We start from the raw sequence: 72,089 nt of genomic DNA, 5'->3' as shown, positions 1-72,089 counted from the left end.
TACGAATGTTCTAAGGACCCCAATACATGAGACAAGGCTTGATGTTTATATTTATGGTACTTGGGTACGGAAAGGAGGTTGTTTGAGCACACATCTAGTTGAGCGTAGAAGAACTTTAGTTGTATGGGTTATATAACTACCTCTAGCACATTATTATAACCTTGTGGGGTAGATAACAATAGGAAAAGGTTTATCCTAATTCCACTATTGGTCATGATTCATGAAGACTGACGCCATGGTGTTAAGAGAACCGATGAAGGAAGAAGCCGTATGCTAGGGGAGGTCATGGAGGGAATCGAAAACCATAAGCAGATGAATCTCATAGTAAATATTTAATGGCACCATCAGGAGAACAAACCATGACCAGCCAACCAACATTTTTGCCAATAATAATGGTGTTTATATGACCAGCACCATCCCTCTAGGCATGCATGCTTGTAACTCAACTGGTGGTGATGCCACTTTGCCACATTAACAGAATGGCAAATGCAAAATCAATAATTTATATGTACTCAGAGACCCCAACAAAAGGAGCAGTTTTTTCTGCAGTTTGTCCGTGTGAATAAGGCTAGCATCACTACAATCTTTTGTTCTGACAAGTGCCCAAAAAAATTCATAAAAATTTATTATTTGATTAACAAGTACTTGTATGTGTTCAAATACTCATGCAAACAATATTTTTTCTATTTAATGTCTGAAACTTGTCATATTCTTTCTTTTTCCCAATTCCTTCGAGGTTTAAGGGACTTAGAAGGTTGCTTCCTAGTTGCATGACCTTAAATTTCCCAGTCAGTCACTAATGTGCTCATAATGCCCTTTTGCATGGATTCAACAACAATACTAGTAGAGTTGATGTTAGGTCGAAAGCTGGTTGTGCATATGCAGCATATCTCTTTAATCCTTCCATGGAGTCTCCATAGATCTTGAAACTAGTTAAAGTGTAGAAAATCTTTTTAATCTACAATATACACACACAAACAAATTCTTTTGGATCAGATTTTTCTTGTATGGGTAGCAGAAGGTTGGATCTAATACAGCAGTCATCCATCAATAGAACAGAAAGCTTCATCATTCAAGAGCATGTATTGGCCACCCTTGCAGCCACATATAATGATGATATGGTGGATCATATCCTATGCAAGGAATCCACTGAGACATGTAAAGGGCCACTTAAAACTTGTGCACCATTAATCACAGCAGACTACACAACCATCATGACACTAAGAAGATATTTTCTCATCCCTCAAACTATTTGAGTTCAATTAAAGAAGTAACTAGAATATTGGTAACTTAGATACTTAAGGTATCCTACATTATGGTGAAGGAGTTAATTTTTGGCTGTCTACAGAGGCAATGTGCATGTGGAATGGAATCTGGTACAAGTGTTAGGATGTGGATGTTAGGTGCTGGAGAATTTTAAACCCTAGAAAATTCTTGTTCTTGTCCTGTTCCCAAGTGTAATAACCTTATCCAAGATGTATTATATTAACACAAGTACTCTCGGGTTATTCAACATAATATCAATGATTAGTTGCTGCAATGCTACATGTCTTCATCTTGGTTTAACTGATATTGTATAAAACACAGTTTCTAGTTAGCACCAAATGAAACATGCAAAGCAAAAATTACACTTTTCAACACATATAACAGATGTAGTTGCTTTTGACAAATTTAAGACTTTCATAGTGTGCATATACAAGCTCAATGTAGGCCATTCCCACATTGTCTCTTTTTCTTGGTAGAGTTCTGACAATTGCCGTGTACCCTCCATTTCTATCACCATATCTGTCTTGAACCTCCAATAACAAGGCATGGACTATTTGCTCCCACATAAAACGCCCAGCACCTGTTCCCTCCTATGGAGGGAACCAACCTTTGGCAGTGTTATCATCTTATCCGCAAATTTCTTCATTGCACTTGAGCTTGCTCCAGCGGTTTATTCTACCATGCTCAAACAACTGTGTTGTAAGACCACCCGTAGTGCTTTCCACTGATCTGAAGGCCTGTTGCACTTTGGGACATGCTTTCCATGTTGCATACTTGGATTACTATAATTTGCTCCCATTGTTCATGCAGCTGAATCCCTGCTCAAAACTTTTACTCTTCTGCAGAATTTAAAGAAAAATAAGCATTTACTCTAGATATATTGAACAGGTAATCCAAAATGATCTGCATACCTATCAATGCTGTCCAATACCATGGAAAATGGATGAGTACTTTTTCTAAATTGAGTTTGGTTGATTGAAAAGCAAATCTTATCTGTACTTGTCAACAATCAAGAAAAGAGCAGAAGTTCCGGTTCACCATTAAATAAAGCAAATAAATACCAAGCAAAATTCATTTTCTTTTATTGCATTTTTCTTGAGCATATTTTACAAATCATTCTTCTACAAGTAATGTAGAATATAATAGGTTTTGTCCTTTCTTGACTTGATAGACTCCGAAAAAAGGCCTTAAAGATTATCCTAACCTAGGTCAACCATTCTAGAGCCAATACTTGCTGATGGGGCAAGTGGCCTTCTATTCTTGTCAACATCATCCAGAAGTTGTCAAATTCTGTTAGATAGGCAGAATATTCTGTGTCCTCCACAAAATTCCAACATGATTTCCAATCCCCCCGCGCCACCCCCCACCCCCCCCACAAAAAAAAAAAAAAAAGAAAAAAAAAAAAAGAAAAGAAGAAGAAGAAGAGCCTAACTACCCCTCAGAATGCCCTCATTAATCTTTTCCTGCCAAAACAATGCTTTGATCCATAAGACACATTGCTTTCTGCTCCATTTTACATGAGAATATTTTGCTAAATAATGCCACAGTAAATAAAGTGGATGTTTATTACTTTCCCTTAAGATCCAACAAACAGTTATTTAATCAGCATGAGTAATGGATAAACTTTTCTCTAATATATTCATGGTCTAAACAAAAAGTTAAAAGCAAGCACCTGGAGAAACATAGACTTCCATCTCACGTCACCAAAGAGCAATATATACATCATACATGTATTAAAAGAGATCTCCTTGTTAGCTTTCATATATCCTAAGCATGTGAGACTTCTATGAAATATCAGCCAGTCTTGCAACTTGAATCATGACAGAGACCAAAAATCTCAACACCAAACTTGGCACTAGAATGTTGCTCACTTAAATCATTTTTTAAAAAAAAAAATAATTGTTTTGTCAAATTTTTTTATTTTAATTCATAATTCAATAACGATTATTTGGCTCAGAAATTATCGACTACAATGCAAAACATAAAAAAAGCATCGGCAATTTAAAATATTATCCAACATGTGGGTCCACATCAGGTAAAAGAGGTGCGATGAGGTGAATGGCATGACCACATGTGCTATATTTGCCATCTAAACTGATTCTAACATATACGGATGTAACATCGGAGAGAATAATTGCTCTCCACAACACAAACTTAATGGAGACCAACACCACAACGCAACCATGCAAAATTAGCACCATCAAAATATTTAACTGTAGCAACTGAGGTAAATTGCGGCACCAAATGAGCATAAAAGGAAAGAAATTAGACAAATAAAAAGTAGGTTTATCTCTTATCTTATTTTGGAATTTCATATTTCCAAGAAATATAGATTCCCAAGTAGGAGTGCAATCGAGCTGAGCCGAATGAGTAGCTGAAAGCTCAAATTTGACTCAACTCAAAATACTCAGACTCGAAATTCCGCTCGAGATCAACCAAATTTTAATATCCCAAGCTTAAGCTCGACTTAATGAAAAATAGACAAAACTCGAGATCAACTCGACTCAACTCGAATATCAACCGAGCCATACTTGAGCTCGAGTTCAAACTCGAAATCAAGCTTTAGCCTGCTAATAATATATATATTATAAATAAAAATAATTATATATATATATATATATATATATATATATATATATATATATATATATATATATATATATTTGAATAGGTTCGCGAGTATTCGAGCTGAGTATCTTGCTACTTGAGCTTGACTCGAAAAGCTACTCGAGCTCGACTTGAATTCGATAATAATCAAGTCAAATTAAGCTCAGACTTGAGTCGAGCTTGAGTAGCTTACGAGCAGCTCAACTCATTTGCACCCCTACTCCTAAGTGAATGTAGCATAAATTGCATCACCAATGATTTGGAAAATAAATGATTTATCAAACATTTCAACAACAATAAAAACACCACCACAATCAATATAATTTCATTCCGCTTACATTAAATTTGCACCAGTAGTAGCTCAAAGAGCACAAAAAATCATGATAGAAAAAGAAGAACAAACGCTATAGTATTATTTAACATTTACCGGCACCGATAGGGAGACGAGAAGTCATAGGAGCAAGCCCGAAGAAAGACCGCAGACACTTGGCTTCTCAGAGGCTGGATCACATCCGTGATGATGAAGCAACAGACGCGAGGCAAGGGGACTGAAGGGAAGGCCAAGCGAAGCGACGCCATGCTCTGCGACGATGCAGACACCTCCAGCGAGGAGATTAAGCCACCGCTATGAAAGAGTTTGAGAGAGAGCTTAGTAGAAGAAAAGGAAGAAGAAGAAGCAGCCACAGTAGAAACTGAAAGCCCTTCTTCGACGAGCCCTTCTTGGTCGCTAGAAATGCTCTCCCTTTTCCTATTTTACCCTTGACTCAAGACCGCATTTTCTGGTTGTTTCCTCTGCGTTTCCAAAGTCAAAGGGCATTTTCAGATCCCACTGTATGAAGTATAGGGGTGGCAATGGATCGGATATAGGTCGGATCGATCGATACCTATATCCACCCCACTAGTAAAAAATCTATATCCGTACCCGCTCCGTATCCATTTCGGGTCGGATCGGATCGAGCTTCAAGAACAGATCGGATAGGATCGGATCGGATATACCTGAAATTTCTATATAATTTTTTTTAAAAAATTTATGCAATGGTATGGAGCAGAATCCTGTAAATTAAAATTTTATAACTAAAGAAGAATATTTTTAATCAAAAATCCCCTACCCTACAAAATATCATGCTTCTACCAATATTAAGCTTTCAAAACCTCAAGGAACCAACTCACACCACCACAACTCGGATAGAATCCCATATACTTGAGGAAAAAATCCAATCGGAACCTCAAAAATCCCTCTAATCTCTCTCAAGTGCTCTCCTTTCCCACGTATCTCTGAAAAAGATAATGAAAAAAAAAAGAAGTAAAAAGAAAAAAATAGGCAGTCTATGTAGGAAAAGGACTTACTTCTTAATTTTTTCTACTTTTTTTTTTATTTTCTTTAATTTTTTCTTTATTTTTTCCCAGTTTTTCCTCTGCTTTTTTCATCCTGAAGAGTCCCAATCGAGTGGAAGGCTTGGAGTGGTCGAATATGGAAGCTTAGGGGAGGCATAGTAGCCGAATATGGAAAGCTTAGACGGCTAGGGTTGTGTTGGGTATTTGGGGGTGTGTGTGTGTATTGGGTCGGATTCAAGGTGGGGCATACTCTTACCCATATTCGATCCATACCCACTTCGGATATTTTTTTCTAAAATCCATATCTGTTTCGAATTTTAATTGGATCGGGTAAAACCCATCCCATTCGAATGGAATTAGATTGGATACCCGATGGGTCAGGCCAAATTAGGTGAAGTACAATCCTGTTACCAATAGTTTCACATCACATGGCACAAGAATGCTGGTCTGGTTTATGAAACATAAAGTGAGGAATCAATCATGATGTGACATGTGGCACGATGAACTCTCGAAGAAGAGAAATTATTCGTTGGGCGTTAGCGAGATGGGTGTCTCGCGGAGTAGCATAATCGAGATCCTCTCTGTCGTCCCTCGCCCATTTTGGATTTTTTTAAATAATATATTTTTAATAAAATATTTTGAAAATACTTTGGTTCACAAACTATTTACGAAACTACCGTGGGGAGGGCATGTTAGATAAATTTATGGGTTCAACCCATGAATTCTGAGCCTATGTGGATAAATTTGTGGGTTGAACCCACGAATTCTCTCAGTCTATGTGGTTTTTATATGAATTTTAATATTTGAATTCGTGGGTTGGTGTCACAAATTAATCTAAATGGATTCATATATTTAACCCACGAATTCAAAAATTTGTGGGTTCAGCCTACAAATCGTCAATGATTTTTTTTTGAAATTTGAATAAAATTTATGGGTTGAACCAATGAATTCTTGTAGTCATGAGTTTAACCCACGATTGATTTTGGTTACCGTTGCATAAATTCATGGGTTCAACCCATGAATTCAAGAAATCGTGGGTCCAACCCATGATTTCATCATTTTTAAATCCTCCCTCAGCTCTTGCTACTCCTCATTGAGATTTTTTCAAAAGTTTTCTTGTATTGGTGCATTTAGTCAACAAATTTTGATCCCCCATCTTAAAACCGATTATGGCTTCAAAAAAAAATAGAGTTTTGTCGAAAGGAAAGAGGGCTCGAATAGAAAAAGAAAAGCAACCATCTCGTAGGGATGAAGAGTCTTTTTTTCTAAATAGTGAGTGTAGTGAAAAATTTCAATCAAATTTTTTTGAAAGAAAAGTTGTAAGAGGTAGAATAGTCGATTTAAATAATTTTAATAATTTTTGTATTAAATTTTTATTTGAAAGGATGGGTTGGCTATCTATGATTGCACTCAACAAGCCAACGTCTCCTACTCTGGTTCACTATTTTTATAGTAATTTTAGTTTTAATAGTAAGTCTTGTTCCATTTCATCTTATGTTAAAGGACAAGTGATTGAATTTGACTGTGAAATTTTAGGTCAAAATTTGGATATTTCATCAGATGGTGATAAATTTTTCAATAGTAGTACTGTTTGAAATCATCCAGTATTAGACTATATTTCTTGTGTTAGAATTATTTTTGAGAACAATATAAGTGCGACCGCTAAACCTGATGCAAATCTATTACCACTTGAAACTGGTTAATTCATCACATTTTTATGTTTAATTTTCTGTCCAGAGGAGGTCATAGAGAATACGTATCATATTTAGATGTTTATCTTCTCAGAATGGTTCTTTTAGGTGATAGGGTTAATTTGCACTATTTAATGATATTTTATATGAATGAATATTGTCAAAGTTCAAAAATCATCTTGCCATATGGAGCTGTTCTGACCGCTATATTTGAGGCATTTGATGTCCACATCACGACTGATGATGAAGTTATCAAGATTAAACATAGTGACATTTACAATCATACATCTCTGAGGTATATGGGGTATACATTTCATGATGGGGTATGGATGCATACGTCTACAGTTGATGAAGAAGAACATGACGGTGAAGGAGGTGGTTAGCCTACTGATAGAGAATAGCCTACACATGCTACATAGTCCGATCCGCAGTCATCCAATCAGCATGCATTATGTGCTCGCATAGATGCATTGGAGATATCTGTTAGCAAGAGATTTGCACATATGGATGCTCGGCTGGATGAGAGATTTGCACAGATGGGTGTCCGATTGGATGAGAAATTTAGACGAGTTGATTAGTTCGTATAGCATTTTTATCATCGATTTTCTCCATGACTACAGGACCCTACTCTGGATGATTAAACTTTAGCGATTGATTGCAGTATGTGAGGCTTCATCCGAAGATCTATCATCTTTTTCATTTATTTTTAGATAAATATACTTCAGTTTGATGTAAGCATATGTAGCTTTCTTTTATTGCTGTCATTTTAGATAAGCAATCTTATAATCTAATCAAAATTATGTAAAATTTAAGATATGATTTTGACAACAAAGTGGTTAATCAATAATTAGTGTCCAAGAACAAGAACATTTTAAACCAAGAATGCATTAGTGTTCAATCAATAATTATAAAAAAATTGAGTAAAAAATTTTATAATTTAAAAAATATATTAAAAATTGGTCAGGACGGTTGACCATATGAGGAAATCAATCGATCGAGGCCCACCGAGTCGATCGATCGAGCTCGAAACCTCAGGCCGGTCGACCACTGTGGCACGCAAGTTGTGCCATTGCGGTTGACTGCCTGAGAATTTTGATCGATCGAGGCCCACCGAGCCGACCAGTCAAGTCCGAAACCTCAGTCCAGTCGACTACTGTGGCACGCAAGCCGTGTCATTGTGATCGATCGTCTGAGAATTTCGATCGACCGTCGCCCATCGAGCCAACCGGTCGAGCCAGGTAGCTCAAGCCGGTCGACCAGTAGCCCAATTTTCTTTGCGTGCTGTCGACCGCTTGATGATTTCAATCGACTGCTCTACACCAAGCTGATCGATCGAGCCAGGTCAGTTTGTCCGGTCGACCACTATGGCACGCAAAGTGTGCCAATACGGTCGATCACAGGATCTAGTCAGTCGATCGCTGAGTCAGTTCAAGTATTTTTTTTAATTTTTTTGTTAAATTATTCGGACCATAATTTTTTTGTTAAATATTTTTTTACTTAGATAAATCCATAAATCTTCTTTGACCTGCCAAAATGTATTAAGTAAAACATGTGTGATACTATAAATCCATAAATCCATACGTCCTACAAGCATAAAAAAATATAAAAATATATATATCATGTGCCACAAGGCGGTCTTCGCTTCTTCTTTGCAGGTTGCACTCAACGACCCATAGACGGAGCCTCACTCGATCCCTCCTTAGTACAATGCTTGCCTGGACCCCAGTCGGACCATTGTGCTCCTCGATGCGATGCTCGTTCGGACCCTCAGTCAGACCCTCGTGCGACTCGGTATGATGCTCCATTGGACTCTCACTCGGTCCCTCATACTCGATCGTTGCATACTCAAAATATTCTGCAGTCTCCTTTATGGACTAAAACTGGGTCATATCGTCATGCATATATACAGGCGAGGGCATATATGAATTGAATGATGGAAGGTCTGGGATCGAAATCAATGATACGCAATATTGTCTGGTACCTTCTTTATGTAATGCAGGTGCTCCTGATGATGAGGGATGCATGAAAGGTGAAGGAGTGGACTCTACAGTGCCACGGCCACGATTGTGGATATCGATGGAGATACGAGCATGCTGTCGACGGTATGGAGGCTCGAAGTACAAATATCCTAGATGAGCTGTCAGATGTGGATAACGATTCTGGATGAGCCAAACGATGAATCCTCGCCAGACTGTCACTCTGACACAAACAAAGGATGAGTAGTAGGCAAGCAAACCTGTGTTAATCATAGAAAATAAAAAGTAAAATATGAAATCTTATCAGATAGTCAATCATCGCTCCACCATGATAAATAAATCGATGCATAATACGATGATACCACTCCATGTAGTCATCATAATAATCCATCATACCATCGATCGCTGGACCGTCTATAATATAATCTTACCGACTCTGCCAAAGTGCAACCCACTACTGATGAATTCTTTCCATGATCAGCTCGCCCCCGAAGGTCGATATGATGAAGTCTGAAATCTATATCACAAACCTCTGCAATAGCCTATCATAATCCGAACTGGTGCATCACTCTATTCGGATAGTGCCACTCGACGATAAAAAAGCATAGAAGTGTCACCCGACACCACCATATATGCTGTCCACTAAAACAATAATCTAGTAGACTTGCTAGGATCAAAGGAGTATATGGATGCCATACAATCTTTTCATCCATAGGGTTAAATATAAATAATATGAACATAGTCGTTCCAAGAGACTATCTAAATAATATAAATCAATTATATTTATACTTGCTCAAATCCAAGATGATCAAGATGATGCCGATAACTTAGTAAAACATGGATGAAAACCTCCATCACCTCAAAAGCATCTCTCCACCTATATAATGAAATTATAATGGTACATATAACTGTACTTCAAATATAAAAATTTGGAGTTTGAACATTATAATGGCACATACAATTACATACCTCATGGCTAGAGGACCAGCTAGTAATGCACCTCCACTTGCCAAATCCATAATAGGATCTATAGGAGGTTAAAGTATGAGGAGCTATAGATGGAAACCTATCCCAGGCCCACACCTGGAGTAAAATCAAAGGTCCCGCAATATCATGTATATCTATCCTACTTGCCCTACAAAGCTCTCTATACAACCATGCTAAGCCCACACTACCCCAGCGGTAATGTCCTGCAGCCTCAAAATCGGCAAGTAGTGGTAAAAATATTATATGCATCATGTTATTTGATTTATCTGTAAATAAATATCCCTCCATCAGCTGTAAAATATATGTCCTAGTATAACACTGTATGGCTATAAGGTCTGTATCTAGTGATAGTTCGAAAGACTACTGTCCTAATCATGCAAGATTCAATTGACAACCCTTGAGTTTATCAATAGGTAGGGCAACACCTAGCAAGTCAAAGCAGACCTGACGCCAGTCCTGACGTGTGCTACCTATCATTGGAAGACCATCAACTGGTAAATCTAATTAAATGTTGATGTCTTCTAGAGTGATAGTGCACTCACCAGGTGGCAAATGAAATGTATGGGTTTCTAGACGCCACCGCTCTATGAATGTGATGATCAAATACCAATCTAGTGAGATGAATCTTACACGGCTAAGCCCGTAAAAATCCGCCTGTTGCAAAAGTGAAACTATCTGTATATCCAGCGGGGTTGAGCGAGTAAAGGCTAGCTCTCATCGTCGACATCGAAGAAAGGAATACTCCTATAAACATGAAAAGAAGTTAACTCAAATCTCTGAGTCTTTGAACACATGTAATATAAATACATACCTGTCCATCCCAAATGGTGGAAGATCGATGAGATGCCTGAGCATATAACACCGTCTGATCTATCAGCTCTAGCTTCATGTGCACAATATTATAGAAGATATTTGTAAAAATAAATTTTTAATATTGAATCAAATAAATATATATTTGATACTCCATCAAAGAAACACATATTTGAAATAAGTCGGAACAAAAGTAGTATCACATTACAACTGATAATAATATAAATTTTTTTTCTGATAATAATACAAGTCGGAATAAAAAAGATTCATTCTTTAATTCTCGGATATGTTCGTCTGCTATGTCCAACTTTGCCACAATTTCAGCACGTAGTTCTGTTCCTGACTTCCGTCCAATTCATTTCATTCCTCAGTCTAAAGGATCGTGGCCTTTTCTTTTGTCGCAATTGTTCTTTTTGTGGTATAATGGTGATGTCACTTGTTTGTTGCATCCAATAATCTGCATGCAGGATGGATTGAAATTGATGGCTATAACTATAATGATACTCCTCTATTGTGTAATACTGATCAACATATCGTCAAAAATCAATTGACACATATGCACGGACAGCCATCACATGAGAACACGGTAAATGATAACACTATCATTTTTGACATGTATATGTACACTCAGATAACCATACTACATGCATGCATATTAGCTTATTAGATCGAAATGCTATTTTTTATTTATAATATGTAATAACTTAAATATATTGATTCTACTAAAATCTACCATCATCTGAGTATTGTTGCCTTTATTATTATACGGCCCACGAAATGCTATTTGGACTTGAAATACTCCACTTGCTCTATCAAACTTTGTGACATTATGAGATGTTGTTTTTGATTGATTGGCAATTACATAAGTTGTAGCAAATGGAACAAATTTTTCACCTCTAGTTAATGCTTCATCTGCTTGGGCACGTCGACCATCAAAATATGATACAAGTCAAAAAAATGTCAGTTGCACCAACGAAGTTACCGACAGAAAGCATATATTTTTCAGTACACCATTAAAATATTCAGATAAATTAGTGATCATCATTCTAAATCTTCGACCACCATCATATGCATGAGACCATTTCTCCATGAAAATTTTATTCAACCATTGAATAGCTTCTAAATTCACCTTTTCAATCTTCGTCATACATTTATTGAACTTCCTAAGTTGTATTTGTATTCCAATTATTTTCACTAAATCTCTGAGTCTGAAGTCCTGGAACCGAGTATTGAAGTTACTCGCTATGTGGCGCAAACAATAAATATGATGTGCATTTGATGGTTGCCAGCCAAGATGTTTGTTCTGCAAAGCCGACAATATACCTGAATATCAATCTGAAATAAGACATATACCACGACGTGATGTAATACAACATCTAAGACAAGTCAAGAACCAGCCTCATGTATTAGTAGACTCCTCGTCTACTATAGCAAAGGCAAGTGAAAATATTTGGTTGTTTCCATCAACAACTGTTGCAATCATCAGTTTCTCCCTATATTTTTCATACATAAATATAGTATCGATACTGATAATCGGTCTATAGTGTTTGAAGCCTTCAATTGATGGTGCAAATATCCAAAAAGCACGATCAAATGCAGCCAATAGAGGATAATCGATGGAAGTGCTGATGAACTTCACCTAAGAAACGAGATTAAATTTCTGTACAGCACGCAACCATTTTGGCAATAAGTCATAAGATTTATCCCAGTCTTCATATGTCAATGCCATTGCTTTTTGCTTTGCCTTCCACAACTTTCTATAACTGGCCATATAGTTGAATCTATTTTTAATAATTATACTGATGTCGGCAATAAAAATTGTAGACATTTCTTTTACAACATCCTGAATTTCATTGGCAATAAAGTTCGAATCAAGATCAGAATGATCTTGAGAAAGTATAGCTAAAACACATGTATATGGACCGATATATTTTGTGATTTCAAAGTAATCATATCGCTTAACGGCTTGGAGCATCCAATTGCATCCTGACTCTCTATTTTTACATTTTATCTCCCAAAGCTTTAGCTCTGACTAGACAACTCTAAATTCATAATGCCTTTTAATATGATACTATTTTACTACAGTTTGTAGTTCTATTTTATCTACAAAATGAAGTCCTTTTGACAACTCGATACCTCTTTTCCAACTGGTACACCATGCTTTTAATCCAGAAGATATTGATACATTAGCTGCCATCCAATCAATTGATTTAAATATTCCAAAAAGAACTTCAAATATCCCTAAATTTGGATGCTCTTCCATGGGTCGGCACTCTATATTAGTAGAAGTACTAGCTTACTGAGGATGGAAGTCCATCTCATCTTCACTTCGTATGTCATCTTTCCCAAATAGCTGATTATCTATGTACATCATATCATCGGTAAGTGTATAAATTGATGATTGTCTGATAGTGACACCTGCCATATCAAGATCCACTATAGGGAACTGGTCCTCTACATGTCTGAAATTTTGAGTCTTTGGTACATGGTCAGTGCCCTGAGTTGTTCTAGATGGATCATCTGTTCAGTGCCCTGAGTTATTCTAGATGGACCGATCTGTTCAATGTCCTGAGTTGTTTTTATATCCCTATTGGCTACTTCATATTTATCCTGTTCAGCTTCAATAGGCTGCACTTCTAGATACAACTCTGCACTCGATAAACATGGGTACATACTAACCGTTGAAAAGATTATTTCAATATCTTCATCTTCATTAATCCAAATTAGTTCATACTTTAATAATATCGACTGCACAACCTGTTGATATTTATATATTATCGTGAGTCTATTCTTGCTTTTGTCTATATGAAAGACTCTGTATAATTTATTCTCCAACTTCTCAAATTTAATTCCAGATTTAATTTTAATTGCTCTTTGAGGATGACTAATGTATTCAATGTCATTTGGATCATAAACTATAGAACCATTTATGTAGCATAAGACCGTGATATTTTCTTCCATCACTACATATATAACAAATACAGCAATTTTAGCATGCTCTATATAAAATCATCAATTAAATATAAAATAAAGTAAATTACATGGCTAAGATTAGCAATTAAAATAAAATCTTCTAATAGCAATTCTCTTGAACAAATTATGTGACTCAACAATTGTTTACAATATTATAAAGTTTTATATACTTTAAAATTTTTTTATAATTATTAATTTTATTTTTTTTACTTATAATAATTCAAAAAAATAGATAATGATATAAAAAAATTTTACTAGAAGAAGGATGATGGGAACACCGATGATCGGACCGATGAAAGGCAATCAGGTCCAGGATCCAACAGAGGGAGCAGCCGAAGATGGAGAGTGGCTTGTTGATCAGAAGATGATCGGAGAGATGGGAAAGCAGGGGTGTGGGGGAGGGGGTGAAGGGGACCCCACGATGGGAGAGAAGGGGAGAAGCGTAGGGACCGATTGGGGTCAGGGGGGAGGCGGTGGTGGTAGGGGCCGGGGACTACGATCCGAGCATCGGAAAGAAAGGGAGGGGGGTGGGTGGGGCCGGGGGGCGCGATCCGACGGTCCGAGAGAATAAGAGCAGAGTGGGGACCGTGGAAGGGGGGTGGGGGGAGAGGGGGTCCAGGTGGTGCGATCCGAGGGTGACAACAGTCGGGGGGACCATGGAAGGGGGCGGGGCACAGGGAGCGCAACCCTTATTGGAGGGCAGGGGAGCAGTGGGGGGTGGGGGGTCCGACGGGTGCGATCCGAGGATGACGACACAAAGGCAAGCAGGGGGTGGGGCCCAAGGGGGACTGGCATGGGGGAGGGGGGACCGGATGGTTGGAAGAGAGGGAATGGTGTGGAGGAGGGGGGACTGGTGGATGAAAGCACTAGAGAGAAGAAACGTGACTTGGGATGACAAATTAAAATAAAAAATAATTTTGTGGGCTCAAGCCACGAATTCGTGAATTCATGGGTTGAAGTCATGAATTAACGTTTAATTCGTGCCTTCAACCCACGAATTCAAATATCAAATTTCATGTCGTTGCTCCATGTGGACTAAAAATTCATGAGTTGAACCCACGAATTTATCCCACATGGAATATAGTTCGTGGGTTGAACTCACGAATTTATTCGACGTGCCCTTCCCATAGTAGTTTCGAAAATGCTTTGTGAATCATGATTTTTTTAGAATATTTTATTAAAAATATATTATTTAAAAAAAATTTCGTCCGTTAGGAGAGTGGGGTTTGGGTAGAACTGTCAAAATGGGCTTAGTCCACAGGGCCAGCCCGGTCCAGCCCTATAAATGGGATGGGCTGGGCTGTCATATGAATAATTCAAATAACAATCGGGCCTGTTTGGCCCGTCCCACATCAGCCCAAGGGCTAATATGGATTGGGCCAGGCTAGCCTGGATGGGCCATGAAAACTTGAAAAAAAAAAAATTTAAAAAAATTCTATTTACTTTTTAATCCCTGACTTCTGAGCCCCGCTGCCCTACATCGTCAGCCGCTGTCGCAAACCAGCAGGATGACCACCTCTGTTGGTTCCTCTCCCTTTCGCCTTCCAGCTCTACAGATCCCCCTCCTCCTCATCGCCGATGCCGTTGCCTCCAGCCTCCAAGTTCGATCACGAATCAAGATACGCCAGCCCCCTCCTCCCTTTTGCTGACGGACGCCCCTCCATCCAACCTCCAATCTCCAGGCAATCCCCCTCCTCCTTCGGGCCCCTCCTCTCTTCCGTCGACGGATGCCCCTCCATCCAACCTTCGGATGAATCCCCTCCTCCTCCTCCTCCTCCTCGTCGGTGCCACCATCTTTGAGTCAAATCCGGTCGCAGCTCCTTGTCCTCCTCGAACTCTTTCGATCTCTCTCCACTCTTTAGGCTTGACCGCTTGAGGCACCCCCACCTCCAAGTCAAATCCGATCGCGGCTCCTCCTCCTCGGGCTCTCTCGATCTCTCTATTCTCCGAGTCAGATCCGCGCCACCTCCGGCCTCTCCTCAGGCTCTCTCGGTCTCTTTCTACTCTCCAGGCTCGATCGCTTGAGGCTCCCCCCTCTCGTGCTCTCTGCTTCTCTTTTTTTTACTCTTCACTCTTGAGTCATTTAAGGTTCAAGGCTTATGGGCTGGCCCGGCCCAATCCACGGTCCTTAAAGGATGAGCTGGGCCAGCTATATTATGTTTCATTTTTTGGCTGGGCCTAATCCGGCTCAGCCCATCAAATTTTAGGCTCTTGTGGGCTGGGCTGGGCCAGCCCATTTTGATAGTACTAAGTTTGGGCCGTGCGGGCTGCTGATGGTTGGAAGTGGGGCCGCATGCGGGCGAATGATAAGTGTGCTTTAGTTTGGAGGTTTTTTTATAGCTCCCAACAAGGAGGGAGCAGGCTTGGCGCTCTCGCACGACTGAGGCCGGTTAGATCCAGCCCATCAAATTTTAGGTTCTTATGGGTCAAGCTGGGCTGGACCGGGCCAGCCCATTTTGACATTTGGGCCGTGCGGGCTGCCGACGGTTGGAAGTGGGGCCGCATGCGGGCGAAGGATAAGCGTGCTTCGGTTTGGAGGTTTTTTTATAGCTCCCAACAAGGGGGGAGCAGGCCTGGCGTTCTCGCGCGACCGAGGCCCGTCCTCTCCGCACTGCCTCCCTCCCGAGCTCGCGTTGACTCTTAACCGCCGTTGATTCGGCGCGAGAGCTGGGATGGAGGCGGAGACGACCACCTATACTTTCGGGCCGCACAAGATCGACCGCAGCCTGGTGTTCTACTCCACACCGCTCTCCTTCGCCATGGTCAACCTCAGGCCTGTTCTCCCGGGTACGGTTCTCTTCTTCCTTTGATCCGGCTAGCTTTATTGGAAGATTTTTGAGTGGAACGGTTGCTTTGCTGGGGTAAAGATTGTACCGCGTTATGTATTGTTTTATATAGGAAGAAGGTTTTGAGAACTATTTCTATGAAAAAATCTCGGTTACTTGGCAACCATGTTGGAACTTTTCTGTTCAGCAGCATGATTGGCATTTTAACAGTATATATTGCAATCGGTAGCTTACTGCACTTGTATTTATATTTTTCTGCCATTTTAGATAGCAAATTAGTTTTAAAATCTTGTAGAGGATGATTTCTAAGCTGAAAAGTAGATTATTTGTCATGGTTCTGATGTCGTCATGGGGATTTTTTTTTTAAATTTTTTTTTTTGTAGATCTTTGTAAAAGTTCTTCTTTTAACATCTAGACATTCTTTTTTTCTCGAATTCTCTGTTGATTTCAACCGTCTTTCTCTCATTAAGACTTACATATCTATTGAGTCATTCCTTTCCCCATTTTACCGTGTCTCTTCTAATTTTTTCTCAAAATTTTTGCAGGTCATATCCTTTTCGTGAAGGAACTAGTCCATTCATCTCTATTAGATGAGTTTGATTGAGGATATACGTGTGCATGATTAGGTGTGGATGTACATGTATATGTGTGGAACTACCTTAGTGTTTCTCTGTTATTACTGGTCATCTATTAATCCTTTAAAGCGATATATGCATAGCCACTTGCATGCATATATGGATCGTCCAACTCTCAAATTTGAAAAGAGCATGTTTAAATTGCCCTACATAACTTAAAGCTGTATCTTTGGACATCCGTGATTGCAAGGAGGGATGCAATTTTTCTGTCTTCATGTGAGATCAACGAGTCTGCAAATGCTTTATGTACAAATACGCACTGATATCATAAAACTTGCATGATTGTGTTCTTACATTTGCATGTCTGTGATGGATGCATATACAACATTTTAATGTGTATATCTATGGTATGCATGTCTGTGATTGGTTTGGTATGATATATATTAGGCTGTTATGTTAACATTCTTGCAAGGCACTTGTGTCAAAGGTTGACCTTAACATTGTCCACATGTGCTTGTGTGCTCGAGGCGCGAAGTGAAGCGTTTTGTTGATCTCAGTGCTGACGAGACTTGTGATTTATGGCTTACTGCAAAAGAAGTTTGTGGCCGACTTGAGCGTTATCATGAGGCATCCTCACTGACATTTACAATTCAAGTAACATAAGTAGACTTTCCTTCAATCATTGTTATGCATTATATAAAAAAGGGCAGCCCGGCATAATCATTGTTATGCATTATGTAAGTTCAATATGTTAGATATATCATGTTCTGTGATTATAATGTGTCTCAAGAAGTTCAAGCATTTCATTGTATATCATGCTTGAGTGGTTGCTTTGCCTCTTGATTAGCATACCTATGATAAATTATCAAAGTCACCATCTTTAGCCCTCTCTTTTCCAGTTATATTCATTACTTTCATGCAAAGCTTTTGTTTTGAGCTACATGGACTATGCACAAGCAAAATTTAGATACTAGATTGTGCTATAATCAGCATAACATTATTTGAGATGTATTGAGCTGCTTCTCTGCTATGCCTAGCTTGCATTCTTATTATGCTCTTCTGTTTCTTTGAAAGTATAATTTATGGGTATACAAATATATGGCATGTTTCCTTTTCAACCTTGAAAAGATCAAGTAATTTGTTGGACGTGTCAATCCAAAGTGGAGGCCCATGATGAGTGGACCCCACTCAAATCCCATTAGTGGGAAGAGAAGGGTAGTTTCAACTGCTTTGAAACTACCTATCAAATTTTAAAATTGGAAATGAGAAGGTTACTCTATTTTTAACCAAAGGGAAAAAGCAATCTCCTCCCTCTCTCTCTCTCTCTCTCTCTCTCTCTCTCACTAAGATCCAATTTTGTTGGCTTTGGACCTATGGAAAATTCTGTTTTCTCCAAAAGTGATTATATAGTGACCTGTAAACATAAGGCACAATCAAATCCTGAAAGGTAAGTACCTCTGTATTGTACTTTGATTTATCTTTCAATATTGGTATCAGATCCATACTGTATAAATGTCTTCGTCTAATGATCGATGTGCTTGTCCATGAATAATTACTTTGGAAGCATGCATATCTAGTTATGAAGGCGATCACCATTTAATTTATCTGCAGGTCGTAGTAGTAAGTATCCATTGTTTATTATATTTCATAGCATATATTACTCTGCATTAATCTATCAAAGTTTTTTTGAAGAATACTGGTGAGTAGTATGTAATTTCTGCACATTGTGTACATACTGTACTTTAGATAATGGGAGGGCAGCAATGCAGAACAATGGCTGCTCTTTAAACTATTAAATAAACATAAGAAACCTGTCCTAAAAGTCAGCCCTTGCAGGCCTCAATAATCGCCACTGAAAGACAGTGGGAGTCCATTCCTGATGGAGTATACTGTTGGTGGTGAGGTGGGCTGAAGAAAGGCCATCTGCCAGCAAGGCCGCTAATATAAGAGAAAATTAGTGATTTTTAAACATCCTCCATTGCTGTCGTACACCACCGAGCCAAATAGCACTGGCTTGTAACCCAAGCAAAGCATGCGGATGGTGGGATGATGGGTTATGTTTGTTGGACCGGGTGTTATTGTGCAAAAATTCTGGCCTACTGTTCCAAGTTAGGCTGTGAGCTATCTGATTCAGATCAAGGCCTGGGTCAAATGGGTGCTAAAGTGGGGGGCCCTGCTGGTGTGTTGGGCTGTTGCTCACATTCTAGGTGATCTCTGCCTCTGAAGTAGAGAGGTACCGCATGAGGCTGGTTTCATGGGGCGCCACACGCATGTGCACCCTGTGTGCGGCACTGCAATGCTCGTGCATGTAGTGCACAGCACGCATGTTGTACCAAGCCCATGCGCTGGTGTGTGCAGTGTGTGGCACTGTAACTTGCTATGCACGGCTCAAGAGCGTCCGTGTACGTTTTGGATGGCACGCATGTCTTTGCAGTATCTATGTGCACTGTACATATTTCACGGTAGTGTGAGTGCAGTACAAGGGGTGCCACGTCATGATGACATGATCAATGATGAAAATTGATTAGAATTTGTTAAAATATTAGATGACACTGAAATAATATATCCATCGCATGAATTGGCACAACACATCTTAGTGACGTGGCATGTTCATTCTAGGACCATGTGGCATACATGATAACATGGATGTCATGTGGATGCCACATGGTTGACACATGGCAGCTTATGTGGCTGTCATGTCATCCAATGTTAAAAAAAAAACTATAAATATAATTATATATATTATTATTGAATGTATATAATTTTTATAAATTATAAAATTAGTTACATTATTGATTGGAATACATATTTCATTGGTTGCATTTTTCTCTATGTTTTGGGATAGATGGTCATGATACATACTGGCCCTAAAGATTTTTCAATTCGCCAGAATGTGGATAAGTTTCATACTTATAAAATGGATCTAAAGCATATTATGTGGATTTGGATAAGATGTATGACCTTCACTGGTGCTACAAGGATCACTTTTGAGATGGAGCTTTATCACAGAAGAAGATGCAATCAAAGCCTTAATCCGGTCTTTACTAGATTCTTTTCAAACTCTTGAAAACAATGTCAAAGCTAGAAGATTGACAACTTTTAGAGATGTTATGCTTGAGATTGAGTTAATGGAGGAGCACGACTGATCAAATAAGAGAAGAGAAAGAAATTATTATTTCTTTCTTTTAGCCTCTCAAAGGGTCTTTATAGGCTACTAGATACAATGCACTTGGATACATACTAAATACAGTGTACTTAGACACATCCTAAATATGATGAGATCTTAATATATGGTTATAACCAAATTGGTTATAATCATACTAAAACTATAATTACATACTATATTTCTTCTTTCACGCTCCCCTTCAAGCTGGAGCATATATATCAAACATTTCCAGCTTGGTACATAAAAAAGAAAAACGAGTAGGCCCAAGAGCCTTGATAAGGATATCAGCCAACTGATCTTCTGATATTATGTGGGGAGTAATAATCTTTCCTGACGGAACAGCATTCCGAACGAAGTGACAATCGACCTTAATATGTTTAGTCTGTTTATGAAAAATAGGATTGTTTGCAATGTATATAGCAGACTAATTGTCACAATGCATCACCATAGGCTCAGAACAAGATACACCAAGTTCTCCTAACAAAGAATTAACCAACATCATCTCACAAGTTGTGTGAGCCATTGCTTTATACTCAGCCTCAGCATTTGAACGGGCCACCACTATATATTTTTTACTTTTTCATGTGACAAGATTTTCTTTAACAAAGATGCAAAAATCTGATGTGGATCTCCTGTCACTCATCGAGCCAGCATAGTCTGCATCAGAATAGGCTTCAATTTATAAATATCCATTTTTTTTATACAAAAGATCTTTTTCTGGGACTCTCTTAATATAATGCAAGACTTTCAACGCAGCATCCCAATGACATATCTTAGGCTTCTGCATACATTGACTAACTACCCCCACAGTGAAAGAAATGTCAGGTCTTATGACTGTCAAATAGATAAGCTTCCCCACTAGTCTACGGTCCTGAGTGACATCCTTAAATTCATCTCCAGAATCATCAATCTCTGATGGTAATTGAGAATCAATAGGAGTAGAACTTGGTTTACAATCAAGTAAGCCTGTCTCCATCAATAAATCAGTGGCATATTTTCTTGGAGAAAGAAACACTCTTTGCGACCCATATGCCACTTCAATTCTTAGAAAATACCGAGGTTGGTCCAAATTTATAGAGACAAAATGATTCTCTAAGTGTTCTTTGATCCGAATAACCTTATCATAATTACTACCTGTCAGAAGAATATCATCCACATATACAGCAAGAACAACCAATCCCAAGGACATTTGCTTCACAAAAATTGAGTGATCAGACTTGAAGTCCAATTTTACCAACTACTTGATAAAATTTGTCAAACCAGGCCCTTGGACTCTGTTTGAGGCCATAGATAGCTTTCCTTAGCTTGCAAACTTTCTCTCCTTGAGCAACATATCCCAGAGGTTGCTCCATATAAACAATCTCAGACAAATCTCCATATAAAAATGCATTACTTACATTCATTTGATATATTTTTCAGTCCTGATTAATTGCAATGGAGAAGAGAATTTAGACTGAGTTGAGACGAGCAATTGGAGAAAAGTCTCAAAATAGTTAACATCATAGATTTGGGTGTATCCTTTAGTGATAAGATGAGCCTTAAAATGCTTTACAGTGCCATCAGATTGGTACTTGACCGTAAAGACCCATCGACATGCAACAGGATGAACATTGGATGGTGGTGATACTAACTCCCAAATGCCACGACTGACTAGAGCAGCCACCTCTTCATCCATGGCCTATCTCTATCTGGGATTAGATTGAGCCTCCTGATAGGTTTTGGGAATAGATATGTAAGACAGAGATCCAACAAAAGATCGAAAAGAAGATAGAAGATAATCAAAAGTCATGGAGGTAGATATTGGATGCAAAGTACAAGATCGTTTATCTTTTCATAACGCAATGGGCAAATCAGAATCTGAGAGATTGTCAGCAGGAATCTTAGATGGAGATGACATAGTCGATGGTGGTAAAGATGGAAGAGCTCTTTTTTTGCGACGACTGTAAACTTGCAAAGGTGGAGAAGTAGAATTACTAGAAGGTGGAGCTATGGAAGTATTAGGAGAAGGAGCAATAGGTAGTAGAGGAACATCAGACGACTCGAAAGAGATGGGAAAGAATGGAGTGGTCTCAAATAATGAGACATCAGCAGAGACAATATCATCTAGAAAGAGGATCATAACATCAGTATCCTTTCTGAGTACGAAAATATCCCAGAAAGATACAACAAACAGATCGAGGAGAGAATTTGTCTTTGCCAGGTCCAAAGAGATGCACGAAACACAGGCATCCAAACACTCGTGGGGTGAGTGAGAAGGGATCCGCAGAGGGATAGAGAATGAAAAATAGAGATTTTCTATCCAATATACTTGATGAAGCCTTATTTATAAGATAACATGATGTAAGAACAGCATCACCCTAGTAAAGTTTAGGTACCTGCATATGAAACATAAGAGTTCGCGCCACATTTAAAAGATGTCTATGTTTTCTTTCAACTACTCCATTCTGTTGAGAGGTGTAAGGACATGAGGTCTGATGTAGTATACCATGAGAAGCACAAAAATCTGAAAAATTGGATTGCATGTATTTAGAGGTATTATCAGTGCGAAGAATTTTAATAGATGTAGAAAACTGAATTTTTATTTCATAATAAAAATTTTGAAATATAGAAAGACTTCAAACTGACATTTGAGGAGATACAACTAGATCATCCTAGTGTGGTCATCGACAAAATCACATAATATCTAAAATCTAATCGGATCAGGACAGAATTTGGACTTCAGATATCCGAATGGATTAGCATAAAGAGAGAAGAACAACGCTTACTAATAGAAGAAGGAAGGACACTCTGTGATGCTTTTCTAACTGGCAAGCTTCACATTCAAGACTATCCGAAGATCTAGGGAGAAGATCAAGATTCTTCAGAACTTCTATAGATGGATGATTAAGACGATAGTGCCACTAATAAGGTGAAATGGAAGATGACAATATCGCACAAGCAGGAGATGAAGTACTAGCAAGGAAGTTAACTCCATCCACCTTAACACTGCCACCAATCATCTTTCTTGTGCTGAGATCCTGAAAGAGACAACGAGAAGGGCAAAACGTAACTGAGTTGTTTAAGAATTTGACAAGACATCTAATAGATAACAAATTCAAATGATATTTAGGAGCATATAGGATATCTATAAGAGTGAGAGTAGGAAAAATCCTCACAGTACCACGTCCAAGAATAGGAATTGAAGTGCCATCCATAATAGTGACGGATAGCACATAAGACAATGGAGTGTATGTAGAAAAAAGATCTCCATTATCTGTGACATGAAAAGAAGCACTTGAATCTAATAATCAAGACATACCAGGAGTGACTGCAGTAGCCATCCCAAGAATAGGAGATGCAACTGGTGGAGCTGAAGATGTGCAGGCACTGATGGACTAGAGAAATCGCTCGTAGTCAGTCCGTGAAATCAGAACTGAGTCATTAGTGGCAAGAGAGGCACCAACGTCAGATGGAACTATAAAGGATGCAGCACTAGCAAGACAAGAGGTAGGAGGCTTCCCAAATTTCTGTCAACAACGCGCAACAGGATGATTTGAGCGCCTGCAATATGGACATGGTAGGAAAGAGTTACGTCCACGTCCACGACCTCCACGACTCCCTTGGCGCTACGAGTACCAACAGCAAGAGCAGTGTTCTCCATAGATGGAGAAGATGTAGGTTGCAACTCAGTAACACATAGATCTCGACTCATAGCGTTGCTCAAGGTGGAAATGCTATCATCGGCCATGAGTTGAGCTCGAACATGAAAGAGAGGGATTAAGCTCGGAAAGAAACTTCGTTACATAGAATTTCTCACACTGCTGTTAAAGAACAGAAACATCAGCAGTGAGGAGATGATACTGGGCAAGCTTTGTCCTCTTTCTCTGAAGAATGCTGTAGTACTCCTGGATTGAGAGATCCCCCTGTTGCAAAGAGAAGATGTCTGTGGCAGATTTAGATGCTATAGGCGGCGACATCTAGGGAGAATGGCAACATCGTCAAGAATGATGTTGAGGGCATGGGTGCGTCAGATGAGGACGACATGGATGAGGGCGAAGACATGGGGCTGATCGATGAGAGGCTAATCGGTGATGAGGCGGTCTCACCCTCTTCCTTGCATGGATGATCGCAGCCTAGTGCTCCTACGGTAATCTTCTCCTTTCTCAATGGCCAAAAAGAACTTGACAGCGTGGGAGAGATGGGAGATGGTGAGATGGAAGGCTGTGGAGGAGGCGGTAGTTTTGATTAGAAATAGGGTTAGGATCTGATACCATGATCAAAAGAGAGAAGAGAAAGGGATTATTATTTCTTACTTTTAGCCTCTCAAAGGACTTTTATAGGCTACCAGATACAATGTACTTAGACACATACTAGATACAATGTACTTGGACCATGTGGCATACATGATGACATGGATGTCATGTGATGCCACATGGCTGACACATGGTAGCTTATGTGGCTGCCGTGTCATCCAATGTTTAAAAAAAAATTATAAATATAATTATATATATTACTATTGAATGTATACAAATTTTATAAATTATAAAATTAGTTACATTATTGATTGGAATGTATATTTCATTGATTGCATTTTACTCTATGTTTTGGGATAGATGGTCATGATACATACTGACTCTAAAGATTTTTCAATTCGTTAGAATATGGATAAGTTTCATACTTATAAAATGAATCTAAAGCATACCATATGGATTTGGATAAGATGTATGACCATCATTGGGTGCTACAAGGAACACCTTTGAGATGGAGCTTTATCACAGAAGAAGCAATCAAAGCCTTAATCCAGTCTTTACTAGATTCTTTTCAAACTCTTGAAAATAATGTCAAAGCTAGAAGATTGAGAACTTTTAGAGATGTTATGCTCGAGATTGATTTAATGGAGGAGCACGACATTATATCTCAACTAAGTAGATCAACTATCTTGTCCCTTAACAATAATATGTCACATGCAAAACACAAAATGCTTAAGAAAAAATGCCAAGGATGTAATGGAATATGAAAGTAGCAACAAGAATTATAAAGCAAAGAAAGGTTTTTTATTTCATGAAGAAATTTAAATATCCAATAGATAGATGTAAATTTTCTTATTAAGATAAAACTTTCCATGCGCTATGTATGTAAATATCTTTTCATATTTTATGTATGTGAATATTTGTATTCATTTCTAATATATGCTTGCTTTCTTGTGCCTTTGTTCTGAGTGGGAGTCTATTTTTTCATATGAATATTTGTTAATCTTGTCAATTTTGTGCAAATTGGACTAAGATATGAGTATTAAAATTTGCTATGTGGATGGTAATTTTGGGCATTGCTCAATTTTCGATTCCATGTCTTATGCTTAATTTTTGTTATCTTATTTTGTTATTTGTAACAAAATTATTATGTTTTAGTATTAATTTTGTGATGTACATTTTATGTAGCTTACTTGAAATAGCATTGAAATAAATTATGGCTGACTTGAAGAAGGGTGAGAAACTTAATGGTGAAAATCTTGATATTTGGCACTGTAAAGTTCAATACATCCTTAAAGAGCAAGAGGCTCTGAAAGCATTGGATAACACTATAGTTGAATTGCCACTGGCAATATGTTCAATATTGTCATGACCGACAAAATTTTGAAGTTTGGAAAAAGAAAAATAGTACTGCTTGCATAATGTTGTTGAGCACTATGGAAAATGACGTGATGTGAGTTTGAACAGTAATCCATGGCTAATGCAATGTGGTTTGCACTTAAGGATAAGTTTGGCGGCACTTCTGTAACCAAACTTTGGAGGCTACTATTAAGTTTGACACTTACAAAAAGCGGCCAAATACGAGTATGAGGCAGCATTTATGTGAGATGTCAAATATGGTTCGGGAGCTTCATAATGTTGGTCATATGTTTTGGTAGATGAGCAACAGGTTCAGGTTGTGATAAGATCTTTACCTAGCTCTTGGGGGCACATAAAGATTAATATGACCCACAATAAAAATATGATAACTTTTGATGATATTGCACGTCACTTAGAGTTAGAAGATGAGTGCCTTGAGGTTGTCAAATCTTCTGATGATGTGTTTGTTGTTGAAACATCCAAAGTAGGAGCTTTGTGCTCTAAGCATAAAAGAGGTTGGAAGATCTTCAAGAAGGGTAAAAAGGTGCAATCATAGGAAAATCAAGTGAATTTCGGCAAGCACAGGAAGGCAAGGCACATAGAAGGATAAAAGCAAGACGATTGTAATTGTTGAAAGCAGGGTCATTTCGCTTGGGAGTGTACTGAGCTGAAAAATGTTTGTCCTGACTGTGCTTCAGATCTTTATATTTCTGGTTGCTTATTTCTGACTGATTCTTATCATGTGTGGATTGTAGACTCAGGAGTGACGGACCACATAACTCGAGATCATGAAGCATATATGGAGTTTCGTTCGGATTCCAGCCGATATGAGATGGATATATGTAGGAAATAATTCAAAAGCTGAAGTTAAAGATGTTAGAACTTGCAAACTATAGCTGCGTGGTAGTCGTACTTTGCTCCTATATAATGTCCTATATGCCCATGACATTCGATGGAATTTAGTTTTAGTAAAAGTCCTCTTAGGCCTTCGTTACTCTTTTAACTTTCATGGTGGTTGTTTTTCTATATACTTTGGCATTGTATATTGTGTGTCTGGATTTATTTCAAATGGTTTTATGGTTTTGGACATAGATTACAATTATATTGATAAAAATAGTTATTTTTCTTTAATTGTATCTAGTAGTTCTTTTCTGTGATGCAAAAGTATGGCATACACGATTAGGACACATTGGGCAAGAAAGATTAACTCGATTAGCAAGAGAGAGCCTTTTTGGCCAACTCAATCATATAAACTTGTCCATATGTGAGCATTGCTTGGTTGGAAAAATTACTAAAAAATCTATTGGGAAAGATACTAGAGCCGAACTTCCATTGCAACTCGTTCATTCTGACATTTGTGGACCAATGAATATGAGGGCGAGGCATGATGCCTCATATTTCATCATGTTTATTGATGATTATTCATGATATGGTGTTGTTTATTTGATTTTTCATTAGTCAGAAGTATTAGATTGTTTCAGATGTTTTCTTATAATGGCAGAAAATCAAGTAAACCTCACTATTAAAGCCTTGAGGACTGATTGAGGTTGTGAATATCTTTTTGATCAATTCAAAGAGTAACGTGATCAGAAGCGTATTTTATGGCAATTAATTATTTCTGGTACTCAACAAAATGATGTTGTGAAAAGGAATAGAATCCTTTTAGAAATGGTTAGGTCAATGATGGTACAAGTGAAGCTTTTCATTTTGTTTTGGAGAGATGCTTTACTTACGGCTGTCTATATACTTCATCAAGTATCCTCCAAATCTGTTACTTTCACACCTTACGAATTATGGTCAGATAGGAAATCTGAACTTAATCATTTAAGATCCTAAGGATCGGCTGCATATGTTCACGACCTTTTTCATAAATATGGGAAATTGGATCCCATGGGAAAAGGTGTATCTTTATCAGAAATTCTGAATACTCCAAAGGACATATGTTCATTGGTGAACAAACAGATACAAGTATTTCAAAAATTGAGTCACAAGATGCGACTTTTGTAGAAGATTTTTTTTAAGCAAGGGTGAGTTACAAAGGACTTTAACCACTTTAAGATGGAAGATCCTGATAAATGAAGTGATCCCTATCAATCAATAGAGAGGGTTAAAATATTATAACTACCTCTTAATTTAAGTGGGAGCAGTTCTGTGAACATACCCCACGGTGGACATTTACGTTGTAGTGAACATAAAGGTGTTCCTCGTCGATGTTTTGATATTGAAGGTGAGGCGTTCATATATAAAGGAGACATTTTCTTGTCTTCCTTTTCCAATGACGTTGAACCCAAAAATGTCCAAGAGGCACTCTCTTGTCCGGCACAAAAAAAATGGAGAAATGCAATAGAAAAAGAAATGGAGTCAATGCGCCTATATTAAGTTTAAAACTTGGTTGATCTCCCCCACGAAGGAAAGCAATTGGAAACAAATGGATTTTTAAAGTTAAGCGTAATGTCGATGGCATAATTAAGAGGTATAAGGCTCCTTTAGTAGCAAAAGGTTATACCCAACGGGAGGATATAGATTATGAGAAAACTCTCTCCAGTGGTGAGATTTACCTCCATTCGCTTGATTTTAGCCATTGTTGCATATTTAGACTTAAAATTGCATCAAATGGATGTTAAGACAGCTTTCTCAATGGAGAACTGAATGAGGAAATCTACATGCAACATCCTCTAGATTTTGTTGCTTCTGGCCAAGAACAAAAAGTTTGCAAACTTCCAAAGTCAATTTATGGCCTTAAATAGTCATTTAGGCAATAGTATTTAAAATTTCATTAAGCAATCATTTCATATGATTTTCAATTGATCAATGAAGACCATTATGTGCATGTCAAACGATCTAAACATTTATTTATAATTCTATCTCTTTATGTGGATGATTTTTTATTGGCTTTAAATAGTAAGGAGTTTGTCTTAACTATTAAAAAATGGTTATCCTCTAATTTTGATATGAAGGATATGAGTGAAGCTGAATATATACTTGGTGTTAAAATTCAACATGATCATTCAAAGAAATTTCTAGTTCTGTTGCAAGAGCCATATATTACAAAAATTCTTGAACGATTCAACATGTATAATTGCAAATCCAATGATACTCCTATTACAAAAGGCAAATCTCTTAGCCTCAAAATGTGCCCAAAAACTCTAGAAGAAAAACAAAATATATCTAGAATTCTATATTCCTGCACCGTTGGGAGTTTAATGTATATCATGATTTGTACAAGGCCTGATATTACTTATGCCATGGGTCTAATAAGCTCATATCAAACAAATTCAGGACTGACATATTAGAGATCTATCAAGAAGATTTTACGATATCTCAAAGGCACTGCACATTATTCCCTTTGTTACCAAGGAGAGGATTTGTACTTGTTGGCTACATAGATGCTGATTGGGCAAGTGACCTAGATGAGCGCAAATCAACATCAGGATTTGTATTCTTGCTAAACAATGGAGCCATTTCATGGGCCAATAAGAAACAGACATGTATTGCATTGTCCACCATGGAGGCGGAATTTGTCGCATCTGCAAATACAGTGCAAGAGAGTGTTTGGCTGAAGAGATTCTTGCACAATTTGGGAGTTGTCACTAATGCTAATGAGTCGGTGAAAATCTATTATGATAATCAAGCTGCCGTAGCTTACCCAAAAGCTTTCAAATACCATTGCAAGACCAAACACATTGATGTCAAATACAACTATGTGAAGACATGGTGTCACAGAATGAAGTCGTCTTACAATATATACTTACACATCGAATGGCTATTGACCCACTCACAAAATCTGTTGCTAGAGATGTGTATCAATCTCATATTAAGTTTTTGGGATTGTGAGCTTTGTAATTTTATTGTTGTAGATTGACATTTATATTATACATTTTTTAATGATATTTTGTCATTAATGATTTTATATTTCTTTTGTGTATAATATTTTTTTTTTTGAGCTATGTAATTTTATTGTTGTAGATTGATATTTATATTATACATTTTTTTAATGATATTTTGTCATTAGTGATTTTGTATTTCTTTTGTGTATAATATCTTAATACTGACGCAATGAGTATGTTGAATGAGTATAATGGCTTACTCATATGAGCATTCATCTTTAGTATTTTAGTAATGTGTAGAGATTAGATATAGTTTCAGTTTGTAATATGGTACTAAAGTATTAGTCGCCTTGATGACATATCAAGATGAAATCATTTATCTTATAATGGTCGATAAGAAGTCACGAATCTTTAAACTTTAAAGCCTATTAAAGCTAGATGTGAGACTTTAGACAAAAGCATGGATGTGCTATTATAGGCTTAGATACAAATGTGTTAATGTCTCAGGCCACTTTGTGATAGAGACTGGACTAAGATCTGTATGGTGGATTTTTATAAAACACATACGGTCTAAATATAGATTATTCACCATAGCTTGTGTTTCATACCATATGTGCTAATGCGACTAGAGTGGATAATGAGAAAATGATCCCTGCTTCCTCATTTTATGAGACCCTCAAAGCTAAGTACTTCATCTTATGCCCTTATTTACTTTCAACTATACGTTGAAACGTCAAGAACAATGTTTGCTACTTTAGCATGTTACCTACAACCATGGTTGATTTGGTAATGAGGGACATGCCTAGGAAAGCAGTTGTTCTTGTCGATGAAATATATGAGTGTGAAAGGAAGACTATATAAACTAATTCCAACGTCGATCCATCATGGTGCCTAGTGAGGGCTTGAGGATAACGTGGATATTAGTTGTAGAGTATAATCTAATAAGGGATGCATTGGACTCTACTATAGTTTGGGGTATAGCGAGTTCACAAGCTACTATATTTAACCTAATCGGTTCATAGTTATTTTGGCTTCATTTTAGGTCTTATAGGTCATTTGCCTGTATGAAATTATGAACAGGAGTCTGGCACATCATATACGAGTGAGAGATGTTGGACGTGTCAATCCAAAGTGGACGTCCATGATGAGTGGGCCCCACTCAAATCCCACTAAGGATAGTTTCAATTGCTTTGAAATTACATATTCAAATTTTAAAATTGAAAATGAGAAGGTTAGTCTCCATTAACTCGATCTCGTGCATAACATCTCTAACTGTTGTTAATTTTTCGGCTTTGATATTATTTTCAAGAGTTTGAAAAGAAGCTGGTAAAGATTGGATTAAGGCTTTGATTTCATCTTCCTCTGTGATAAGGCTCCGTCTTGAAGGTGATCTTTGTAGCACCCAACGATGGTCATACATCTTATCCAAATGCATCCATATAGTATGCTTTAGATCCATTTTATAAGTACGAAACTTATACACATTCCGGGGAATTGAAATATCTTTAGGGCTAGTATGTATCATGACCATCCAGCCACAAATATAGGAAAAAATGCAATCAATGAAATATACATTCCAGTCAATAATGTAACTAATTTTATAATAAGCATGAGATGTAGAATTGAAAATTGAGCGGTGCCCAAACTTACCATCTACATAGCAAATGTTTAATACTCACATCTTAGTCCAATTTGTACAAAAGCGACAAGGTTACCAAATATTTTTATGAAAGAATAGACTCCCACTCAAAAAGAAAAAGATACAAGAAGAAGCAGAGCATATATTAAAAATGAATACAAATATTCATATGCATAAAACATGAAAAAATATGTATATACATAGAGCATGGAAAGTTTCAAATCCCACTTAGGATAGTATTGAAATGTTGGACGTGTTAGTTCAAAGTGGATGCCCATGATGAGTGGGCCCAACTTAAATCCCATTAGTGGGAAGAGAAGGGTAGTTTCAACTACTTTGAAACTACCTATTTAAATTTTAAAATTGAAAATGAGAAGGTTACTTTCTTTTTAAGCAAAGGGAAAAAGCAATCTCCTCCCTCTCTCCCTCTCACTAAGATCTAGTTCTGTTGGCTTTTGACGTATGGGAAATTCTCTATTCTCCAAAGTGATTACACAGTGACCTATAAATGTAAGGCATAATCAGATCCCGAAAGGTAAATACCTCTGTACTATACTTTGATTTATTTTTCAATATTGGTATCAAATCCATAGTCTGTATAAATGTCTTCATCTAATGATCGATGTGTTTGTCCATGAATAATTACTCTGGAAGCATGCACATCCAGTTATGAAGATGATCACCATTTAATTTATTTGTAGGTTGTAGTAATTATCCATTGTTTATTATATTTCATAACATAGATTACCATGCATTAATCTGTCAAAGTCTTTTTTTAAGTATACCAGTGAGTAATATTTAAGTGTACATACTATACTTTAGACAGTGGGAGGGCGGCAATGTAGAACAGTGGTCGTTCTTCAAATTATTAAATAAACATAAAAAATCTATCCTAAAAATCAGCCCTCGTAGGCCTCAATAATCGCCACTGAAAGATTGTGGGAGGCCGTTGACGATGGCCACTGTTGATGGCGAGGTGGGCTGAAGAAAGGCCATCTGCTGGTAAGGCCGCTGATATAAGAGAAAATGGGCAATTTTTAAACATCCTCAATTGCTGTCCCACACCACCGAGCCAAATAGCACTGGCTTGTATGCCAAGCAAGGCAGGTGGATTGTGGGATGATGGGTTTTGTTTGTTGGACTAGGTGTTGTTGTGCAAAAATTCTGGTCTGTAGTTCCAAGTTAGGCTGTGAGCCATCTGATTTAGATGAAGGCCTGGGTCAAATGGGTGCTAAAGTGGGGGTCCCACTGGTGTGTTGGGCTACTGCTCACATTCTAGGTGACACACCAAGCACATGTGCACAGTGCATGCGGCGCTACAGCGCTCGTGCATGCTGTGCATAGTGCGCATGTTGCATGCATGTAGCACCAGGCCCATGTGCTGGTGTGTTCAGTGTGCGGCACTGCAGTATGCTGTGCGTGGCTCAAGTGCGTTCGTGTGTGTTTTGGATGGCACACATGGCTCAGTATCTATGTGCACTATACATATTTCACGGCAAGGCGCAGTGCACTACAAGGGGGGCCATGGCATGATGACATGACTAATGATGAAAAAATTTATTGAAGCATTTGGTGACACTGAAATGATGTGTCCACCACATGAATTGACACATAGATCATCTTGGTAATGTGGCATGTTCATTCTAGGACCATGTGGCATACATGATGACATGGATGTCATGTGGATGCCATATGGCAGCTTATGCGGCTGACATGTCATCCAATGTTCAAAAAATAAAAAAAAGTCCTAACTTGATTAGTGTTGCTGAGCATTATGGAAAATGACATGATGTGTGAGTTTGAACATTATTCCACGGCTGATGCAATGTGCCTTGCACATGAGGACAAGTCTGGCGGCACTTCTGCAGCTAATCTTCGGAGGCTAACTATTAAGTTGGATGTGTCAATCAAAAGTGGGTGCCTATGATGAGTAGGCCCCACTCAAATCCCATTAGTGGGAAGAGAAGGATAGTTTCAAGTGCTTTGAAACTATCTATTCAAATTTTAAAATTGAAAATGAGAAGGTTATTTACTCTCTTTTTAATCACAGTGAAAAAGCAATCTCCTCTCTCTTTCTCACACACACTAAGGTCTAGCTCTGTTGGCTTTTGACCTGTGGAAAATTCTGTATTCTCTAAAGTGATTACACAGTAACTTGTAAATGTAAGGCATAATCAGACCCTGAAAGGTAAGTACCTCTATATAATTCAAGCATACGGTTATGGCCCATGGGTGTCTGTAAATGTTCATCCTTGATTTGCTTGGATGGAACATAAAAAAATTTAACTTAGATACATTCACTGGTGAAGCCTTAAACAAAAATTGAAGCCAATCCTAATATACTGATTCATATGTGGATAGCTAGTTTTGAGGTATTAATTTTTGCCTTCACACCCCCCACCCTCAAACCATAATCTCTGATTTGTCATCCTGTTGTAAATCATGTCTTCAAATTCTGCTATTATTCGGTATCTGGGCTACGGTTCTGAATGTTATACAAGGATGAAGACTTGGTCAGGTTTTGATATAATTGAAAGACTTTGGGGTCTATGTAGATGGTAATAGTAGATTTTGAATGTCATATATTATTGGCTTCCTTTTAAACTGAGTTAGTCCATAAATGAGTTTTTGGAGATGTTGTTGGGTACAACCTTGTTGAAGATAAGACTGTTGAATCATCAGCAGTCAGTTTCTGCTGCCTTTGGTTTAATATGGACATTTGTTGGGATTTCATCCTGCCCATATATTTGGCCTAATTCATCTATAAAATGATGTAGAAGCATTACTGTACTTGGGGACCATGTGGTCATTTTACTGCCCCTCCATGGTCACCCAGTCATTCTCTGGAAACAGGCAATGGCATGCACCATAGACCATGTCCCTTGTCTCCTTTCCTTGACTCCTTTCTTTGTCTCTAGCTTTCTTCCCTCTTCTTCTACTTCTTCCTTCTTCCTCCTTTTTCTTTTCCTTTCCATCCTGTAAGCTCAATGCTTGCATATGCCTCAAAAATATTTCTTCTTAGAGTGTTAATAAGAAGTGAATGACTCATCTGTTAGCTTCTATAACATATCCAATCTCAAGTAACGGTGTAGCGCTCTTGAGTGCCAAAGTGGTATTTAAGCATTCTTGAGGATAGATGTTCATTATTGGTCTACATATATTGCCTAGGCATATTTCACTTTCCGTTTTCTTAGCTAATTCTCCACTTCCTTTCCTCTTATCTTTTTTTCCCCCTTCCAGTTTCCCTCTTAACAATCGGTTATTATCACTGCATCAAGAAGTCTGAAAGCTGATTACAGTATAATAGCTTGGCAACCAGTCTGACCTTTTGCATCTATGATACCTCTAGGCATATTTGCACAATCGCAAGGTGTGTCCATGTTATTCATTCTCTCATAGAAAATAAATTGTCTTTTGCTATTTTCTTTAAGTATCGAGCATTTTTATTATAGCATAAATTCCATTTGTCCTTCATGTTTGATGTTACTTGTCAGATCAGCATTTGCAGAGCCATAAAATAAAAAATGTTGCCAATATGGCAAGGTGATGGGGTCCATAATTGCTTCTTGGTGAATAATTAATTTCTCAAGTTGTTAAGCAATCTTACATCATGGTTGGGGCAGGTGTTGTTTAGTGAGCAGGCTGCATACAGACATCTAGGATTTGTACTTAAACATGCATATGACAGTATCAAAGTTGGTCTTGGCATGTGCACATTTTATCCAAGGGACAAGATCACTTAAACTTGTAAACAAATACACATATTTTCGGAATCTGAAGGAAATAGAAGATATCATGCTTATTAACCGTTTCATGTGCGAGTGCCAGAAAATTTCTGGTTCTACATATTGAATTGCATTTGAATAATTGTTTGCATGCTCGCCACACCATCCTCTGACTTTTTGCTCTTTGTCAAAATCATGTTTGAGTGGCTGGTTGTGCTGTTATTGCTTGAATCACTTGGAAGAATTCATATACAGAAAGAACTTATGTATACATCAGAGAGAATGCACGATATGGGAATAATAATTGCATATTAAGTTGTCTGCTCATCTGCTGTATCTTTGATAATTGGTGGTGCTTGTTTCAATTTTCTTTTCCCTGAACTTTGATATTCTGATTATTGTTAAGGGGTTTTGGCAAATTTTTTCCTGTTAAACTCAAATGCTTCCTTTCCATTGTTGTCTCAGGATGGACCTCAGGCTGGACAGAGAGTTCCACATGTGCATATTCACATTCTCCCTAGGAAAAGTGGAGATTTTGAGAACAATGATGAAATTTATGAGGCAGTAAGCATATTCAGTTTTGTTTTTTGGAGCAATTCTCAACTTATCCAGTCGATCGGAGTTTGAGCCTCATCCGTAATTGATCTTTTAACAGATAAATGAGAAAGAGAAGGAGCTCAAGGAGAAACTTGATCTTGACAAGGAAAGGAAAGACAGAACATCAGAAGAAATGGCTCGGGAGGCTGATGAATATCGTGCTCTTTTCTTATAGGAATCTCGGTTACCAGATTAAACATGGTATAGTTCATTAGACATTCTTCAGATTAATTTTGTGTATATACTTCTTAGTGATGATTTCTGAACGTGTCAATAATGGGTTTCATTTTGGAAATTATTTATTCAGCATTAGTTTTTATACTTCAACCTTGACAATTGATCTGCCATTTGCCAGGTGAGATGTCACTTCGAAACTTCTATATAAGGGAGAATGAGGACAATTATTGGACCATTAAATAATTTCTTTTGGGATCCATGGAACCCTGAGCATTGTTTTGCATTATAAAAATCCACAGCCAAAACTGTAATAATTACTGTCTCTGTTCTGACTAATTATATTCCTTCAGTGGAAAACAATTGGTCTGCATAGTATTTTAATCTGTGTGAATGTCTAAGTGAATTATATTCTTCTGTTCAAGGAATGTAGTTTAACTGTTGGATGCATTATGCATGGTCTTTTATTATCACTTTCTCCATGCAAATAACTTTCAGGCCTCAAGTTCATCGAACAATCTTAATATGACATATGCGCCTTTTGCATGGTCTAGGTTAGATTAACTTCCGCCCACACATACTTTCCATGCTGTCAGCTCTGTCAGTAGAATAAACTTGGACTGAAAGTCTGCAACACATAAAAGTTTAGATGGTGCAACAGTTGATTTCGTCATGACTTGTTTTAGAATCATAACTGGGTAGAAGTCTTACAGAAACAGTTTCATGGAACTCTTCAATTTTTTTCTTTGATATGATGGTGCCATCGTACATAACTGCTGGATGCATTGTACATGCTCTTATAGTATCCACTTCACCATGCAAATTACCTTCTGGCCCATACAATGTTACATGGCAATTCAAGTGGTTTACCTCAATTTCATTCAACAATCTTAATGTGACATGTGTCTTTTTTCATAATCTAGGTTTGATTTCATCATAACATGTTTTAGAATCATGGCTGGATGGAAATCTTACAGCAAAACAAACTCTACATACATTTATTATAGATCAATACTGTGATAATATCATAAGGATCTTTATCATCTAAATAATACAAGACACATCAAGCTGTAATATTTATGCCCTTTAACAAGCAACATTATGTTATCCCTTTCCTTGAGTAAAGCTAATTATGCGGCTTAAAATGATCTATACGGTCAGTTCAGCTTGAAAGTGTGTTAAGTAAAAAAACTTCTACATATTTGTTTGGATTGGGACATGAGATAGGGATCCAATTCTTATTATTATTGCATTGAGTGAAGGTTTTTTAGATCTGGTGAAAGATGTTGGGGTAAAAGGTAACAGGGAAAGATAATTGTTAAATTGGCATCCATGTCATCGTCCGACTTGAAACACAGTTCGGCAATGGAAGAAGTCCTAAAGAAGTTTACAAATCATGGGCCGCCATGTTTAATTAGTGCCAGTCAAGCGAAGCATGCATTTATAAGAACATGGATATGGTACAAAATCATGTCAACTATTAGAGAAACAAACTTTTAGGGAGACATTATAGGAGAGGGTAATGGAACAAAGATTAAGGAAATCGACAAACAATTCAAAAATATTAATATCTTTAATGTGAGAAAGGGAAAATAATTGGGTTTTTCAAATCGATTGATCAATTACTTGAAGAACAAAGAGAAAATTAATGGTGGTCTTGTTAAATTCTTGCAGCTTTTACAGCTCTCTCAGTTCCTGCCACACTAGTCCTCTGGACAAGTTAGAAAGACTTCCCCACAAAAACTAAACTGAAGTTTGACAAGTATTTGTTGTATGAAGCTCACCCCTCCACCCCGGAATCCTTTGGTGATTATCTATAAGGGTTCATATATTTAGGAAAATATGCAAACCTAGTCCGGAACGACGGGTTCCTTTATACGCTAGTTTGCTTTTGGGTTCTGGCTTCTGACTGGAAGTCCGAGTGCTTGACACCAAGCATAAGATCACCTTGGCTTAGGAACAGTAGAATAAGCCTCACAAAATAAATGGCTCCTTGTTGACAAGTGCAGGCTTGTTTTAATGATCTTTACTGACTGATACTAGTAGAGATTATATTGCCTAAGAGAATGTCATGGTTAAAATTTGTGCTGTGATCCCTTCGTGATTCCAACTACAGTCGGTGGCCTCGAACGCTAGTATATGAATCGATTAGAACTGCTACTTCAAAAGAGTGGACGGGAGATATATGAAAGTGACTCCAGTGCTACTGTAATTAGAGGTGGCAAAAGTCAATTCGATCCATCAATCCGATCCGTATTCGATCCGTGTTAAATAGATTTGGGTTTGGATTAAATGGGTTCGGATTGTAAACGGATCGACCTGTTTAACCCATTTAATAATCGGATCGGATTCAGATTTTAGGTTACTGACCCGTTTAATCCGTTTAATAAATGGATTGAATCGGGTCGGGTCGGGTTATAACCAGTTTAACTCGTTATTTATAACCTTAACCGGCTTAAGTGTTATCAGGTTATATTCTTTCCTTTACCATTCGATCGGATGAAACGTCACTTCCCATCCCAGGTTCGTAGCTATTCCCCTTCCCTCCTCTAGGGTTTCCATTCCATTCCCTCTAGGATTTCCATTCCATCTCTCTTCTCGGCCAACGATCCCTCACCATCTTCCCCACTGTCGGCAATAGATGGCCGTCTACTACCAGCTCTTCTCCGTTTAAGGTCATGCTGAAGGAAACTCAGAGGAAGTTTAGGTATTCCTCTCCTCTTCCTCAACCTCCTCCCTTAGATGCTGCTCCTCCCCGGTCTCCCCTCATCATGGGAGCATCGGTCAGGACATGATCTCTATCTTTACTCTTTAGCCGTCGTGACACCTGACATCACGATGACGGCAAACTCGGAGGAATTGCGAGGATTTTTGCTCCGATCTCTGGGGTTGGGGTTCGATCTAGATCCGAAGATTTTTTTCTTGAATTTACATTAGGTTTTTTGGATTTCATAGTGATATGATCTATTATTTTGGAATTTCATAGTCATTTATGTATTATCTCATTTATGCAATCGATTTACTGGTTTTTTCTTGGATATACATTAGGGTTCCTGGGAGGTTTGTGTGATCTGGTCTTTGCTCGGCTGGTTTAAATCAGAGATTTTTGTCTAACTGTTTTTGCTCTGATTTATGGGTTTCTGACTCTCTGATGATCATTGTTTACCTGATTGGATTTTTTTCTTAGATTTACGTTAGGGTTCCTGGGAGGCTTGTGTGATCTGGTCTTTGCTCGGCTGGTTTAAATCAGAGATTTTTGTCTAACTGTTTTTGCTTTGATTTATGGATTCTTGGCTCTTTGATGATCATTGTTTATCTGATTGGATTTTTTTTTTGGATTTACGTTAGGGTTCCTAGGAGGTTTGTGTGATCTGATCTTTGCTCGGCTGGTTTAAATCAAAAATTTTTGTCTAACCATTTTTGCTCTGATTTATGGGTTCTTGGCTCTCTGATGATCATTGTTTACCTGCGATTTATTTAATGAATAGTATCTTGCATGTGTCATTTATGTATTGTCTCATTTATGCAATCGATTTACTGTTTTTTTTTTTGGATTTATGTTAGGATTCCTAGGAGGTTTATTTTAAAGTTTGTGTAGGGAGGTTATGATGATTTTGAAATATCTTTTTGTTGATTCAATTGTTTCTAATAGCAATAATCTTGGACGGCCTTCTTCTATAGGCAATCGATTGTTGTTGTTTTGATTTAGTTGTTGATGAAATATTAAATCTGAGCCTCCTCTTCCTCTTCCTTTCTTTAATGTTCTAACTATTTTTAAATTTTTTTATGATTAATATAAGGTTTCATTATATGATATAGATGGATAAAGAGCCTGTCGTCAATTTAGATCTGGTAAGTGATGATGATGGTGTCAATGAATCGGCACCTATAGCTTCAAATACAGCTACAATTTATGATTCTACTGATAAACGTAAAAGAAAGTTAACTTCAGTTGTTTATTAATTTTTTCATATAAATGAAGCAACAAAAAAATACAAAGGCATCAAGTGTGGTATGAAATATCAATTTGGTGGTAAGGTTGGGACTGAAAATTTGAAAAGACATATAGAGAATTGTAAGAAGAATCGTGATGTGGGGCAAATGATTTTGTCACAATCTCAAGGATCCATATCAATGCAGTCTAGTAAATTTAATCCAGAAAAATTTTATGAATTGTTGACATATGCAATTATCAAGCATGATCTGCCATTTCAATTTGTTGAGTATAAAGGTATTAGATTCTTATTTGCTTATGTTTGTGAGAATGTCAAGTTAGTATCAAGGAATACTATTAAGGCAGAAATATTAAAATTATATATATATAAAAAAAGTTATTATTATCGCTACACTCAATTCCTACTAGGATAAGCTTGACTTCAGATTTGTGGACCTTTATTACCACTGATGGGTATTTATGTTTGACTGCCCATTTTGTTGATGAAGAATGGGTGTTGCAAAAGAAAGTTCTTAACTTTCGTTTCATGCCTCCTCCACACAATGACATATCTTTGTGTGAAATGATCTATGGTTTGTTAATTGATTGGGGGATTGAAAAGCAGTTATTTTGTATGACATTGGATAATGCATCAGTAAATGATGTTTTTGTTGATATGTTAAAGTGCCAACTTAATTTGAAAAATATACTTTACTCAAATGGTGAGTTCTTTCATGTTCGATGTTGTGCTCATATTCTTAATTTAATTGTACAAGAGAGATTAAAAGAGATAGATGAATCTATTTACAAGGTTCGTGAAAGTGTTAAATATGTGAGAGGTTCACAAGTTCGAAAATAAAAATTTTTGGAATGTGTTAGACAGATGTCTTTGAAAAATAGAAAAGGTTTAAAATAAGATATTCCCACAAGATAGAATTCAACTTATTTGATGCTAGATAGTGGTCTTGCTTATCGACGTATTTTTTTTTCATTTGAAATTAAGTGACTCCAATTATAAGCATTGTCCATCTGAAGAAGAGTGGGACAAAATTGTGAAGATTAACAAGTTGTTGGTCGTATTCTATGATGCTACTCTTGTATTTTCTGGAGTTAAGTGTGCTATGGCAAATTTGTACTTTCCTTATGTTTTTTTGATTGAGCTCACTTTAAGACAAGAGATGGAAAGTGTAGATGCTTTCATGCAATGGATGGCAGGATAAATGTATAAAAAATTTAAAAAATATTGATCAAATCATTATTTAATCTTAGCCATGGCAGTTATTTTGGATCTTCGGAATAAATTTCAATTTGTAGAGTATTGTTACAGAAAGTTGTATGGATATGGCTGTACTGAGACCGTCCGCATCCGTGATTACATATTTTCTCTCTTCAATCAGTATATAGCTTCTTCTTCTAAAACTCCAGCTGTTGGTATATCGACTGATGCAGACATTGGTAGTGGTTTTGGTGAGACTTCTGAGTCATGTAGAAAAGCAGATGTTTTTTAGGTAATAAAAATTTTTGTTTATCAAAATAAATTTATTATCTTGTACATAATACTAGTTCTAATAAATAACTTATTTCATTTTTATAATATTATAGGATTTTGATACATTTGAAAGCTTTGAATTTGTGACTGCTGCATAGAAATCTGAACTGGAATTATACTTAGATGAGCCAAGAGTTGATAGGAAGTCTAATTTAGACATCTTTGAATTTTAAAAAGTCAATCATTTTTGATATCCTCATCTTTCTCTCATGGTACGTGATATTTTAATTATTCCAATATCTACAGTTGCCTCTGAATCTATTTTTAGTATTGGTGGGCGGATACTTGATAAATATCGTAGTTCACTTAAACTAGATGTCGCTGAGGCCGTGATTTGCACTCGAGATTGGATATTTGAAAAGAAAGGTATATAATTTAATCATTATATTGCTATTATATTTTTTGAATTAGTTTATTATTAACTATTGTAATCTTTCAATGTAGATGTTTTGGAACCCGAGGTAGAGGAGATTGTAGAGGATATCATGAACTTCAGTTCCATCAATGAAGCCCAATCAACTCAAGGCTCGGCCAATATTGATTCCAACCCATAATGAGATGAATCATGGTTATGCATTATTTTTTGGATTATGTTGTTTATATTTTTCAGACATATTATCTTGTTATCTTGTGTTTTGTTTGGTACTTCTTTTGGATTTTTGTTTGAGTAAGAACAGTGGATGTTATTATGCTATCTTTATTTCAAATTTTAGGTACTTGTTTGGATTTTAAGCAATTTTAAGATTGTTTAAAGTTTGTATGTGGAGGCTATGATGATTTTTGGATATATTATATATATTTGATGACTCAACTAATTCTAGCGGCAACAGTCTTGGATGGCCTTCTTATATAGGTAACCGATTGTAGTTGTTTTGATTTAGCTATGGATTAATTATTAGATCTGAGCCTCTCCGGTTAATTGCTGAAACTCATATAATCTTGTCTTTTAGACCGCTACTATCTATTTAATTTAAACATATTGTTGTTGATGGGATTTGGTTTAGACTTGATGTTGTATCCTATTTGAATCTTCTATATATGTTATTGCTGCAGCATTGCTATCTTCTTTGTCATCACTGGATTGCTATTTGGGAATATATTCTGAAATTTGATATTATTTACAGTAATATGTTAACTTAATATTTTGATATATATATTTTACGTTCTATAATACGATGTTGCAGGTTTCATGTTTGTCTTGTTCATGTTTTTGGACATATATATATATATATATATGTATTGCGGAGGCTATGATGATTTTTGGATATATGTTTGATGACTCAACTATTTCTAGTGGCAACAATCTTGGATCGCCTTCTTCTATAGGCAATCGATTATGGTCATTTTGATTTACCCATGGATTAATTATCACTTTATCAGATCTGAGCCCCGTCTTCTTTTCTAGATATGCATGGATCTTTCTTTTCCATTCTTTTCGATGGCTACAGCGTGGTGCAGGTGATGGAGAAGGTCGATTTTGAAAGTGGGAGGACTTCTTGGATGCTTATCTATGAAATAGTTTAAATGTCTAAACAGGTTAAATGAGTTGGGTCAGATCGGATTTAAAGGTTAAATGGCAATTTAGAGGATCAAGCACGACCGCAGCTGATCAGGTGCTCCTAAAATTTCCTGTTAGTTTATGAACTACTATAAAGAATGAAACATTTGATTTTTGGTTGTTGACATATCGCTGCAAGGCATTCGAATAATTCAAGCAGCGACGGGAGTGGCGAAGACGATGCTCGTCAGTGATACTGGATGAGTTTATGCACTTGGGAAGGATAATTTTGGAGAAGCAGATACTTTAGATAATCTTTTGTTAAAGCCTTAGCTAGTGAAATCTTTGAAAGATATATTTGTTGTTCAAGTAGCAATAGGTCACTTCTTCACACTTATGAAACAGGATTTCTATTCGAGGGGAGTTTTAATAGTCAAATTCTTCCTTCACACTTGTCTTTCTGTTTGGTGTGCTTGTAAAGAGCTGATGTATTTCTCCTATGTCATTATATAAGAACTTTGATGCTGAAATTCTTTAATCAGCATGCATTTGAATGCTTGACATCGATAAATTAATTTTTATTGACAGTAAGTTAATTGCTTATTGTTATCAGTTTTCCCCTCTCAACCTAAGAAAATCATTAGGAAGCATCCAAGATTGTTGCTTGCACTTCACAATCTTTAGGGGTCTTTATTCCCCAAATTTAATGGCCTTTTGTTTATCTATGAAACAATTTAAATGTCTAAACAGGTTAAACGGATTGGGTCGGATCGGTTAAACAGATTAGCTATTTATTAAACAGGTTAAATGATAAACGATTAAATGGATCGGGTCGGATCGGATAAACAGGTTAACTGTTTAATAAACAGATTAAATAGATTGAGTCGGATAACCTGTTTATTAAATAGGTCAGGTTCAGATTTGAAAATATGATCTGTTTAATAAACAGGTCGGATTCAGATTTGATATTTTTTGATCTGATCCATATCTGACCTGACCTATATCCGATCTGACCCGTATCATCCAAATAGATCCTCATGGAAATCTATTAAACCTATCAAGTTACACATTGTATAAAAATCTGTTGCACTTTGCCAGCCGCTACGCCTATATTGATAAGCTCATATTTATACTATATTTTCTTATCTTTATTTACTAAGTTTTGATTTATTTTCTTATAAATTGTACTCTAATATGAGTGTATTTTGCATTCCAAGAAAGAAGTAAAAAGAAGAGAAATCCATGCAAAAATTGAAACCAAAATCAAGCAAAAATCATCCAAAAATCTAAAGAAAATGGCCTTCGGTGCGTGGTGGACTAGCCGCTCGGTTCAGAAGTGGTTCACAGAAACAAGATAGGTCTACGCGTGGTCCATGCGTCATGTAACACTAGGTCTATCAGCGGTGCAGGGAACAGTGGCACGAGTTTTTTATTACGGCGCATGAAGAGGAATTCGGGCGGAAGGTGAGTTTGCACCGATGGACGGCTGAGATTGAATTTCAGGGTCGATCCGATGGTCAGAATCATTATCGATCAGGAGAACTAAAGAAAGGAGGAATTCTGAGTGCTGATCGATAGATTTGATTCAATCCAGTGAGAGATCCGATGGTCCACGTTCTTTCCGACTAAGATAAGGCTTGTTTTGAGCGTGATCTGAGGCCTTCGATTCCAATCTGATGGTCAGAAACAGCTTGGACTGAGACACACACTTGGGACACTATTTTGAGTTGTTTTTGGACTTCTTATGCTACCAGGACTTGGAAACTTTTGCCATCTTTAAAAGAACACGATTTGAGACGGCCCGAGGACAATAACAGCCAACAGAGAGAAGAAAAAGCCATCTTCTCTTCTCTTCTTTTTCACGTTCAATTTTTTTCTACCCATTTTCTTCACACCAAGAGCAAAAATTGAGGTAGATTTAGCAACGTGTAGCATATTCTGAGATGATGTTTTTTATTTTATTTACTATTTTTGTTCTTTTCATAATGAACTAAATTTCTTTTGCTAAGGCTAAAGTGTAGCCACTCTTTTAATACAATATTCAGTATGATTTGATTCTAGATTTTATTTTTGTTTATGAGGAGTATGCAAATCTGTTCTTAATGCTTTTAGATTACTGACCATCTTTTAATTGATTTGATGGGTATAGATGATACGGATCAAGTACTTCTATATCAATGCTTCTTGATTTGTATACCTTATATTTGAATTGGATAAAGGTTCCTATACATCCGACAATCTTAGTATGCTTTGGACACAGCATATTTTAATTAGAGGATTTTATAGAGATTAATGCATCATTGCTTATTTAAATTATGGCTGGACCAAAGGGTAGTTAACAAGTAGTGATAGTTTTGCTGCACCTAAACCAAAGTGCAGTGAATATCTTAGGAGACTCCACCGTCACATAAAACAAAAATTGATTTAGTTTGCATAATTACTTGAATATTGTATTGATTGAGTTGGTGAACCAATTGCTTTAGTATTTATCTGCTCTTGATTTCAACACTAACAATCACATCCTTTTTGTTCTCTTACAATTTCTTAATTATTTATTTATTTTTTATTCTCTTTATTTTCTTATAAATCAATTTTTTAAATAAAATTTAGAGAAGTCCTTTTCAGTACTTATTTTTCAGTCCTCATGGGACGATATTCTACTCATATACTATACTATTTGATTGACTGGTGCACTTGCCATAGCGATAGATTTGCATCCATCAAGTTTTTGACGTCATTATTAGGGATTACGTCTAAAATAATATTGAAATTACGATCCTTACTTTACTTTAGAATTTTATTTTTTTAAGTTTGATTTCTATTTTTATTTTATTTGCAGTTGTGTGTTCAGTGTATGACTCGCGCTGGACATAGTGACTTGGTGCCATTTGATCTAGAAATAGAGAGCACAATTCGAAGGCTAAATTATGCTCAAAGAGGAAACATGATAACTGAAGATCCTAATGATGTCAATATGGTGGCTAAGAAATGGCAAAAGGCTATTCGAGTAGCACATCATTCGTTAATCGATTATATCACACCATCGATAGCCGATGCAGCTTCAAGCATTAGGACACCGCCTGTGCGAGCAAACAACTTCGAGATAAAGTCGGCGATGATTCAGATGATTCAGACGACTATTCAATTTAGTGGACATGTTCAGGATAATCCGAATGCCTATATTTCAAATTTTTTTGAACTCTGTGACACTTTTAAAATTAATGGGGTGTTAGATGATGCTATTAGATTGAGACTATTTCTTTTTTCTTTACACGATAAGATTAAAAGTTGGCTTCATTCTCTTCCTGCAGGTTCTATCACTACATGGGACACTCTAGCTCAAAAATTTTTGGCTAAGTACTTTTCACCTTCCAAGACTGCAAAGATGCATAATGATATCACCTCTTTTATGCAGATGGAGATGGAGTCATTGTATGAGGCTTGGGAGTATTTTAAAGAGCTACTAAGGAGATATCCACATCATCAATTATCCGTTTGGTTTCAGGTATAAATTTTTTATAATAATTTATCTCCTACTAATCATTCTATGATTGATACAGCTGTAGGAGGTACCATTAATTGAAAAATCAAGGAGGAAGCCTTTGATCTGATTGATGAGATGGCATCAAATAGTTATCAGTGGCAAATAGATCGAATGATGTCAAGAAAACCAGCAGCTGTGCATGGAGTAGATAGCATCCCAGTCTTATTATCTGAGATTGCACCTCTTCGAGCTGAATTCAACAACATGAAGGAAGCAGCTATGCATGTACAGAGCATTATTTGTGAGCTATGTGGAGGAGGATATGATACAAGCGACTGCCAGATAGGTAATCCCTTTGCTAAAACCTCAGATACAGCTAACTATCTAGGTACTTTTTTCAGACTGTAGCAGAACAATCCTTACTCCAGCACCTACAATCAAGGGTGGAGGCAGCATCCAAACTTTTCGTAGAGCAATAAAAATGCAGCACAGCAACCATCCCTAAGATTTTAAGTACCTGAGAAGAAGCTTGACATGAAGGAGTTGATGATCAAATTTATGCAAAACCAAGAAACAGTCATATGAAACTTAGAAACCAAGCTCACACAGAACCAAGAAGCTGTCATTCAAAATTTGGAGATCAAGCTTAGGCAAGATCAAGCAGCAGCAATTCAAAACTTAGAGATACAAGTAGGTTAAATGATCAACATGATCTCTGAGAGACCACAAGGATTTTTCTCTAGCACCATCGAGATCAATCCAAGAGAGCAACTTAACGCAATCACGTTAAGAAGTGGTAAAGAGCTAGAAGAGCCACATCAGAAGGAAGAGATCGAAGAAGAAATAATGAACAAGGAGCCGACCAACAGCAAAAATCAGCCAACACAAGTCCGTCGGTCTCCTAAACAACCAATAGATGGGTCGTCCCCAGGCATAAAATTTGTTGATCCAAATGTGAAGTCCTATGAGCCACCACTATTATTCCCTGAGAGACAGATACAACATCCAGATAAGCAGTTCTCTAACTTTTTGAATATTTTAAAGAACTTACACATTAATATTTTTTTTGTGGATGCTATCACTTAAATGTCCAGGTATGCTAAGTTTCTTAAAAAAATTCTAGCCAATAAAAAGAAATTGAAGGAGCAGGAGACAGTGAATTTGAATGAAGAATGCTCAGCAATAGTTTAAAATAAATTACTACAAAAATTAACGATCTAAGGAGTTTTACTATCCCTTGTATTATCGATGATTGTAGTTTTGATAAAGTTTTATGTGATTTAGGAGCAAGTATTAATCTCATACCTTTTTCTATTTTTAGAAAGCTGGGATTAGAAGAACCACAGCCAACCACTATCATTCTTCAGCTAACTGACAGATCTATCAAGTATCCAAGAGGTATAGTGGAGGATGTCCTGATAAAAGTCAACAATTTCATTGTTCTTGATATGGAAGAAGATATTGAGATACCCCTTATATTAGGAAGATCCTTTTAAGCTACTGGAGGAGGTTTAATTGATGTTCAACAAGAAAAATTGATTCTTAGAGTCCAAGAGGAACAAGTTACCTTCAATGTTTTTAAGGTTATTAAACATTCCAATGATAATCAAATTTATTTTCGAATTGATGATATTGATAAATTAGTTCATGAGTATTTTGTAGAAAATAGATTTGAGGATCTTATTGAGGCTTGCATTGTCCAATCAAAAGAGGGTTTAACTGAAGATGAAAGGCAATTGGAGTGCATACGATTGTTGGAGGCCAGATCACACATTCTACGAGCATACAGATCATATTTTGAAGAGTTAGAAAGATCATGTACTCCTCTCTCAAAGCCATCAATTGAAGAGCCACCTACTCTTGAACTTAAACCTTTTCATTCTCATTTAAAATATATTTTCTTAGAAGGTTCTTCACACTTACCAATTATTTTTTCTTCTTTTTTGACAGGTTTGATGGAAGAGAAGCTATTGAGAGTATTGAAGAAACATAAGAGGGCATTTGCATGGACCATCGTAGATATTAAAGGAATTAGTCTCTTAGTTTGTATGCACAAAATTCTCATGGAGGATAATTATGAGCCTACGGTCCAGCCTGAAAGAAGACTCAATCCAAAGATGCAAGAAGTGGTCAAAAAGGAAGAAGACATAGTGCTTGGCCACAAGATCTATCATAGGTGGAAAAGAAGAAGTTTTGAGGGGGAGAAGGTAGCCCTCCGGTTGTAGATCTATCTTAGAACCTTACGAGAGTCAAGCTGATGACTATAAATCAGAACTACTAGATAGGTTGTTTCTTTCCTTTTACTCTTAATTTGATTCTTTTCTTTTTAGTTTTCAGTAGTGTCTTATTGTTCTTTTACTGCTTTGGTGTATTTTCATTTTTACAAAGAAGATAAGCTCATGCCAGTTTGGGGGTATAGGATCACATCACATCAGTTGGATACATATCCACAAACAGAGAAGCTTTCATTTTCTTCTTTGCACTTTATTTATTTATTTTTAACATTGAAGACAATATTACTTTTATTTTGGGGGTGGAGAATTATTCTAATCCTTAATTGGGCATGATTAAAAAAAATTGGCATGATCAAAAACTTAAAATAATATGAAAATTCTAAAGCAAAAGGAGATGAATTGGTGTTTTAAGTTTCAGATTTATATTTTCTTTTCTCAATTTGAACATCACTGATATGTGAATAGAATTGTCATGGATTTTTTATTAAAATAATATTGAAAACTCACACTCAAGAAATTGTATGATTCTTTTGTTAATTCTATCTAGTTCATGAATAATGAGATTCTTTGAGCACATATAACCATGATCTTATGAATTGACTGTTATTTGGTGACTGATTATGTGAACTCTATAATTATGATAGAACACTCTAGAATTTGTTTTATTGCACTTGAGATGAAATCCTAGACAATCTGTTAACTTAGAAATGATTTAGACATTCTTTGATACACTTGAGCTAAAAAGCCTATCTTATTATATTGTCACTAGTTACCTCCTTTGAGCCTTAAATGAAAAGAATGGGCCTGTGCCCAGAGCATAGGAAGACCAACATTTACTTTTATTTCTTTCGCCTCATTAACTTATCCTCTAGCTCGAAAAACTAATAAATTACCTTTCAAGAGAGCTACAATGTATGATTATAAGTTTCTTGAAGAATGGTATATGAATAGAGGTGTGGTTATGATGCATCATTATGGTGGAGTTGATGAAAAAGAAAAGAGAGAAAAAAATAAAGAAAGGTTCAATAGCAATTTGCCACAATCCCAAGTACATAAAAAAGAATTAGTTTGGGGGTTGTGGTAAGCAAAGTGATATGAGGATAACAAGAATGAGGAGCATGGATTCTTGAAAAGAAGAAAAGAGAAAAAAAGAGAGATAGAGAAGAAGAAAAAAAGAAGAAGAATGCTACATATGTTTGATGCTTATAAATTTTGTTAGCTCTTTTGCTTTTGATTTTTTCTTGTTCTTTCTTTGACAGCCAATACCATAGCCCCATTACAACCTAATAAAGACCTTTTGATCTAAGTTAGTAAGATTGTCTACATTAGTGGAGAGCTGTGAGAAGAACAAGCATATGAAGTGTTCATATTCATTATTCATGGGTTTGTATGATTATAACTGAATGCATGAAAGAAACTTGGGATTGGTTACTCACACGCACACCTTAGATTTTTTGATTAGATATTATTAATACTTGAATTATGAAAATTCTTGGTTGAGTTCTATATATTCTCTTGAATCATATTTGTGTACTGTCTTTGAAGCATGGAAGTGAATATCAGATTGAGATTAAGATACATAAATATGAGCTTATCTGTTGATTTATCATTTTTTTTTGCTCGAAAATGATCAAAGCTTAGTCTGGGGATATTTGATAAGCTCATATTTATACTATATTTTTTTTATTCTTATTTACTAAGTTTTGATTCATATTTGATTCATTTGTTATAAATTACACTCTAATATGGGCGTATTTTGCATTCCAGGAAAGAAGTAAAAAGAAGAGGAACCCATGCAAAAATTGAAACTAAAATCAAGCAAAAATTATCCAAAAATCTAAAGAAAAAAGAACCTTCGGTGTACTATGGACTAATTTCTTGGTCCACGAGTGGTTTATAGGAACAGGACAAGTCTACGCACGGTCCATGCACTGCGCAATACCAAGTCCATCAGTGGTGTAGGAAAACAGTGGCATGGGTTTTTTATCGTGGTGCATCGGAAGGAATTCGGGCGGAAGGTGAGTTTGCGCTGGTGGATGGCTGAGATTGAATTTCAGGGTCAATTCGACAATCAGAATCATTGCCGGTTGGGAGAACTAAAGAAAGGAGGAATTTTGAGTGTTGATCGATTGTTCGATTTAATCCAACGAGAGATCCGATGGTCCACATTTTTTTCGACTGAGATAAGGTTTGTTTTGAGCATGATCTCAAGCATTCAATTCCAATCTGACGGTCAGAAATAGCTTGGATTGAGACACATGCTTAGGATACTATTTTGAGTTTTTTTTGGACTCCTTATGCTATCAGGACTTGAAAAATTTTGCCATCTTTAAAAGGACACGATCTGAGACGGTCCGAGGACAATAACAACCAACAGAGAGCAGAAAAAACCATCTTCTCTTCTCTTCTTTTCTACATTCAATTTTCTTCTACCCATTTTCTTCACACCAAAAGTAGGAATTGAGGCAGATTTAGCTGTATGTAGCATATTCTGAGATGATGTTTTTTATTTTGTTTGCTGTTTTTGTTCTTTTCATCATGAACTAAATTTCTTTTACTAAGACTAAGGTGTGACCACTCTTTTAATATAATATTCAGTATGATTGGATTTCAGATTTTATTTTTATTTATAAGGAGTATGCAAATCTGTTCTTAATGTTTTTAGATTAATGGCCATCTTTTAATTGATTTGATGGGTGTTGGATATAAAATACCCACAGCCGAAGTCCTCAGCAAAATCGGCTCCAGGAGGTTCGCCCGGACTCCTACGAGAGCCGAGCTTCCTCGCCAACGTCAAACACCGGCAAACTTCGTCTGGACTCCTACGGGAGTCGAACTCCGCCAACAACTTCGACCGCAAGTAAACTCCGCCCGGTCTCCTACGGGAGCCGGGCTCCGTCCTCAACGTCAACTGCTGGTAAGCCTCGTCCGGACTCCTACGGGAGCCGGACTTCGCCTTTAACTTTAATTGCAGGAAGACTCCGCCCGGACTCCTACGGGAGCCGGGCTTCATCCTCGACTCCAACGGCTGCAGATAGACTTCGTCCGGACTCCTACGGGAGCCGGACTCCACCGACAACTTCGACCTCAAGTAGACTCCGCCCGGACTCCTACGGGAGCCGGACTCCGTCCTCAACGTCAACTGCTGGTAAGCCCCGTCCGGACTCCTACGGGAGCCGGACTTCGCCTTTAACTTTAATTGCAGGAAGACTCCGCCCGGACTCCTACAGGAGCCGGGCTTCGTCCTCGACTCCAACGGCTGTAGACAGACTTCGTCCGGACTCCTACGGGAGCCGGACTCCGCCGACAACTTCGACCTCAAGTAGACTCCGCCCGGACTCCTACGGGAGCCGGGCTCCGTCCTCAACGTCAACTGCTGGTAAGCCCGGTCCGGACTCCTACGGGAGCCGGACTTCGCCTTTAACTTTAATTGCAGGAAGATTCCGCCCGGACTCCTACGGGAGCCGGGCTTTGTCCTCGACTCCAACGACTGCAGACAGACTTCGTCCGGACTCCTACGGGAGCCAGACTCCGCCAACAACTTCGACCTCAAGTAGACTCCGCCCGGACTCCTACGGGAGCCGGGCTCCATCCTCAACGTCAACTGCTGGTAAGCCCCATCCGGACTCCTACGGGAGTCGGACTTCGCCTTTAACTTTAATTGCAGGAAGACTCCGCCCGGACTCCTACGGGAGCCGGGCTTCGTCCCCGACTCCAACGGCTGCAGACAGACTTCATCCGGACTCCTACGGGAGCCGGACTCCGCCGACAACTTCGACCTCAAGTAGACTCCGCCCGGACTCCTACGGGAGTCGGGCTCCATCCTCAATGTCAACTGCTGGTAAGCCCCGTCCGGACTCCTACGGGAGCCGGACTTCGCCTTTAACTTTAATTACAGGAAGACTCCGCCCGGACTCCTACGAGAGCCGGGCTTCGTCCTCGACTCCAACGGCTACGAGCAGACTTCGTCCGGACTCCTACGGGAGCCGGACTCCGCATCTGATTTTGATTGCAGGGGATTCCGCCCGGACTCCTATGGGAGCCGGATTCCGCCCGCAACTTCAGCTCCGAGAGGGCTCCGCCCGGACTCCCACGGAAGTCGGGCTCCATCCACGACCCCAACCGCAAGGAGGACTCCGCCTGGACCCCTACAGAGGTCGGACTCCGACCGCAGCCGAACTTCAGCCGATGGATCTGCGCCCCCTGGCAGGTCACAATAACAACCATGATCCTGCTCCACTTCCTGCGGCGGATTCCGCGCAGCTCCATCACCCCTGACAGGCCGCAGTAACGATCGCAGCCCTGCTCCACTTCCTACAACGGATTTTGCGCAGCTCCACTACTCCATGGCAGGCCGCAATAACGGTCACGATCCTGCTCCACTTCCTGCGACGGATACCGGGCGATTCTCCCATCCGCTGGCAAGTCACGACAACGGACGCTGCTCCACTCCTCGCAACTGATTCCACGTGGCGAGCTACGGCGATAGCCACGATTCCGCTCCACTACCCTTCGCAATAAATTCCTCCTGACTATGGGCGGCCCACTACCAGACGGTTACAAACGTCGCCATCAATCCGTTACCTCCTCCGCCTATAAAAAGGAGGACCCAGATACGTTATTATCTAAGCTCTCATTTTTCATCTCAAAACTCTGCTAAATTCTCCGTTCGAGCACTCCATTCTTGTTGAGGCAGAGAACTGACTTGAGCGTCGGAGGGTCTTGCCGGAGCAACCCCACCTCCGGTTTAGACTTCCTTTGCAGGTCCCGACGGCGACCGCGACTTCCCCGACTCCAGCTTCTCCGGCGCAAGCAGATTTTTGCACCAACAGGATTGGCGCTAGAGGAAGGGCATGTCTTCGCAATACCCTTATTCTTAAAGGAGCGCTCAACGGATCCACTTCCGGCCATCTTTTCCGGCACCCACTCCTCCTTCCCTCATCTGATGCCTTCTCGCGAGGCCTTTGCGCAACTACCTCCGGCTATGGTCGCCGATGAGGAGTGGCCGGATGATCGACCTCTGCCGGATTCCGTCAATGCCATCTCGGGGGAATCCCGGCGGGAGGCAACCAACATACCAGCTGCATCTCCCAAGCGGCAAAAAGTTGAAGAACCCATAACCTTTACCGAAGAAGACACCCAGAGAGTCCAATTCTCTCATAATGACGCGGTCGTAGTTTCCTTGAATATAGCAAATTACGACGTCCGTCGCATTCTCGTCGACAATGAAAGTTCGGCCGACATCTTGTTCTACGACACCTTTTCAAGGATGTCCGCTCTTGACGGTCATCTGAGGCCGATTTGCTCCCCCTTGATAGGGTTTACCGGTGACGCCGTTCCGACGGAGGGAATGATAGCTTTGACTGTGGCCGCGGGTCAGTATCCAAAGCAGTCCAGGGCTCTGGTGAATTTCTTGGTGGTAAAGGCGCCATCCGCCTACAATGCAATCCTTGGCCGACCCGACCTCAATGCTCTCAGAGCTGTCGTTTCAACCTACCATTTGAAATTGAAGTTCCCCACCAACCAGGGGATCGGAGAGGTCCGGGGAGACCAAGCCCTGGCCAGACATTGCTACAACATCGTCTTGCAAAGAAGCGACCGGGCTGACCCCTATCCCGTCGATGGATTGGATGCTCGCGATGACCTCACCGAAAAAAGGGGCGGCCCAATCGAAGATCTGGTACCAGTTCCCCTGAATGATGGAAACACGGAGCATGTGGTGTTAATTGGCTCCAACCTGGGGGAGGAGGTGCGGACGCGTCTTATTGATTTCCTCCGAAGGAATGCGGACGTTTTCGCTTGGGTTCCGACGGATATACCGGAGATTGACACGGAAGTCATGGAGCATCATCTGGCAGTCGATCCGAAGCATCGACCGACAAAAAAAAAATCCGGAGTCATGCCCCGGAGAGGCAGAAGGCGATAGCCGAGGAAGTGGATAAGCTTCTCAAGGTCGGATTCATTAAGGAAGTTAATTATCCTGATTGAATTTTCAATGTTGTTTTGGTCAAGAAAGCAAACGGCAAGTGGAGGATGTGTATAGACTTCAAAAAGCTGAATAAGGCTTGTCCAAAGGACAGCTATCCCCTTCCCAGAATCGACCAACTGGTGGACGCTACCTCAGGCCATGAGCTCCTCACTTTTATGGATGCGTTCTCCGGCTATAATCAAATTAGAATGGCATCGAAAGATGAAGAAAAGACAGCTTTCATCACCAATCGCGGCCTTTACTGCTACAGGGTCATGCCATTCGGCCTCAAGAATGCGGGCGCAACCTACCAACGGCTGGTGAACAAAATCTTCAAAGGGCAGATCGGCCGAAACATGGAAGTTTACGTGGATGATATGCTTGTAAAAAGCAAGTCTTCCAGAAATCATGTCGCCGACCTCGAGGAAATCTTTGACGCTCTTCGAAAGTACAGAATGAAGCTGAACCCAACTAAATGCACTTTTGGGGTAACCTCAGGAAAGTTCTTGGGCTTCATGGTATCAGGGTGCGGGATTGAGGCCAATCCAGAGAAAATTTGCGCTATCCAAGAGATGACCACCCTAAAGTCGATCAAGGAGGTTCAGCGCCTCACAGGGAGGATAGCGGCTCTTAATCGCTTCGTCGCGAGGTCAGCCGAATGATGTTTGCCCTTCTTTCAAACCCTCAAACAGCCGAAGAACTTCTGTTGGACCTCTGAATGCCAACAGGCATTCGAAGAATTAAAAAACTACCTTAGCTCACCCCCGCTGCTGGCAAAGCCTGAACCTGGGGAGGAACTATTTTTATACCTGGCGGTCTCTCCCATGGCCCTTGCGGCCGTCCTTGTCAAAGAAGAAACGAAAGTCCAGCGACCAGTCTACTACATTAGCCGCGCGCTGAGGGACGCCGAGACCAGGTACACCAAATTAGAAAAACTGACCTACGTCTTGTTGGTTGCAGCTCGGAGGCTCCGACCCTACTTTCAAGGGCACACCGTGACGCTACTCACCGATCAGCCGATCAAGGTGGTTTTGCACCGGGCTGACACCTCCGGAAGAATGGCAAAATGGGCGATCGAGCTCACAGAATTCGACATCAACTACAGACCTAGACCAGCAGTAAAGGCCCAAATATTGACAGACTTCATAGTAGAGTGCACCATCCCAGAGGAGGCCGAACCTGAGCAAAGCAAAGGTGACGACCTGAAGTCTCAACCGAACTCCCCCAACGAAGAAGCCAATCCCTCCGATTGCTTTTGGACCCTCTATATGGACGGATCTTCCAACATGGCAGGCGCGGGTGCAGGCCTGATCTTGGTCAGCCCGGAGGGAGTCATCGCGGAATACGCTCTACGTTTCAAGTTTCTCGCAACAAACAATGGAGCGGAATATGAAGCTCTGATCGCAGGATTAAGGATCGTCAAAGAGCTGGGAATAGGTCAACTCCGGGTATACAGCGACTCCCAACTAGTGGTGGGACAAGTCAGCGGGAGTTATGAAGTGCGGGAGGACAGTATGGCCAAATATCTTGAGAAGGTAAAGGAACTTACCCCCGTCTTTAGCAGTTTCGACATTAGGCAGATTCCAAGACTGGAGAATACCAGAGCCGATCTTCTCTCCAAGCTGGCGACATCGGCTCCGACCGAATTGTCCAAAGGCATCCTCTTTGAAGTTCTAAAACATCCGAGTACAGAAGAATCGCGGCCCGTAATGGAGATCGACCACGAGCCCAGCTGGGTCGACCCGCTGATGACCTATCTTGGAGATGGAGTTCTCCCCCAGGACGCGAAGGAGGCTCGGAAGCTCCGAAATCAAGCCTCCCGGTACATCCTTTATGAGGGCAAATTGTACAAAAGATCATACTCCTTGCCCCTCTTAAGATGCCTCCGGTCCTCGGAAGCTGACTACGCCTTATGGGAAGTACACGAGGGAGCTTGCGGAAACCATTTGGGAGCTAGATCTTTATCCCACAAGCTACTCCACCAAGGATATTACTGGCCAACAATGCATCATGATTCGATTGAATATGTCAAAAAGTGTGATCGATGCCAGAGATACGCCAACATCCAGAGACAGCCCGCCACCGAGCTCACACCTTTGAGTGCCCCATGGCCTTTTGCACAATGGGGGATGGACATCCTTGGCCCCTTTCCCATGGCGTCTGGACAAAGAAAGTTTCTCCTTGTAGCGATCGACTACTTCACCAAATGGGTCGAAGCCGAACCACTAGCAAAAATCACAGAAGTGAAAGTACAAGATTTCGTCTGGAAGTCAATTGTGTGCAGGTTCGGTCTGCCTAAAACCCTAATCACTGATAATGGACGGTAATTCGCGGGAGCAAGATTCGCCGAATTCTATGAAGATCTAAACATCTCCGACAACTTCACATCAGTAGCCCATCCTCAGGCGAACGGCGAAGCTGAGGTGACTAACAGAACCCTTTTGCAGGGGATTAAGACAAGGCTTGGAAAAGCAAGAGGAACTTGGGCAGACGAGCTTTATCATGTGCTATGGGCGTATCGAACTACCCAAAGGTTACCTACGGGGGAGACCCCCTTTGCTTTAGCCTTCGGAATGGAAGCCGTCATTCCGATCGAGCTTAAACTCCCGTCGGCACGAGTCGTGGCATTCGACGAGCATCGAAATTCACAAAGTCTTAGAGCCAACCTCGACCTACTGGAAGAAAGACGTGAGATCGCTCAGGTTCGAATGGCAGCCTACAGACAGAAAGTTGCTCGATATTACAATGCCCGGGTCAAGAACAAAGCCTTTAAAGCAGGAGATCTAGTGCTTCGACGAGCTGCTGTCTCGCAACCTCAGGACCGGGGGAAACTCGCCCCAAACTGGGAGGGACCTTATGAGGTCAAAGAAGTAGTCCGGCCCGGAACTTATTATCTTAAGGAGCTCGGAGGAGCCGACCTCCCACGACCATGGAGCTCAGAAAACTTACGGATGTACTACCAGTAACTTCGTTTTAATCAAAAGTCACATACCCATATGTCTTTGGACAATTCAAACAAATTGTATCAAAAATAAAAGGGCAACCTCATAAAGTCGAAGGCCCGGTTCCATTTAGACCGGATGGGGGGAGAGGCCTTACAACGCCCATATGTGCCCCCACAGACCTGTTAGGGACAGGAGGAGAACCTCGCCCTAACTTGAGCAAAGTCGAAGGCCCGGTTCCATTTAGATCGGATGGGGGGAGAGGTCTTACAACGCCCATATGTGCCCCCACAGCCCTGTTAGGGACAGGAGGAGAACCTCGTCCTAACTTGAGTAAAGTCGAAGGTCCAGTTCCATTTAGACCGAATGGGGGGAGAGGCCTTACAACGCTCATATGTGCCCCCACAGCCCTGTTAGGGACAGGAGGAGAACCTCGCCCTAACTTGAGCAAAGTCGAAGGCCCGGTTCCATTTAGACCGGATGGGGGGAGAGGCCTTACAACGCCCATATGTGCCCCCACAGCCCTGTTAGGGACAGGAGGAGAACCTCGCCCTAACTTGAGCAAAGTCGAAGGCCCGGTTCCATTTAGACCGGATGGGGGGAGAGGCCTTACAACACCCATATGTGCCCCCACAGCCCTGTTAGGGACAGGAGGAGAACCTCGCCCTAACTTGAGCAAAGTCGAAGGCCCGGTTCCATTTAGATCGGATGGGGGGAGAGGCCTTACAACGCCCATATGTGCCCCCATAGCCCTGTTAGGGACAGGAGGAGAACCTCGCCCTAACTTGAGCAAAGTCGAAGGCCCGGTTCCATTTAGACCGGATGGGGGGAGAGGCCTTACAACGCCCATATGCGCCCCTACAGCCATACCAGGAACAGGAGGAGGACCTCGTCCTGACATGAACAAAGTCAAAGGCCCGGCTCTTTTAGACCGGATGGGGGGAGAGGCCCTGCAACGCCCATATGCACCCCCCCAAGAGGAAAATCTTGCCCTAGCTTAAGCAACTTTGACCGGTGGTAAGCCCAGCCCGGACTCCTACGGGAGCCGGGCTTCGTCACCGACTTTGACTACATGACAGCTCCGCCCGGACTCCTACGGGAGCCGGGCTCCATCACCGACAGCTCCGCCCAGACTCCTACGGGAGTCGGGCTCCATCACCGACATCGACTACAGGACAACTCCGCCCGGACTCCTACGGGAGCCGGACTCCACCGACAACAGCAACTGCCGGTAAGCCTTGTCCGGACTCCTACGGGAGCCAGACTTCACCTATGACTTTGATTGCAGGAAGACTTCACCCTGACTCCTACGGGAGCCGGGCTCTGTCCACGACGCTAAGGAAGGCTCCGCCCGGACTCCCACGGGAGTCGAACTTTGCCTCGGCTTCAGCGGAGAAAAACTCCAAGCGAAAAAGGAAGGCAATGGATTACAACAGTGACGATTGAAAAACAAACAGCGCCCGAGAGGCTCGGATCTCCGAATTCAAACCCTAGGAGGGACCCCGGGCCCGAATGGTCCCAAGCGAACCTGCAGCCATTGACGGAATGACAATCGGGTATCTTCGAACGGCGTAAAAGCCGAAAAGGAGCTCGGCAAATAACAACCCTACATGAATAAAAGAGGTCGTCGATGACCTTAGGACGACGTGAAAAAGAAAAGAAGAAAATGAGGAAGAAAGAGGAAAGGAAAATGAAGAAGTTCGACAGACAACTATTTGATGCAAGATGCAGACAAGGTAACAAAATCTCCTTTTCATTTAATAAGATATACGTTACAAGACCCGGTGGGTCAAGAAAAAAAAATATACATCATTGCAAGCCCCGCGAACATGGCTTGGAAAGGATATACCGGAGGCCGCTCCAAGCTGCAAACTCCTCTTCCCGTCTCTATCCTTCTCAGCCGTGTTCTCCAGTGCGTGTAACTGACCTATCGGCTCTCGTCCCGTCTCGCTTCGCTCCATCTTCGAAGTCCCAACCCTAGGGGGAAAAGGGTGGGATAGATTCTCGGGGGCGGTAAGGGCAACGGCAGCAGTGACGAAGACCTGTTTCAAGAAGAACCGGAGTCACCTTGGAGGCAGTGGTGATGCCAAAGATATGCTCCATCTCCGAATGCTCCACGACAGCCGCCACCCAAAATACTCCGGCAAGGTCGGCATGCGCTACTTCCACCGTTTTCGCAATAAATTTCACTGCCCCACCGTCGACGCCGACCGCTTCTGGTCCCTCGGCCCCGACGGCATCAAGGATCCCGCCACAGCTTGTGACGACAGCTCTGCCCCCTTGACCGGTATCACCCCGCCTTGCTACTCTGAAATTCTCGGGCAGAATAACTTTACCGACGGCGCCCGTTATTAAACCCCTGTTGTTGAAGGAATTCTTCCTTGAGCCCCCTTTGAAACGACGGGGATCCTCACCGGCCGCTGTTCTCCTCCTCGCCTTCCTCCAAGCCCTAGACATCCCTTCAAGGATGGCCTCCGGAGTAGAGGACATGGCGTGGGAACCCCTTAGAGAAGAATTGGGGGGCTGAAGACGGCAAGGACCGGTGCGGGGGAAGTAGCTGAGTAGCTAGGCTCTCAGATGAAAGAAGGGTGCCGTCTTCTCGACAGAATGAAACCCTGAAGGGAGAGTAGGGGGTTTAAATAGCCAGCGGATCTTAGCGCAGTTATGGCAGCGGATGTACCTCGACCAACTGATACATGCCACGTGTCCGGCATGTCCCCCTCACCGCTATCGAGGATTGACCGTTCGCAGATTTTCGAAGCGCGGTGCTTGGGATCGCGTTTCGGCGGGAGTTCCGAAAAGACTCTTCAGGTCACCTTAACCAGAAAAAGAGCTCCGATATGCATACATTTAATGCCAAAATATCTGGGAGCGGCGGTGCGCAGGATTCGAGGGGACGGTTTCGACTGTGCCCATCTCTCTGTACTTCCTTCATTCGAAATTCGAACTCGAAAGTAGGGGGACTGGTGTTGGGTATAAAATACCCACAGTCGAAGTCCTCAGCAGAATCGGCTCCAGGAGGTCCGCCCGGACTCCTACGAGAGCCGAGCTTCCTCGCCAACGTCAAACACCGGCAAACTTCGTCCGGACTCCTACGGGAGCCGAACTCCGCCGACAACTTCGACCGCAAGTAAACTCCGCCCGGACTCCTACGGGAGCCGGGCTCTGTCCTCAACGTCAACTGCTGGTAAGCCTCGTCCGGACTCCTACGGGAGCCGGACTTCGCCTTTAACTTTAATTGCAGGAAGACTCCGCCCGGACTCCTACGGGAGCCGGGCTTCGTCCTCGACTCCAACGACTGCAGACAGACTTCGTCCGGACTCCTACGGGAGCCGGACTCCGCCGACAACTTCGACCTCAAGTAGACTCCGCCCGGACTCCTACGGGAGCCGGGCTCCGTCCTCAACGTCAACTGCTGGTAAGCCCCGTCCGGACTCCTACGGGAGCCGGACTTCGCCTTTAACTTTAATTGCAGGAAGACTCCGCTCGGACTCCTACGGGAGCCGGGCTTCGTCCTCGACTCCAACGGCTGCAGACAGACTTCGTCCGGACTCCTACGGGAGCCGGACTCCGCCGACAACTTCGACCTCAAGTAGACTCCGCCCGGACTCCTACGGGAGCCTGGCTCCGTCCTCAACGTCAACTGCTGGTAAGCCCCGTCCGGACTCCTACGGGAGCCGGACTTCGCCTTTAACTTTAATTGCAGGAAGACTCCGCTCGGACTCCTACGGGAGTCGGGCTTCGTCCTCGACTCCAACGGTCGCAGACAGACTTCGTCCGGACTCCTACGGGAGTCGGACTCCGCCGACAACTTCGACCTCAAGTAGACTCCGCCCGGACTCCTACGGGAGCCGGGCTCCGTCCTCAACGTCAACTGCTGGTAAGTCCCGTCCGGACTCCTACGGGAGCCGGACTTCGCCTTTAACTTTAATTGCAGGAAGACTTCGCCTGGACTCCTACGGGAGCCGGGCTTCGTCCTCGACTCCAACGGTTGCAGACAGACTTCGTCCGGACTCCTACGGGAGCCGGACTCCGCCGACAACTTCGACCTCAAGTAGACTCCGCCCGGACTCCTACGGGAGTCGGGCTCCGTCCTCAACGTCAACTGCTGGTAAGCCCCGTCCGGACTCCTACGGAAGCCGGACTCCTACAGGAAGACTCCGTCCGGACTCCTACGAGAGCCGGGCTTCATCCTCGACTCCAACGGCTACGAGCAGACTTCGTCCGGACTCCTACAGGAGCCGGACTCCGCATCTGATTGATTGCAGGGGATTCCGCCCGGACTCCTACGGGAGCCGGGTTCCGCCCGCAACTTCAGCTCCGAGAGGGCTCCGCCCGGACTCCCGCGGAAGCCGGGCTCCATCCACGACCCCAATCGCAAGGAGGACTCCGCCCGGACCCCTACAGAGGCCGGACTCCGACCGCAGCCGAACTTCAGCCGATGGTTCTGCGCCCCCTGGCAGGTCACAATAACAACCATGATCCTGCTCCACTTCCTGCGGCGGATTCCGCGCAGCTCCATCACCCCTGACAGGCCGCAGTAACGGTCGCAGCCCTGCTCCACTTCCTACAACGGATTCCGCGCAGCTCCACTACTCCATGGCAGGCCGCAATAACGGCCACGATCCTGCTCCACTTCCTGCGACGGATACCGGGCGATTCTCCCATCCGCTGGCAAGTCACGACAACGGACGTTGCTCCACTCCTCGCAACTGATTCCACGTGGCGAGCTATGGCGATAGCCACGATTCCGCTCCACTACCCTTCGCAATAAATTCCTCCTGACTATGGGCGGCCCACTACCAGATGGTTACAAACGTCGCCATCAATCCGTTACCTCCTCCGCCTATAAAAAGGGGGACCCAGATACGTTATTCTCTAAGCTCTCATTTTTCATCTCAAAACTCTGCTAAATTCTCTGTTCGAGCACTCCATTCTTGTTGAGGCAGAGAACTGACTTGAGCGTCGGAGGATCTTGCCGGAGCAACCCCACCTCCGGTTTAGACTTCCTTTGCAGGTCCCGGCGGCGACCGCGACTTCCCCGACTCCAGCTTCTCCGGCGCAAGCAGATTTTTGCACCAACAATGGGCATAGATGATACGGACCGAGTACTTCTATATCAATTCTTCTTGTTTTATATACTTTGTGTTTGAATCGGATTAAGGTTCCTATACATGCGGTAATTTTAGTATGCTTTGGACGCAGCGTGTTTTAATTAGAGAGTTTCATAGAGCTTAATGCATCATTGCTTATTCAAATTATACTTGGACCGAAGGGTAGTTAATAACAAGTGATAGTTTTGCTACGTCTGGACCAAAAGATGATGAATATCTTAGGAGACTCCACCGTCATATGAAATAAAAATTGATCTAGTTTGCATAATTAGTTGAGTATTGTATTGATTGAGTTGGTAAACCGATTGCTTTAGTATTTATCTTCTCTTGATTTCAACCCTAATAATCACATCCTTTTTGTTCTCTTGTAATTTATTAATCAATTAATTATTTATTTATTCTCTTTATTTTTTTATAAATTAGTTTTCTAAATAAAATTTAGAAAAGTGCTTTTCAGTATTTGTTTTTCAATCTTCATGGGACGATATTCTACTCATATACTATACTATTTGATCGACTGATGTAATTGTCATAGTGATAGATTTGCATGCATTATATATCAATGATTTTTCTATTAGGTGTGGCTTACACACCTTCAATGCAAGGAGTAAAACCTTGCATCCAAGCCAAAACCACGTCCAGTTGTCAAGGACAAATCCAAGGTGTGAACGGCTTTTGACAAATGCGGTCCATGATGATGAGGAATGCCATTATCAGCTCACATTCAACTTCTGGCTGAATCACCAGGCTGAACACATCGTTGCCGAGCATGACTGAGTTGTTTGCCTTCTTGGGACATATCTGAGCCACTTCCTTGCCCTTGCTGTCCCGGATCTTGCAACATCTTCTCCTGAAGTAACCTTCAATTTGGAAAGTGGGTGTTGGAGATTGATCATTGGGACTGCCTATGAATACCTCTGCCTTGTCGCCGCTTTGGAAGATTGATCGCCGCCTCATCGAAAAAACATGATATCTAGTCTTCGTTTTCAAGCCATCATCACCTTTGAACCCACTCCATCGACCATGCATGCTTAGAATCTGCTAGTAAATAGTAAGCTTGTATTAGCTAGGCATGATCAGTATTGCTCCATCTCTTACCGGTTAGAGAAGGACAGGCCATTCACTTATTGCTTTAGAGCTTGCAACTCATGTTGCACTTAGAGGTGCAATGTTACATTCACTTATTTCTTTCCATGCATCATCACTCCACCCTCTCATTCATGAGACAATCACATTGCGGTTTACCATCTCTGATAATTTTTAGGGATCCCTTCCATTATTTTGCTTTTTTTTTTTTTTTTTTGATGGGTAAAAGATGGGTTTTCTTTAATGGATTTCATTATTTTGCATGTTATACGCTGGAATGTTGTATTCCTCTCATTCAGGAGCCATGTCTGCTAATATCCGCACTGGCATCATTTATTATGAAGGTCCTGGAATATAGTGTTTGATTTTAATTGATTTATATAATATAACTCACACACGCAAGAGTTATCAATATAAACAGAAGATCTCTTAAAAAGAAAAACATTGGATTTAATGGAGTACATCTACTAATGTTTTTTTTTGATTCGGTGGTCTTGGTGTGACTCTGCCCTTTTATTTTAGAGGTGTTTCTGTGCTCAAGGTGGACTATGCTTGGAAGACTTTCATATATATAATTTGGAACCTTCAAAGAACGATAAAATGGAAATGTGTGAAATAAAGTTGAAAAATATAATTAAACAAATACATACAATCTACAGAGCAAAATTCCAACATAATTTTCACAATAATTCATGTAGAATGCCGTTAACAGATCAAAGTTAGATCCCAATCTCATGAAAATGACATATAAAAATGCATTGTAGTGATAAAATAAATATGGTACAATGATAAATAAAGCGTTTCTTAGTTAGAAGTCGACATTGCTTTTTTACAAATCTCACAATGCATTAGGAAATGTGTTGATAGAACGGAGAGACATGTTGCTTGAGACATCATTTGGAATTTCTAATTTATCTATATTAGGCATGATTAGCATGTACCAGCTCAAGTCTTTTTAATGCAATAGATGGTATAGGATGCTTAGGGGAGACGAGAACAAAATGAAAACAAAAGAAAAAAAACTCCAAATAACAGAAAATATTCAGTCTTTATATATTAATTGATGCTGCATATTCCTTTATCAATGAGCTGCCACCATTCATTGCTTCATGATGACAGCAACATGGAAATCAATCCACAATGATCCCCACTCCACAAATGGGCCCATTTGAAGAAGTAGCTCAGAACCAAGTCTTCTTCAGCACTTACAGTGAGGTGTAACCTGTGTGCTACACCTCATAACCTTTTCACTGTGGAGTTCTACAATCAGAGTAAAGCATTATATGTGAGAGGCTAGAATTAGAATAACATGATCACTACGTCCTACCTGAGGCCTTAGAGCCATAAGGGCCCTCCCATTTCCATCCATGAGGAGGAGTTCCCCTGTGAAGCAGTTGTGCCTTCTTGAGTAGTTGTCAACTCTAAAAGCCAGTCTTCCATTGCTATCATAAACCGAGAACCCATCAGTTCCCGGGAAAGCCATGCTGGACTTATTCCACACTGTCCACACTGATGGACTCTTGCTTGTCGTTGCAAGCTCTCCAACATCAATCTTGCCCTCTGTAGGGTGTATTCTATGCATCCTATGGATTGTGTTAGGTAGATGGTACGCAATTCTTACTACAGAATTTTGCTTTCTTAGTAGGCTTGCTTTTGGAAGGAATGGGGAAGAAGAGAGAGATGAAGGGAAGAGAGGAGGGATGAACGCTAGAAGGTGATGGAGGAACAAAGATGGAGTTGTCCTTTTAATGGGTGGGAATTTGGTTAGCTGACTTGGGATTCGAATGTCTCGATCGATTTGGAAATGGATGCTACGTAGGATTCGAGCTTTATGATGCCATGGCACGCTTGGCCTCTGGAAGGAGAATAAAGTAATGTCAAGGGATTTAGATTCCTATTGTGTTTTTTATAGGGCCGAAAGAGAAAGCATGCCAGTGGCTGACCCTTTTTCTTTTGGTAGTTCGAGGTTCCAACTGGCCTATGTAATTAATTTTAAGCTGCCAACCACCACATGAAAGCATTGCTTTTTTTTTTTTTTGGTAAGACGCATGAAAGCATTGGTGGTTGAAGTATTCGAGCGTGTGGTCATGAAACGTAATCGTCAATTATTCTTGACATCTAATTAATAGAACTGGTGGTGCGATGTTTAGCATGGTTCAGGAGAGACTTGGCGGAATCCTAAGGGCAATGTTCTTGAACGTATGGTACGCATAAGTGGTCCTTTTTCTTTTTTTTTTTCTTTTTTTTTTTTTGCTGTCGGCGTTGATAAAATCATGCACGGACAACAGAAGTTTAGGGTTCTTCTAATTTGCAAATAGAAGTCAGAATCGGAATACATTAAAAAAGGAATTGAAAATCATATTCCTTGATAGGTTTGGTTCATTACTGAAATTAAAATCGGAGATAAAATGGAGTTTGAATGTTAAGGAAGAGCCTGGATTAGATTTTGAGGAATTAAGATATTTTCATTCTCCTAGAAATCAAAATTGAAATAGAACTCATATCAATCAAATAATTAAAAATGGAAGACACTTGTTTCAATAACATTTCAGAGCTTGATTCTCTCCAACCAAATATACTGGTAAAGATGAGGATTTTCAAATATCATTTATACAGAAAATGTGCAAAGTTGGAAATTATCATCCAATGATTAGAAAAGAAAGATTTTTTATTTCTCCATCGCTATCCATGTAGCTTTTCATCTACATAACCTCTTTCTGCATTATCTTTTCTTTTCATATGCAGTGTGTTGCAATCTCTATCCGAAATGTGAGGAGCTTTGCTTCCATTGTTGAAACTTACTACTAAGCGTCTGGCCAGCTAGTAAACCTGCAGAAGTTCACCATCATATTCAGTCCCAAGATGAAGATTCAGATGAAGCAGGCAATTTGGGACAGATTGGAGATCCCCGAGCAGAGCGGGACTCTTATCTATTTCAGTGTTTCCATCACTAAACAAAGACTTCGGAGGGCAGATTGCAGGCCCATGGAGCATCGGATCAAGGAGTACCTTGAGGGCTGGCAAGCCGATGTTCTCTCCATGATGGGGAGAGCTATTCTGATGAGATTAGTCCTGAGTTCTATCCCGATTTATCTCATGGTGAACACTGTGGTGCCGTGCTCTTGCCTTAGGACTTTGGAGTGATAGCTCCGAAACTTTCTCTGGATTTCCAGATAGAGAGGACACGGACTACATCTGCTCTTCTGGGAGGTTGTTTGCCATCCATTGCAGGATGAAGGCCTGGAGATTTAGTCTTTGTTGGTCAGGAGGGAGGCTATGATCGTCAGACATACTGTTTGATTCCTTACTTAACCTGATTGTCTATGGAGTAGGATGGTGAGAGCTCGATATGGTGGTTGGAGCCAGGGATCTCAGATTAGCATTGGATGTGACTGCTCTTTTATTTGGAGGGAGATCTGTACTCGAGCCCCTATTATGCTGGCCAGGGTCAGGTGGTTGATTGACGATGGGACTTCAGTTGATATGAGCCATGATGCCTAGATCTCAGACCTGCCCCTCTCATGTCAGCGGACCTTCATTAGCATGGAGTTGCAGGATGACAGGCAGGTTCATAAGTTGATCACTGAGGATGACAGAGGCTGGAGGACTCAGCTTGTCACCCGTTTCTCTGGAGGTCAACTTGCGAATAAAATCTTCCCTATCCTGATCCCTACCTACCGGAGCTAGGACGTGAGGGTGTGGGACCAATTCTACTGTTCTAGATTCCCTACTAGAGATCTTGTTGAGATGTATGGACTTACCCTGGAGAGGAGTCTTGAGGCTGTCTGGATCTGGAGAGTGACAGTCCATCCAAGGATCAGACTCTTCCTTTGGAAGGTGGCTTGGGATCGGCTTCCGACCTTGTCTCTTCTCATTAAGCGTGGCATAGAGCTGCCGGCAGCTTGTCTGGTATGTGGGCTGGAGGATGAGACAACTGAGCATGCCCTGATCTACTGCCCAAGGGCATGCTTGATTTGGAGGATGGCGGGCTACCCACCATGGGGAGTATCTTATGGGTCTTGGCCATCCCCATTCCCTGATGCAATTTGCCAGAGCTCATCTGAGGGTAGCAAATGGGGTGATAAGCTTGCATACATTGCTTATCAGATCTGGTTGTCCAACAATAGCTTGATTTTTGAGGATGGAGTCGTTCCAGCATGTTAGATGTTGGAGAGGGCCTATCATCTTGTGGAGGAGTACTGTCATTTTGATACTATTGGACAATCCCTTGCTTCCCCAACCTTCTGGGGCTCCCTTGCTTCATATGCAGCAACCCGTTGGGTTTGTTTCATCTCTTGGGAGGCTCCTCTATTGGGATTTGTCAAGATCAACTTTGATGGTAGTGTCAGGGGTGATAGTGGCGGTGCAGGTTATGTCATCCATAGCCCAGATGATAGACTGTTGACTACTAGGAGATCACCTCTCATTGAGACATCGATCCCTGGAGTGGAGTTTCATGCTACATGGGTGGGAATCATCTGCACTCGTCTGGAGCTTCGAGCCGAGAGAATTTTTGTAGAGGACAACTTTGCTACAGTCATTGTCTGGATTCGCTCAAACACAAAGCAGCTTGGAGTTTACCCATTACTTCATGACATCTGGGAGTCTCTAAGCCATTTCTCTATGGCAACTATTTGTCATGTTTATTGGGAGGTGAATAATGCTGCAGATTGGGTTGCCTCCTTTATTGCTGAGCACATTGAAGATTGGATCTGGCATCATGGTGACGTAAGCCCGCGGACATTGCGTGATATTTTGTATTTTAATTTTTTTGGCTGTACTCATATTCAAATAGCATAATTATCTAGATGTATCAAAAAAAAAAAGACTCATGATTTGGCACATGAAGTATTGTCCGCTTTGACCTACGGTGCATAGTTCGGAGGCTATATGGGCCATTTGTGAGTCTCATGATTTTGCCCCTTAAAAGGTACCTTATATGGAAAGAATGATCACTTCTTATATAAGTCAGAGTCTCTCTTGATTCCAATCAATATGGGACTAATGATGTCTTTTCTTCTACATCACAATATAGTCCCCTCAGTCAAAGGAGAATCTGTATATTCTATGGTTGTGTACTCCATAGACGGTGTCTATGTACTCCTATAGAATTGTATGATGTTTAGATGAAAAGAGCCCCGCAATCCATTGAGGGTGATTCCCTTCTTCTAGTATCAATGTTGCAGTTAAGGACTTATAGCTTAGTACATGAGGTATTGTCCGTTTTGATCTATGGCCCATAGCCTGGGGGCTGTATGGATCATTTTGAAGCCTCACATTTTTACTCCTTAAAAGACGCCTCATGTGGGAAGGATGGTCTCCTCCTATATAAGTCAGATTTTCTTTTGACTCCAATCAATATAGAATTAATGATGTTCTTTTTTCTACACCATAATATAGCACATGTGCAAGCTCTTAAGCATAGAATTTTTTTTTTAAATTCTTTTCAAAATTTGATAAGTATGCATATCATCAAATCTCATATTTTCTGTACATGATCTGGCAAAGGAACTCTCTCTCTCTCTCTCTCTCTCTCTCTCTCTCACTCTCACACACACACGCCCATTCTCTCTCATGCGCCGTGGGACATTTGTTGCACATTAATTAGTTGGTTTTAGGTACATTTAGTATAAATGTAGCACATCTAACTATGCAATGACATCCAGCTGGGCATGAGGATTTGGTAGAGCAGGATATAATCTATCTCATGACCTAATGGTTTGGAATTGAGCCGATAAAAAATATGGCACGGATTATTTTTGCAAAACTAAGCATTAGGAAGGCATATCTATTGGTCTTTGGATATGGAAGAACCATCCTCAAATAGAATATTATAGCCCACTGGAAAGAGGTTGCGCTGATAAGTTTGGTCAACTTTTTTCAGACCAGCGGCAGTTGTAACACCATCTTTGTCCTTTGACTAAACAGTCGACATCCTAGACCCAGCAACGCATTGTTTTAGTTAGGGTTCCAAAAAAAAGAAGGCATGGAAAACGGATCGCATGAGAGAAGGATTCACCTTTCTTCGAATCCACCATTGGATCATCTACTGCATGGATCTCAAAGTGCTCCAAACCTGTCAATTCATCCATTGCCACAAATCTCAAAGTGAGCCGTGGATGATCCAATGGTGATCTGCGCAGAGGAAGGTGAACCCTTCTTTCACACGACGGATATACCTACGTTCCATAGAAGAGAGAGTTGCTACTTGCCAGCTATTTGCTCGGTCTAATACCATGGCTTCTTCCATGGAGGCTGATAAAGTAGCTATGGATTCAATCTGCAGTGCTAACAAGCCAATTAGGTGTACTGAAGCAAATTCTTGTCTGGTCGAGAATATGGTGCTCCATTTTAGGTCTTTGATGTGGGTATCCTTCTGTGTATAAATTAGTAGTGCTCGATTAACATTCAACAATAACGTAGTTGGAGGAGATTTGGAATTTTAGAGAGACGGGAGAGCTTGTCAAAGGTTCCGATAGTAACGATAATAACAAATGGACCCACTGTACATGTCCTTCTATTAATGGATATAAAAACACCGCATGCATGGTGACCCAATTTCCTGAAGCCCATTATTATCTTCTGCGGAATCTACAAAAGTTGTTGCAAACTAATGTTGACATGGCATGCATTGTAATCCTAAAGAATTAGACTTTCCCTGCGGGCAGGATATATAGGCATACATGCACACATACACAGACTGGCTCCCTGGTTGGCACTGTTGCCCTTGAGGGACATCCAAGATGGAGCTCATCTCATTTGTGGGCACAAATGATGAGGTAAGCTAGTGAGAAATGTCATCACTAATTTGAGTTCATAACTTCAAGAAAATGCCATATTTTATTGGTGTGTTAAAATAATTTACAGGTTCATGAAGATTTCAGATCAGTCATTTGTCCAAGATTAGTCCAAAGAATAATTCAGCTCACAATAATTCAAATAAAGCCAAAATAAGAGGCATATGGTAACTGCAAAAATTGCATGGTAACTCATGAAGACTAGTTATTAGCATACTGTCAAACTTAATCTTTGTTAATGTTTATGTGGGAAATAAAATAGAACATGACTTCCTGAAATTGCCACCAGAGGTTAATGAAGGAGCTTGAGACTACTAAATTTTTGAGTGTCAAGAAACTGAATTCATGCCTGCATGTTATCTCAGTTTAAGATACTAATTATCAAAATTGCAAATGGATTAATTCAACAATTTGATGAAAATTCCATTCAAGGTTTTGCTTTGCCCTGCAAAGATGGTGAAATTAGCTGAGATCACATGATATTGGTTATATTTATTTGACTCCTACAAGACTAGTAACAATTTTAGAGATACTTTCTTTTATGAATAAAGTTAGACATGTTAATTAATTAAGTACCAAGAGCTTAATTAACTCGTATTTGTATTCATTGGAAAAGCCAACATTCAAATCCAACAGCTTAGACAAAGATTAGGTCTAGGAAGAAGGATTAGCAACAAGACAAGGGCAAAATAACTAGCCAACCATGAAATGACAATATTAAGGACAGAAGTTAGGTAGCACTCATCACCTAATTTGGTTATTAGTTATCTGAAATGGACTAACTTTGGATCACGCGTAGGGTTTCTAACAACAAAATCTCACCGAGGATTTCTGGAAAGTTTTGTAGCTAAAAACAATTGAGAGGCAAGCCAAACATCCCAACTATCCGAGTTGGACATGAACTAAGAAATCATTTAATGGTCTTCTGTCATGCTCCACTATGGTTTGTTCGTCATTACTCTGCTCTGGTTTGAGCAAATCAATATAGTCTCGTCAAAAAAGAAAGAAGACAAAAGGTCCCCCTAAGAAGGTGCTCACTTAGGTAACTGCCCTTAGATGTGGCTCCATGAATGTTAATGATCCATGAGCTCACGCAGTGTAATGCATCTGATGATCAAGAATCACCAAATAGAAGCTGACAAACTTCTGAAAAAAAAAATGTTTCACTTCTTAGTGTATATACCAACCTAACCATGGCAAGATTTGGATAAATCCTATCGGTTAGGCTAGTCGTAAACATCATTAAGGTTCTTTATCTTCTTTTTTATCACTGGAGCACACTATCAACCTTCTAGGAGACTGTCTACCAAATGATTCATGACAGAATATAATAAACAACTGTAAAAGTTTTCGGATTGTGAAATTTCATTTTAAAAATAAGGAAAGCGTATTAGAAACATGCAAGAAATCTTAGAAAGGTCATTGGGATGTAACCAGCAAAGATTTCCTTCAATCTCAAATAATTTTGCATTGTGCTTTACCCACTTTACAGATTCGCTATATATACTTGTCTATCATAAACATTTTCCTTTTTCTTTGGTGGTGGGGGTTACAGTAATATATCATAAACATTAGGAAGACTATTTTGATAAAATTAGTTTCCATGGGTTTTAAAATTGCTATCTGCTTGAACTGCAATATCTAAGAAAATCACTATTTGGGAAGCAAAATTTAAAACTGTTTTTCAGGTTAGTAAACTATGATACCTTTTGCTGCAAGGCTCCGGAGGATAGATAACGAGGTCAGTCTTGAATCGAGCTG

At 40.1% G+C, this 72,089-nt stretch overlaps 3 protein-coding genes and 1 pseudogene across 4 annotated transcripts; 3 read left to right on the top strand and 1 right to left on the bottom strand.

Moving 5' to 3' along the window:
- Window positions 1-16,200: 16,200 nt before the first annotated feature.
- LOC105052342 (bifunctional bis(5'-adenosyl)-triphosphatase/adenylylsulfatase FHIT) lies at window positions 16,201-36,100 on the top strand. 2 transcript variants are annotated; one of them, XM_010933118.4, is made up of 5 exons: window positions 16,201-16,434; window positions 17,514-17,633; window positions 35,417-35,515; window positions 35,607-35,749; window positions 35,904-36,100. In XM_010933118.4, exons 1-4 carry the CDS (start codon window positions 16,318-16,320, stop codon window positions 35,721-35,723), a joined length of 453 nt encoding a protein of 150 aa, XP_010931420.1. In that variant the 5' UTR covers window positions 16,201-16,317; the 3' UTR covers window positions 35,724-35,749; window positions 35,904-36,100. The 2 variants fall into 2 exon arrangements, with proteins under 2 accessions (XP_010931420.1, XP_019708754.1); XM_019853195.3 differs by having other exon boundaries at window positions 16,205-16,434; window positions 17,514-17,660.
- Window positions 36,101-40,181: 4,081 nt separating this feature from the next.
- On the top strand, window positions 40,182-43,256 carry LOC140852065 (zinc finger BED domain-containing protein RICESLEEPER 2-like; annotated as a pseudogene).
- A 19,718-nt stretch (window positions 43,257-62,974) lies between these two features.
- On the bottom strand, window positions 62,975-65,313 carry LOC105052414 (protein LURP-one-related 8-like). Its single transcript, XM_010933211.4, has 2 exons — window positions 64,859-65,313; window positions 62,975-63,483 (listed from the first exon to the last, which is right to left on the bottom strand). Exons 1-2 carry the CDS (start codon window positions 65,111-65,113, stop codon window positions 63,091-63,093), a joined length of 648 nt encoding a protein of 215 aa, XP_010931513.1. The 5' UTR covers window positions 65,114-65,313; the 3' UTR covers window positions 62,975-63,090.
- A 1,965-nt stretch (window positions 65,314-67,278) lies between these two features.
- LOC140852216 (uncharacterized) lies at window positions 67,279-67,695 on the top strand. Its single transcript, XM_073245186.1, has one exon. The coding sequence runs from the start codon at window positions 67,279-67,281 to the stop codon at window positions 67,693-67,695; it is 417 nt and encodes a 138-aa protein (XP_073101287.1).
- The last annotated feature ends 4,394 nt before the right edge of the window (window positions 67,696-72,089 follow it).

The sequence above is a fragment of the Elaeis guineensis genome, chromosome 10 (assembly GCF_000442705.2).
Source record: "Elaeis guineensis isolate ETL-2024a chromosome 10, EG11, whole genome shotgun sequence".
Classification (NCBI taxonomy): Eukaryota; Viridiplantae; Streptophyta; class Magnoliopsida; order Arecales; family Arecaceae; genus Elaeis; species Elaeis guineensis.
Note: the sequence above shows the minus strand (reverse complement) of the source record. Positions and strands in the feature narration are given on the sequence as shown.

Bases quoted from the DNA above. Each gene is read 5' to 3' on its own strand.
- LOC105052342 (XM_019853195.3), top strand. From the start codon at position 16,318: ATGGAGGCGGAGACGACCACCTATACTTTCGGGCCGCACAAGATCGAC. The intron at 16,435-17,513 runs ACGGTTCTCTTC...TAACATTGTCCA, and splicing joins TCAGGCCTGTTCTCCCGGGT to CATGTGCTTGTGTGCTCGAG. The intron at 35,516-35,606 runs GTAAGCATATTC...ATCTTTTAACAG, and splicing joins ATGATGAAATTTATGAGGCA to ATAAATGAGAAAGAGAAGGA.
- LOC105052414 (XM_010933211.4), bottom strand. From the start codon at position 65,113: ATGCATAGAATACACCCTACAGAGGGCAAGATTGATGTTGGAGAGCTT. The intron at 63,484-64,858 runs GTAGGACGTAGT...ATTTACTAGCAG, and splicing joins TTATGGCTCTAAGGCCTCAG to ATTCTAAGCATGCATGGTCG.
- LOC140852216 (XM_073245186.1), top strand. From the start codon at position 67,279: ATGTATGGACTTACCCTGGAGAGGAGTCTTGAGGCTGTCTGGATCTGG.